At 48.6% G+C, this 72,089-nt stretch overlaps 2 protein-coding genes across 2 annotated transcripts; both read right to left on the reverse strand.

Annotated features, from left to right (window-relative positions):
* Positions 1 to 24,636: 24,636 nt before the first annotated feature.
* LOC149438180 (uncharacterized) lies at positions 24,637 to 31,546 on the reverse strand. The gene is made up of 3 exons (XM_089660119.1): positions 31,484 to 31,546; positions 31,069 to 31,392; positions 24,637 to 26,167 (listed from the first exon to the last, which is right to left on the reverse strand). Exons 2-3 carry the CDS (start codon positions 31,340 to 31,342, stop codon positions 24,840 to 24,842), a joined length of 1,602 nt encoding a protein of 533 aa, XP_089516245.1. The 5' UTR covers positions 31,343 to 31,392; positions 31,484 to 31,546; the 3' UTR covers positions 24,637 to 24,839.
* Positions 26,264 to 29,458, reverse strand: LOC149438181 (uncharacterized). The gene is made up of 3 exons (XM_089660115.1): positions 29,408 to 29,458; positions 28,836 to 29,042; positions 26,264 to 26,454 (listed from the first exon to the last, which is right to left on the reverse strand). The coding sequence occupies exons 1-3, from the start codon at positions 29,456 to 29,458 to the stop codon at positions 26,302 to 26,304; spliced, it is 411 nt and encodes a 136-aa protein (XP_089516241.1). The 3' UTR covers positions 26,264 to 26,301.
* Positions 31,547 to 72,089: the final 40,543 nt, after the last annotated feature.

Genomic DNA, 72,089 nt, shown 5'->3' on the forward strand with positions numbered 1-72,089 from the left:
TCAGTCGCAGACATGCTGCTTTCCGGTCAGCAGCACTGCTCGGTCCAGGGCAGGAGCACCTTCACAGCGGTGTTAGCTGTCCGGGAGGTTCTGGAGCGGTGCAGGGCTGAAGGCTGGGGAAGGCTGGGGAAAGTATTTGCTGACATTGGATCAGGCCAAGGCTTTTGATTGGGTTAGTCATGAGTACCTTTGGCATCTTCTTGACAGGTATGGCCTAGAGGGGGGGTTCATTGGCTGGCTCAAGACATTGTATAGAGAGGCGGAGAGCTTCATGCTGGTGAACGGTTGGATTGGGCAGCCCTTTGGGGTTGGCTCTGGGGTGCGCCAGGGATGCCCGCTGAGTCCTCTGCTCTATGTCTTTGCGGTCGACCCCTTCGTAAGGAGGCTGGACTGTGGAGCGTTGTGCGGGGTGCCGGTGGGTGTTGCTGGTGAGCCGCCCCTGAGGGTCATTGCCTACGCTGATGACATTTCTGTCTTTGTCTCTGGGGCTGTGGAGGCGCAGGTGGTTGTCTCAGTGATAGAGCAGTATTCCGAGGCATCGGGGTCCAAGATCAATCAGGACAAGTCTGAAGTCCTTTGGTTAGGTGTGGAGGGCTCCCGGACGCTTTTCCTGTGCCTCAGCAGTCCATCAAAGTATTAGACATTGAATTTGGCCCGGCCGATTATGGCAAATCAAATTGGGAGGCCAGGCTGACCAATGCCGAAGTCAAGGTGAAATGCTGGAAGGGGTGGCGGCTCTCCGTGAGGGAAAGGGTTGATCTGATCAAAACTTACCTGATCCCCATATTTTTGTATGTCAGCACAGTTTGCATCTTGCCAGAGTCTCTTTATACGAGGATCTACAGTTGCTTTTTCCAGCTGTTATGGGGAAGCAGACTGAACCTTGTGAAGCGAGATGTGACTTACCTATCCAGGAGGAAGGGTGGCTTAGGTATGGTCAACCCAGTAGTCTTCTTCTCTCTGGTGTTTTTGAAGCACAATTTTGGTAACATGCTGGCAGAGAGACCTCCTTCATGGGTAAGCCTCTTCCGGAACTGGTTTAGGCCTTTTCTGAGTTGCTGGGAGAGTGGTGGGCTAGGGAAAAGGCATCGGGTTAAGCACCCTGAGGGTTAAGCACGGTGAGCTCCCGACTTATGTTGCCCCGAGCCTGAAAATACTTAGGCGGTAGCGTGTGATGGCGGAGGATATTAAGTCCCTCCCTAGGAAGCTCCTGGGTGAGAGGATTGTGTCCGTTGTTTGTCATGCGCCGCTGGCCTTGAGGGATTGCCTGGGCCATATTATGCGGGAGGGCTTACGCTTATTAAATTCTGAGCGGATTCCCTTCAAGTTTAGGGACCAGGCCTGGCTCAGTTTTCACGGCAGACTCTTCGTGAGGGGAAACTTGAAGTACCTCTCTCTGGATGACCGCGGTTGTCCGAGAGAGGAGTGTCGGGGTGAAGTGGAAACTATGGACCACTTCCTGCTTCAGTGTCCCTTCAATGTTGAAGTCTACAAAGAGGTGAAGAGTGCTCTGGGTGTTCCTTTCCTGCACTGCATGTCTTATGCAGAGTGGGTATATGGAGCATTGCAAGATCGCCGGGGTTTTGATTTGGACACTCTTTATTTAGTTAGCCTAGTTGTCCGGTATTTCACGTGGAATGCACGGTGCCATACGGAAGAAAGTCCTTCCTGTCCCGGAGGTGGTGCGTGGCATTCTTGGTGAGGTGGGGAAAGTTCAGGGTCTTGAGAAAGACAGGTGGCTGCGAGGGGTCTGGATAAAGGCGTGGAGGAATATCAGGCCTGTAGTTGCTGCCTGTTGATCTCTGGGTGTTGGTAAACTATCCTGTTTTCTTTCTCCTTCCATCCTCCCTTAGATTTTCAGAGATGATTTTTTTGAAGAAAGGCTACATGGACCCGAAGATCTATGTTCCTCAGTCTAAGTAATGTTGTTTTGTGTGATGTTTTGTACAGTGTTTGACTATAGGCCATGTAGGCTACATATGCTATTGTATTCGCCCATAAAGGCCATTAGTGCTTTCTTATTAGGCCGTAAAGGCCATATATGCAGATTTATTGGGCCATAAAGGCCACGTTTTGTTTTCTAGGCCATAAAAGCCGTAAATGCAAATCTTTGTTTCCGGCTGTAAGGGCCTTGCGTACATATTGCTTCAGCCATAAGGACTCTAGTATGGCTTTGAAATGTTTACTTTTATGTTTGCACATGATGGAATGTGATGTTGTTATGTTATTTATTTATTTATTTTTTTATACTTTTGTAGAAAATGTTTGTTGGTTGTGCGTTTTTCTAAAATAAAACAATATCTCCCACCACTATTGGCAAGTCCATTCCTGACAGTACCCCCCCTCAAGGAGCGGCCTCAGGACGCTCCAAACAGTCCTAGCTGGGCAAAATGTTCCTCTGCCCGGGTCCGGTGACTGGCGGGATATCAAAGACTGGCACATCGGGCTGGGCACCGGACGGAGGTGCTTCGGGCTGGGCACCGGACGGAGGCACTTCGGGCGGGACGCCGGATCACCAGGCGGAGCAGCGGGCACCAGGCCACCAGGCGGAGCAGCGGGCACCGGGCCACCAGGCGGAGCGGCAGGCACCGGGCAACCAGGCAGGGCGGCAGGCACCGGGCAACCAGGCAGGGCAGCAGGCACCGGGCCACCGGGCGGAGCAGCAGGCACCGGGCCCCCAGGCAGGGCGGTGGGCACCAGGCCCCCAGGTGGAGCGGCGGGCACCGGGCCCCCAGGCGGAGCGGCAGGCACCGGGCAACCAGGCAGGGCGGCAGGCACCGGCAACCAGGCAGGGCAGCAGGCACCGGGCCCCCAGGCGGAGCGGCGGGCACCGGGGCCCCAGGCAGGGCAGCAGGCACCAGGCCCCCAGATGGAGCGGCGGGCACCGGACCATCTGGCTCGACAGCGGGCATCGGGTCACCAGGTACAACAGCGGGCACCGGGTCATCAGACATTGGATCGTCTTGCTCGACCGCGGGCACCAGGTCATCTGGCAAAACAGCGGGCATCGGGTCACCAGGCACAACAGCGGGCATCAGGTCACCAGGCATCAGGTCATCTGGCTCGACAGCGGGCACCGAGTCATCTGGCAAGGCAGTGGGCACCGAGTCACCAGGCGTGACAGCTGGCTCTGAGTCAACTGGCACAACAGTGGGCATCGGGTCACCAGGCATGACAGCGGGATCTGGGTCATCAGGCATTGGATCGTCAGGCATTGGATCGTCTGGTTCGACAGCGGGCATCGAGTCATCAGGCAAAACAGCGGGCATTGGGTCACCAGGCACGACAGCGGGATCTGGGTCATCAGGCATTGGATCGTCTGGCAAGACGATCATCTGGCAAGACCGAGTCATCTGGCAAGACCGCGGGCACCGAGTCATCTGGCAAGACTGCGGGTTTCGAGTCATCTGGCAAGACCGCGGGCTCCGAGTCACCTGGGAAGATCGCGGGCCCCGAGTCACCATGCACAACAGCGGGCTCTGAGTCAACCGGCCCGACAGCGGGCTCCGAGTCAACTGGCGGAACAGCGGGCATTGAGTCGTCTGGCAAGACTGCGGGCACCGAGTGGTCTGGCAAGACTGCGGGCACCGAGTCGTCTGGCAAGACCACGGGCCCCCAGTCACCAGGCACAACAGCGGGCTCTGAGTCAACCGGCCTGACAGCGGGCTCCGAGTCAACTGGTGGAACAGCGGGCATCGAGTCGTCTGGCAAGACCGCGGGCACCGAGTCGTCTGGCAAGACCGCGGGCTCCGAGTCATCTGGCAAGACCACGGGCCCCGAGTCACCAGGCACAACAGTGGGCTCTGAGTCAACCGGCCCGACAGCGGGCTCCGAGTCAACTGGCGGAACAGCGGGCATCGAGTCGCCTGGCAAGACTGCGGGCACCGAGTCGTCTGGCAAGACTGCGGGCACCGAGTCATCTGGTAAGACTGCGGGCACCGAGTCGTCTGGCAAGACCGCGGGCACCGAGTCGTCTGGCAAGACTGTGGGCACCGAGTCGTCTGGCAAGACCACGGGCTCCGAGTCATCTGGCAAGACAGCGGGCACCGAGTCATCTGGCAAGACAGCGGCTCCGAGTCATCTGGCAAGACAGCGGGCTCCGAGTCATCTGGCAAGACAGCGGTCTCCGAGTCAACTGGCAAGACAGCGGGCACCGAGACGTCTGGCGGAACAGCGGGCATCGACTCGTCTGGCAAGACTGCGGGCACCGAGTCGTCTGGCAAGACTGCGGGCACCGAGTTGTCTGGCAAGACTGCGGGCACCGAGTCATCTGGCAAGACAGTGGGCTCTGAGTCATCTGGCAAGACAGCGGGCATCGAGTCATCTGGCATAATAGGATCATCAGGCTTGATCAGTTCATCAGGCTGGGTAGAGACATCATGCTGGGTAGAGACATCAGGCTGGGTAGAGACATCATGCTGGGTAAGGACATCAGGCTGGGTAGAGACATCAGGCTGGGTAGAGACATCAGGCTGGGTAGAGACATCAGGCTGAATTGTGGGCGCCGAGGCACCAGGCTGCACCACGGAAGGCAGGTTCTCAGATGGCAGGCTGGCCGGTTTGGATACTGGCAGGATGGTATTGGTTGGAAAGAATTTTTGCCTTTTCCTGGGTTTAGTTACTGGAGCACTGTAAGTAAGCACAGGTTTGTAAACGGATGGAGCAGCTGAAGACAGAGAAGAGCTGGAGGATGGAACAGAGGAGGGAGCAGTTGCTACAGAGGACTTCTTTACAGGGTTAAAGAAAGGATAGGTGCAGCGAGTGGGAGCAGAGGACTGATATGTGGTAGTTAGCAGAGTATACTGGGCCGTCACTGGGGGTGCTGTCGGGGATGCAGGAAGAGTGCCTTGAGCGGAGGAATGACGTTGTAAGCTGACTGAGGCTGGGTGCAACAAGTCTGTCCATGTCTGCAGTATGGGCTGAACAAAGCTCAGCTTACACAAAGCCTGTCTGGTCAAAGACTGCACTGCGTTTATACAATCCCTTAATACCTGTGGTGAACATGCAGCATAATGTTCCAAGAAGCAATCCACATCATCCTCTAATAACCATACCAGGGACTCTACCTGGTCTGCACTAAATAGTGGCAAAAAGTCATTCCTGCTTTCAGGGGTACCAGATGAAGCCAACTCTGCACAAACCTGAATCAATGGTTGCACCTCAGAGAATTCTGTGCCCTGATCTACTAGAACATGAGCGATCCGTATACATTCTAGCAGTTGATCCCGGGGATACTCCCTCAGAGTCTGATAAGCATATTCTCTGTCATCAAAAACCAGCAGCGACAAATACACAACCTCATCAAGATCCATCCTTCCCAGCAACAAGCCAAGATGGCTTCCCTGTGCAGCCACTTCTGGTCAGGATGGCTTTGGTGTAATGTCAGGGATGCGGGTGTGACCAGAGGTGTGTGAACTGACACAGGGAAATGCAGGCTTCAAATATGGTATAAATAAGACAATTTATTAAGACTAACAATACAAATATAAACGCAGTGCAATACTAAAACATAAACGCAGTGCACCAAACCCCAAGCTAACACAAATACATACAACAAGGTGAAACAAACCCAAACCTAAACTGATATAGATACACAGATACATACACATATAGAGCACAACGTAGTCAGGCAGGCCGGGTCGATAACTATCGGGCAGGTAGGTACAGGAGGAGCAGGCAGAGAGTAGTCAGGTCACGAGCCGGGTACAGCAACTAACGGACAGGTAGGTACATGGGGTAAGGCAGAGAATGATCAGGGTCACAGGCCAGGGATAAAACAGGAGAAGTCAGCAGAGGTCAGGAACAGGCATGGTCGGCAACAAGTCAGGCAGAAACAGGAACAGGAATGCAGGTTACAAGATACAGGGGCCCATGGAAAAACACACACCAAGGCACAGACTGCAGGTCTGGCCATCCCTTAAATACACCACCTGCAATCAGCCCCAGGTGATGGCTAATTGCCGAAGTGAACCTCTGGTTGTTGAGAGCACCCGCAGGCCAGCCCTGGTACTGCAGCCCACAAGGCAGGTGAGTCCCACCACTATTGGCAAGTCCATTCCTGACATACACAGTATAGCTGTAAACATACATTCACCAATGTCATATACACAGTAGAGCTGCAAGCATACATTCACTGATGTCTTATACACAATGGAGCAGCAAGCATACATTCACCAATGTCATATACACAGTATAGCTGCAAGCATACATTCACCAATGTCATATACACAGTAGAGCTGCAAACATACATTCACCAATGTGATATACACAGTAGAGCTGCAAGTATACATTCACCAATGACATATACACAGTAGAGCTGCGAACATAGATTCACCAATGTCATATACACAGTAGAGCTGCAAGCATACATTCACTGATGTCTTATACACAATGGAGCAGCAAGCATACATTCACCAATGTCAAATACACAGTATAGCTGCAAACATACATTCACCAATGTCATATACACAGTATAGCTGCAAGCATACATTCACCAATGTCATATACACAGTACAGCTGCAAGCATACATTCACCAATGTCATATACACAGTATAGCTGCAAGCATACATTCACCAATATCATATACACAGTATAGCTGCAAGCATACATTCACCAATGTAATATACACAGTATAGCTGCAAGCATACATTCACCAATATCATATACACAGTATAGCTGCAAACATACATTCACCAATGTCATATACACAGTAGAGCTGCAAGCATACATTCACCGATGTCTTATACACAATGGAACCTCAAGCATACATTCACCACTGTAATATACACAGTAGAGCTGCAAGCATACATTCATTGATGTCTTATACACAGTACAGCTGCAAGCATACATTCGCCGATGTCATATACACAGTATAGCTGCAAGTATACATTCACCAATGTCATATACACAGTATAGCTGCAAGCATACATTCACCAATGTCATATACACAGTATAGCTGCAAGCATACATTCACCAATGTCTTATACACAGTATAGCTGCAAGCATACATTCACCAATGTCATATACACAGTATAGCTGCAAGCATACATTCACCAATGTCATATACACAGTATAGCTGCAAGCATACATTCACCAATGTCATATACACAGTATAGCTGCAAGCATACATTCACCAATGTCTTATACACAGTATAGCTGCAAGCATACATTCACCAATGTCATATACAGAGTATAGCTGCAAGCATACATTCACCAATGTCATATACACAGTATAGCTGCAAGCATACATTCACCAATGCCATATACACAGTATAGCTGCAAGCATACATTCACCAATGTCATATACACAGTACAGCTGCAAGCATACATTCACCAATGTCATATACACAGTACAGCTGCAAGCATACATTCACCAATGTAATATACACAGTACAGCTGCAAGCATACATTCACCAATATCATATACACAGTATAGCTGCAAACATACATTCACCGATGTCTTATACACAATGGAACCTCAAGCATACATTCACCAATGTAATATACTCAGTATAGCTGCAAGTATACATTCACCAATGTCAAATACACAGTATAGCTGCAAGCATACATTCATCGATGTCTTATACACAATGGATCCACGAGCATACATTCACCAATGTCATATACACAGTATAGCTGCAAGTATACATTCACCAATGTCATATACACAGTATAGCTGCAAGCATACATTCACCAATGTCATATACACAGTATAGCTGCAAGCATACATTCACCAATGTCATATACACAGTACAGCGGCAAGTATACATTCACCAATGTCATATACACAGTATAGCTGCAAGTATACATTCACCAATGTCATATACACAATGAAGCCGCATGTAAAATTGCTATGGTGCACAAATAAACGCCAAGACGGCTGTTGGAGGCGCTAGAGCAGCTGTCATACCAGAAATACGTCATGAAGTTGACGGCAGGACGTTTGCACACACCCGGAAGTGGAAGTGGGGAGTGTGAGTGGATGGGAGTGTAGTTAGGAGAGTTTAGTGGTCATTTACAAGTCTATGTTTTAGTTTTGTGAATTGTTCTTTTGTGGAATTCCAGACCACATCTAGACATGACGAGATCACTGTTCTCCACCGAGGAGCTGATCCTCATTGGCCGGGGAAACATTACTAATAATTGTTGTATCTTCAGGAGGAAACATGTCCAATTCCTAGATCCATTGAGGTACATAGCAGAGGTTCAAGGTTCTTCCTAACTATACAGGTGGCACAGACACAAGCATACACCCAGGGCCACTGTTAGATATCACGGGGCCCCGTACAGCATACCTGACAGCCCCCCACCGCCAGAAAAAATATCCAAATTATATTTATGGTAAAAATACACTAAAAACATTATTAATGGACATAATCCCAACCATATTCCTGTGAAATCTAAATGATAAAACTGTACTGAGTTCATAAATCAAGCTGTGTGTGTAATGGAGGTGTTGGGGCTCATTCACATGGGTGCTGTGGCCTGTAGAGTGGGAATCAGTGGTTGGTTTTTGTGGCTGTCGCCGTTTGCAGGCAACCTATGTTACACTATGGAATTGCTGCAGGTCCTAATCTGACAAGCATATGGGTGCAGGTGTACAGCCCTGAACACAGACAGTGAGCATTCAGGGCCACTTCCCCACACCTTCACACCTGTCAGATGACAACCTGTGTTCATACAGCTGCTGTGTCCCCATAGAGTAACAGGTGGCTCCGCCCACATGACCAACCCCCTCATTCATGCTGTACAGGCCAGAGGACCTGTGTGAATGGGGCATTTTTTACTTTTGTTTTCCTCAGCTCGTTAATTTCAATGGGCTGCCTAATGTGTGGGAACATGCAGAGATACTGCAGGCGTGTTATTGTAAACGTGTGTTGCACCTAACCGCACAGTAGTCATGTGGTGACATGCGTTTTGGTGGCTGTGAATGCGTCTGTGTTTACTACACATGTGGAGGTGCAATTAAGTTTTCATCATGGTACCTGCGCATATCTACATAGGGCATTGCATTTCTTTGCTGTGCAGGACAATGCGTGCTCTTGCATGCGTTTCTGCACCACCAATGGTGTGAACAAGTCCTAAGGGTCAGTTCACACTATAGAAACAGTCTAGATGTGTTCCTGATGCGTGTTTGCATGCACTTTTTTGATGCATATTTAGCGTGTTCCAGTACATTTTGGATGCATGTTTAGCGTGTTCCAGTGCATTTTGGATGTGTTTTTGACGTGTTCCAGTGCATTTTTTTATGCATTCCGGTTAATTTTTTTCCCCTCTCTTTTTCTTAAATGTACTTAAGGACATGTGCGTTTTCACGCGGTCCAGTACAGTTCTGTGCAGAAACAATGCAGCCTGTTGGACTTTTTTGGCATCACCTGCAATGCACTGGAACTGCAAGCGCTGATGTGAACTATGACATTGACAACCACATAACCTTCTTTCTGTGCGTTTGTGATGCCGAAAAAGCAACTGAAACACATGTAGTATGAACTGGTCCTAAAGGTTACTATAGGTCAGGGAACGGGACTGACCAGGAATTGTGAATTCAATCAGACTAGAGGTGATATACAATCAGCAATCCTATAATAATGTGAGATCTGAGCTGGAGGTGATAGGAAATGAGACACAATAACAAGATCAGGAAATAGTTAAATAATAAGAGTGGGGCGGGGCTACATAGATTGGCAGATGGAACAGGTGATGACAGGGGGTGGGGGAGGGGAACAGGTGATGACGGGGGGGGGGGAACAGGTGATGACAGGGGGGTGGGGAGGGAACAGGTGATGACACGGGAGGTGGGGGAGGGAACAGGTGATGACAGGGGGTGGGGGAGGGGAACAGGTGATGACAGTGGGGTGGGGGAGGGGAACGGGTGATGACAGGGGGGTGGGGGAGGGGAAAGGGTGATGACAGGGGGGTGGGGAAGGGGAACAGGAGATGACAGGGGGTGGGGGAGGGGAACAGGTGATGACAGGGGGGTGGGGGAGGGGAACAGGTGATGACGGGGGGTGGGGGAGGGGAAAGGGTGATGACAGGGGGGTGGGGGAGGGGAACAGGTTATAACAGGGGGTGGGGGTGGGGGAGGGGAACAGGTGATGACAGGGGGGTGGGGGAGGGGAACAGGTGATGACGGGGGGTTGGGGAGGGGAACAGGTGATGACGGGGGTGGGGGAGGGGAACAGGTGATGACAGGGGGGTGGGGGAGGGGAACAGGTGATGACAGGGGGGGAGCTGACAGGTGATGACGGGGGGTGGGGGAGGGGAACAGGTGATGACAGGGGGGTGGGGGAGGGGAACAGGTGATGACAGGTGGGTGGGAAAGGGGAACAGGTGATGACAGGGGGGTGGGGGAGGGGAACAGGTGATGATAGGGGGGTGGGGAACAGGAGATGACAGGGGGTGGGGGAGGGGAACAAGTGATGATGGGGGGGAGGGGAACAGGTGATGACAGGGGCGTGGGGGAGGGGAACAGATGATGACAGGGGGAGGGGGAGGGGAACAGGTGATGACAGGGGGGTGGGGGAGGGGAACAGGTGATGACGGGGGGTTGGGGAGGGGAACAGGTGATGACGGGGGTGGGGGAGGGGAACAGGTGATGACAGGGGGGTGGGGGAGGGGAACAGGTGATGACAGGGGGGGAGCTGACAGGTGATGACGGGGGGTGGGGGAGGGGAACAGGTGATGACAGGGGGGTGGGGGAGGGGAACAGGTGATGACAGGTGGGTGGGAAAGGGGAACAGGTGATGACAGGGGGGTGGGGGAGGGGAACAGGTGATGATAGGGGGGTGGGGAACAGGAGATGACAGGGGGTGGGGGAGGGGAACAAGTGATGATGGGGGGGAGGGGAACAGGTGATGACAGGGGCGTGGGGGAGGGGAACAGATGATGACAGGGGGAGGGGGAGGGGAACAGGTGATGACAGGGGGGTGGGGGAGGGGAACAGGTGATGACAGAGGGGTAAAGGAGGGGAACAGGTGATGATGGGGGGTGGGGGAGGGGAACAGGTGATGATAGGGGAGCGGGGGAGGGGAACAGGTGATGAAGGGGGGTGGAGGAGGGGAACAGGTGATGACAGGGGGGAAAAGGTGATGACGGGGGGGAGGGGGAGGGGAACAGGTGATGACAGGGGCGTGGGGGAGGGGAACAGATGATGATGGGGGGGACTGGGAGGGGAACAGGTGATGACAGGGGGGGTGGAGGAGGGGAACAGGTGATGACGGGGGGTGGAGAGGGGAACAGGTGATGACAGGGGGGTGGGGGAGGGGAACAGGAGATGACGGGGGGAGGGTAGCAGGTGATGACAGGGGCGTGGGAAAGGGGAACAGATGATGACGGGGGAGGGGGAGGGGAACAGGTGATGACAGGGGGGGTGGGGGAGGGGAACAGGTGATGACAGGGGGGTAAAGGAGGGGAACAGGTGAAGATGGGGGGTGGGGGAGGGGAACAGGTGATGATAGGGGGGCGGGGAACAGGTGATGACGGGGGGTGGAGGAGGGGAACAGGTGATGACGGGGGGGAAAGGTGATAACGGGGGGAAGGGGAACAGGGGATGACAGGGGCGTGGGGGAGGGGAACAGATGATGATGGGGGTGACTGGGAGGGGAACAGGTGATGACAGGGGGGGTGGAGGAGGGGAACAGGTGATGACGGGGGGTGGGGGAGGGGAACAGGTGATGACAGGGGGGTGGGGGAGGGTAACAGGTGATGATAGGGGGGTGGGGGAGGGGACAGGTGATGACGGGGGGTGGGGACAGGTGATGGTGGGGGAGGGGAACAGGTGATGATCGGGGGGTGGGGGAGGGGACAGGTGATGACGGGGGGAGGGGACAGGTGATGGTGGGGGAGGGGACAGGTGATGACAGGGGGTGGGGGAGGGGAACAGGTGATGGTGGGGGAGGGGACAGGTGATGGTGGGGGAGGGGACAAGTTGTATTGGCAGAGAGGTGTAAGCGCTCGTTCACACGTGACTTTATTTCTGACTCTCACCATTCGCCCCGATAGCGTCTGACAGGTGTTTGGGAAGTGTTTTTAATGCTCCTCAAATGCTCCCCAGACGCCCTATGTGCGGTTTTGAGGTATGTGATAAGCATTTACTGAGCATTAAAACTGCGCCACAAATGCCTGGAAGGACGTTAAATGGTATTATCGCTCCGAAAATGCCTCACAACCGCGTCACAACCGCGTCACAACCGCACCCCAAACGTCTGCCTGGCATTTGAGGAGGGGCTCCATAGACTTGAATGGGAGGCTTCACCTCCTCCTGACTGGACAGGAGGCGCCAGTTTTGCCGTGACGCAATGCTAACGCTTCAGTGTGAACAGCGCTGTGAGCTGCCATGTGCAGAATTTTCATAGGCATTGCAGAAGCGTAAAACACGCTTCCCAAACGCCTGCCTGACGCCTGCTGACAAAGCCTGTGTGAACGCAGCCTTAGAGACGATAAAGTTTAATGAAATATGAACAGAAGGAAAACTGAAAGTTTCAAACTTGTCAGAAGAACAGATTGTGGCTGATTTTCCCGGCAATGATGGACAAATCGGACGATCGTTTTACCGATAAAAAATATGCGCATGTGCCGTGACCTGCAAGAATAAGGAAAAAGAAGAATTCCAGTCCGCTATTATATTTACATGAATAAAGTCTTGCGGGTGCAACAATGTATCTATTTGTATCCGAATAAAAACATCTGTATCTGAAATGGATACAAATGGATACAAATGGATACATTGTTGCACCCGCAAGACTTTATTCATGTAAAATATAATAGCGGAGCTCTCTGCAGGGACAGAAGTAAAACTGCCGGCCGTAGACGGGACGAAAATCGGCCGATTTTTTTTACCGTTGGTGATAACGTCGGCCTATTGAACGATCGATTTTTCATAACAGCTGTTTTTTGACCCGTCTATGGCCTGCGTAAGAACAGAAACTCAGCCATGTACTAGGCCCAATTATCCTGACAGCATGTCTTTGGAGTGTTGGCAGAAACCCTCCCGTGCAGAGAAAGCATGCAAACCGAGGTGCAGCCATGACTGGGATTAGAACCCATGACCCAAGCGCTGTAAATTCTGAGCTCTAACCACTAAGCCACACAGAGTTGGAGCTGCCATGTAGAATAGTTACATTGTTTACAAAGAATGATAAAGCGAGCGCTGGTGAAATGATATAGACTACTAAAATGGTATTACACAAGATGAATATAAATCTAGGTATAGATATGAAGGTGGCAGCACTCAGGGTATTGGCAACAGTCCCAGAATAGAAATATGTTACAGTAATAGTGCAGCGCTATAAATGCATGTGATCAATCATCAACGCATGGAAAATACGAAAAGTGCAAGAATGATGTAAACTGGTAAATGGTGCTAAAAATAAGTTCCTCTAATCATTCCTGAATAATGGAATGTCCTTGGTGTGAGAGGACCAACTCAGGGAGTGGCACGTGTGGCACTTATTTGCACTGTTTGGATTTTACATACGTTTAGGATTGATCACATGCATTTATAGCGCTGCACTATGACTGTAACATAGAATAGTTACGTGATTACAGAGAAGGAAGATATATCATTATATTGGGAACGTAGAACTATCCAAATTATTTGAGATATAAGTGTGAAAATGTTTAACATCTGAAAATAGAATGTATGACATTCATTAGGAAATGCATCAGTTGTCTCATCATTTTGGAGAAACAGCAAAAAAAAAAAAAAAATATATATATATATATAGGTGTACTTTTACTTTAAATTATAAGTATTCTCATATGCAAACAGAAAAGGTACAAAGCCCTCGGTTGTGCGCCATCTAGCGAACATATCCGGTATTGCACCTAAAGATGTGCCAGACGCGATTCCACATTTACTAACAGGAAAGAGTCTACAAGTAGACGCTTTTCACTGAGTTTGCCAGACGCCTTTCAGAAGACTGACAGGTCTTGATTGATTGAACAGATTTACCGGGGTTCTTTCAAACCTTATTATTATTATTATTATACAGTATTTATACATCTTAAACATTTAAATAGGTCTCACATCTCTAACAAAGGTCTCAGGTCTCACATCTCTAACAAAGGTTTTAGGTCTCAGGTCTCCCGTCTCTAACAAAGGTCTCAGATCTCACATCTCTAACAAAGGTTTTAGGTCTCAGATCTCACATCTCTAACAAAGGTTTTAGGTCTCAGGTCTCACCTCTCTAACAAAGGTCTCAGGTCTCCCATCTCTAACAAAGGTCTCAGGTCTCCCGTCTCTAACAAAGGTTTTAGGTCTCAGGTCTCCCATCTCTAACAAAGGTTTTAGGTCTCAGGTCTCACGTCTCTAACAAAGGTTTTAGGTCTCAGGTCTCCTGTCTCTAACAAAGGTTTTAGGTCTCAGGTCTCACGTCTCTAACAAAGGTTTTAGGTCTCAGGTCTCCTGTCTCTAAGAAAGGTTTTAGGTCTCAGGTCTCCCGTCTCTAATAAAGGTTTTAGGTCTCAGGTCTCCCATCTCTAACAAAGGTCTCACATCTCTAACAAAGGTTTTAGGTCTCAGGTCTCCCGTCTCTAACAAAGGTCTCAGATCTCACATCTCTAACAAAGGTTTTAGGTCTCAGATCTCACATCTCTAACAAAGGTTTTAGGTCTCAGGTCTCACATCTCTAACAAAGGTTTTAGGTCTCAGGTCTCACCTCTCTAACAAAGGTCTCAGGTCTCCCATCTCTAACAAAGGTCTCAGGTCTCCCGTCTCTAACAAAGGTTTTAGGTCTCAGGTCTCCCATCTCTAACAAAGGTTTTAGGTCTCAGGTCTCACGTCTCTAACAAAGGTTTTAGGTCTCAGGTCTCCTGTCTCTAACAAAGGTTTTAGGTCTCAGGTCTCACGTCTCTAACAAAGGTTTTAGGTCTCAGGTCTCCTGTCTCTAAGAAAGGTTTTAGGTCTCAGGTCTCCCGTCTCTAATAAAGGTTTTAGGTCTCAGGTCTCCCATCTCTAACAAAGGTTTTAGGTCTCAGGTCTACTGTCTCTAACAAAGGTTTTAGGTCTCAGGTCTCCTGTCTCTAACAAAGGTTTTAGGTCTCAGGTCTCCTGTCTCTAATAAAGGTTTTAGGTCTCAGGTCTCCCATCTCTAACAAAGGTTTTAGGTCTCAGGTCTCCCATCTCTAACAAAGGTTTTAGGTCTCAGGTCTCCTGTCTCTAATAAAGGTTTTAGGTCTCAGGTCTCCCATCTCTAACAAAGGTTTTAGGTCTCAGGTCTCACATCTCTAACAAAGGTCTCAGGTCTCCCATCTCTAACAAAGGTTTTAGGTCTCAGGTCTCTCATCTCTAACAAAGGTTTTAGGTCTCAGGTCTCCTGTCTCTAATAAAGGTTTTAGGTCTCAGGTCTCCCATCTCTAACAAAGGTTTTAGGTCTCAGGTCTCACATCTCTAACAAAGGTCTCAGGTCTCCCATCTCTAACAAAGGTTTTAGGTCTCAGGTCTCCCATCTCTAACAAAGGTTTTAGGTCTCAGGTCTCACATCTCTAACAAAGGTCTCAGGTCTCACATCTCTATCAAAAGGTTTTAGGTCTCAGGTCTCCTGTCTCTAACAAAGGTCTCAGGTCTCCTGTCTCTAACAAAGGTTTTAGGTCTCAGGTCTCACGTCTCTAACAAAGGTTTTAGGTCTCAGGTCTCACGTCTCTAACAAAGGTTTTAGGTCTCAGGTCTCCCGTCTCTAACAAAGGTTTTAGGTCTCAGGTCTCCCATCTCTAACAAAGGTTTTAGGTCTGAGGTCTCACATCTCTAACAAAGGTTTTAGGTCTCAGGTCTCCTGTCTCTAATAAAGGTTTTAGGTCTCAGGTCTCCCATCTCTAACAAAGGTTTTAGGTCTCAGGTCTCACATCACTAACAAAGGTCTCAGGTCTCAGGTCTCACATCTCTAACAAAGGTTTTAGGTCTCAGGTCTCTCATCTCTAACAAAGGTTTTAGGTCACAGGTCTCACATCTCTAACAAAGGTCTCAGGTCTCACATCTCTAACAAAGGTTTTAGGTCTCAGGTCTCCTGTCTCTAACAAAGGTCTCAGGTCTCCTGTCTCTAATAAAGGTTTTAGGTCTCAGGTCTCCCATCTCTAACAAAGGTTTTAGGTCTGAGGTCTCACATCTCTAACAAAGGTTTTAGGTCTCAGGTCTCCTGTCTCTAATAAAGGTTTTAGGTCTCAGGTCTCCCATCTCTAACAAAGGTTTTAGGTCTCAGGTCTCTCATCTCTAACAAAGGTTTTAGGTCACAGGTCTCACATCTCTAACAAAGGTTTTAGGTCTCAGGTCTCCTGTCTCTAATAAAGGTTTTAGGTCTCACATCTCTAACATAGGTCTCAGGTCTCACATCTCTAACAAAGGTTTTAGGTCTCAGGTCTCACATCTCTAACAAAGGTTTTAGGTCTCAGGTCTCCTGTCTCTAACAAAGGTCTCAGGTCTCCTGTCTCTAACAAAGGTTTTAGGTCTCAGGTCTCACGTCTCTAACAAAGGTTTTAGGTCTCAGGTCTCACGTCTCTAAAAAAGGTTTTAGGTCTCAGGTCTCCTGTCTCTAACAAAGGTTTTAGGTCTCAGGTCTCCTGTCTCTAACAAAGGTTTTAGGTCTCAGGTCTCCCGTCTCTAACAAAGGTTTTAGGTCTCAGGTCTCCCGTCTCTAACAAAGGTTTTAGGTCTGAGGTCTCTTATCTCTAACAAAGGTTTTAGGTCTCAGGTCTACTGTCTCTAATAAAGGTTTTAGGTCTCAGGTCTCCTGTCTCTAATAAAGGTTTTAGGTCTCAGGTCTCCCATCTCTAACAAAGGTTTTAGGTCTCAGGTCTCACATCTCTAACAAAGGTCTCAGGTCTCACATCTCTAACAAAGGTTTTAGGTCTCAGGTCTCTCATCTCTAACAAAGGTTTTAGGTCGTAGGTCTCCTGTCTCTAACAAAGGTTTTAGGTCTCAGGTCTCCTGTCTCTAACAAAGGTTTTAGGTTTTAGGTCTCAGGTCTCCCGTCTCTAACAAAGGTTTTAGGTCTCAGGTCTCACATCTCTAACAAAGGGTTTAGGTCTCAGGTCTCCCATCTCTAACAAAAGGTTTAGGTCTCAGGTCTCACATCTCTAACAAAGGTCTCAGGTCTCAGGTCTCACATCTCTAACAAAGGTTTTAGGTATCAGGTCTCACATCTCTAACAAAGGTTTTAGGTCTCAGGTCTCCTGTCTCTAACAAAGGTCTCAGGTCTCCTGTCTCTAACAAAGGTTTTAGGTCTCAGGTCTCCTGTCTCTAACAAAGGTTTTAGGTCTCAGGTCTCACGTCTCTAACAAAGGTTTTAGGTCTCAGGTCTCCCATCTCTAACAAAGGTTTTAGGTCTCAGGTCTCCGGTCTCTAACAAAGGTTTTAGGTCTCAGGTCTCTCATCTCTAACAAAGGTTTTAGGTCGTAGGTCTCCTGTCTCTAACAAAGGTTTTAGGTCTCAGGTCTCCTGTCTCTAACAAAGGTTTTAGGTCTCAGGTCTCCTGTCTCTAATAAAGGTTTTAGGTCTCAGGTCTCCCATCTCTAACAAAGGTTTTAGATCTCAGGTCTCACATCTCTAACAAAGGTCTCAGGTCTCACATCTCTAACAAAGGTTTTAGGTCTCAGGTCTCTCATCTCTAACAAAGGTTTTAGGTCACAGGTCTCACATCTCTAACAAAGGTCTCAGGTCTCACATCTCTAACAAAGGTTTTAGGTCTCAGGTCTCCTGTCTCTAACAAAGGTCTCAGGTCTCCTGTCTCTAACAAAGGTTTTAGGTCTCAGGTCTCACGTCTCTAAAAAAGGTTTTAGGTCTCAGGTCTCCTGTCTCTAACAAAGGTTTTAGGTCTCAGGTCTCCTGTCTCTAACAAAGGTTTTAGGTCTCAGGTCTCCCGTCTCTAACAAAGGTTTTAGGTCTCAGGTCTCCCGTCTCTAACAAAGGTTTTAGGTCTGAGGTCTCTCATCTCTAACAAAGGTTTTAGGTCTCAGGTCTACTGTCTCTAATAAAGGTTTTAGGTCTCAGGTCTCCTGTCTCTAATAAAGGTTTTAGGTCTCAGGTCTCCCATCTCTAACAAAGGTTTTAGGTCTCAGGTCTCACATCTCTAACAAAGGTCTCAGGTCTCACATCTCTAACAAAGGTTTTAGGTCTCAGGTCTCTCATCTCTAACAAAGGTTTTAGGTCGTAGGTCTCCTGTCTCTAACAAAGGTTTTAGGTCTCAGGTCTCCTGTCTCTAACAAAGGTTTTAGGTTTTAGGTCTCAGGTCTCCCGTCTCTAACAAAGGTTTTAGGTCTCAGGTCTCACATCTCTAACAAAGGTTTTAGGTCTCAGGTCTCACGTCTCTAAAAAAGGTTTTAGGTCTCAGGTCTCCTGTCTCTAACAAAGGTTTTAGGTCTCAGGTCTCCTGTCTCTAACAAAGGTTTTAGGTCTCAGGTCTCCCGTCTCTAACAAAGGTTTTAGGTCTCAGGTCTCCCGTCTCTAACAAAGGTTTTAGGTCTGAGGTCTCTCATCTCTAACAAAGGTTTTAGGTCTCAGGTCTACTGTCTCTAATAAAGGTTTTAGGTCTCAGGTCTCCTGTCTCTAATAAAGGTTTTAGGTCTCAGGTCTCCCATCTCTAACAAAGGTTTTAGGTCTCAGGTCTCACATCTCTAACAAAGGTCTCAGGTCTCACATCTCTAACAAAGGTTTTAGGTCTCAGGTCTCTCATCTCTAACAAAGGTTTTAGGTCGTAGGTCTCCTGTCTCTAACAAAGGTTTTAGGTCTCAGGTCTCCTGTCTCTAACAAAGGTTTTAGGTTTTAGGTCTCAGGTCTCCCGTCTCTAACAAAGGTTTTAGGTCTCAGGTCTCACATCTCTAACAAAGGGTTTAGGTCTCAGGTCTCCCATCTCTAACAAAAGGTTTAGGTCTCAGGTCTCCTGTCTCTAACAAAGGTTTTAGGTCTCAGGTCTCCTGTCTCTAATAAAGGTTTTAGGTCTCAGGTCTCCCATCTCTAACAAAGGTTTTAGGTCTCAGGTCTCACATCTCTAACAAAGGTCTCAGGTCTCAGGTCTCACATCTCTAACAAAGGTTTTAGGTATCAGGTCTCACATCTCTAACAAAGGTTTTAGGTCTCAGGTCTCCTGTCTCTAACAAAGGTCTCAGGTCTCCTGTCTCTAACAAAGGTTTTAGGTCTCAGGTCTCCTGTCTCTAACAAAGGTTTTAGGTCTCAGGTCTCACATCTCTAACAAAGGTTTTAGGTCTCAGGTCTCCCATCTCTAACAAAGGTTTTAGGTCTCAGGTCTCCGGTCTCTAACAAAGGTTTTAGGTCTCAGGTCTCACATCTCTAAAAAAGGTTTTAGGTCTCAGGTCTCCTGTCTCTAACAAAGGTCTCAGGTCTCCTGTCTCTAACAAAGGTTTTAGGTATCAGGTCTCACATCTCTAACAAAGGTCTCAGGTCTCCCGTCTCTAACAAAGGTTTTAGGTCTCAGGTCTCCCGTCTCTAACAAAGGTTTTAGGTCTCAGGTCTCCTGTCTCTAACAAAGGTTTTAGGTCTCAGGTCTCCCGTCTCTAACAAAGGTTTTAGGTCTCAGGTCTCACATCTCTAACAAAGGTCTCAGGTCTCCCATCTCTAACAAAGTCTCAGGTCTCCCGTCTCTAACAAAGGTTTTAGGTCTCAGGTCTCCCATCTCTAACAAAGGTTTTAGGTCTCAGGTCTCCCGTCTCTAACAAAGGTTTTAGGTCTCAGCTCTCCCGTCTCTAACAAAGGTTTTAGGTCTCAGGTCTCCCATCTCTAACAAAGGTTTTAGGTCTCAGGTCTCCCGTCTCTAACAAAGGTTTTAGGTCTCCCGTCCCTAACAAAGGTTTTAGGTCGTAGGTCTCCCGTCTCTAACAAAGGTTTTAGGTCTCAGGTCTCCTGTCTCTAACAAAGGTTTTAGGTCTCAGGTCTCCCATCTCAAACTAGCCATGTTCGTTTTCTTCCCAGGTATCTTCACTGCCCCAGTAGAAGGCAGGTACATCTTTAGTACCATCTTGACTAGCTACAAAGTTGAAAAGATTGAAGCTGTGCTCTCCAAATCCAACTTGGGCATTGCCAGGGTGGACTCTGAGGGCTACCAACCAGAAGGCCTGGAGAAGAAGCCCCTCGTAGAAAACAAGCTGAGTGCGGGTGACACCGCCTGCATTGACCTGGTGACCGGAAAGTTGGCCCATTTTGATGAGCCTCTGACAGTGTTCAGCGGAATCCTCCTGTACGAGGGGGAAGTGGACTTCTAGGGGGACTCAAACTACTCAAGCTGTTGATTTTTTTTGTACAATAAGAAGGGTGAAACCTCTCTGTGGTGAATTTTGAGTCATTTTTCTGTTGTTAATATTATCTGGGGGGCCAGAAGAGTAATGAGTGAGTGTCTGAGGACAATCCTGGAAGATAAGAAGATATTTCCCCACCAAGGGACATCTTCCTGGACGAGGGGCCCGGCAGCCATCTTGTATAAACATCCGCTCAGCAAGCCTATGAATGCACCTCACAGATCCAGCTGTCCCCATTATATAACCGCTTAGCTTTTCAACAGTACCAATGTTATCCCAGCACAAAGTCACCGACACAAATGATACAATCTTTATTGTATACGACAAGATATATCGATGATGTGACTGGACAGACGACTTACATGGAGTCAGTTGTGTTGTGTTTATTAAATAGGGTCAGATCAGACCTCCGTCCACAATCAGACGTGTCTGTTCCTTCTAACACACATTACATGATCCCCTTCACCCCGGCAGAGATCCGCACTATTCTGGCTGCTGAGGGGTGGGGGGTGGCAGCCAGAAAACCTGGAGGATGGGGAAAGAAGGACCAGCTCCCTGACACCAAGTATACCACGTGCACAGCCACCCCTCTGTCCAAGTATACCACATCCACTGCCATCCCTCTGTCCGAGTATGCCACGTCCACCACCACCCCTCTGTCCAAGTATATCTTGTCCACCGCCACCCCTCTGTCCGAGTATACCACGTCCACCCCTCTGTCCAAGTATGCCACGTCCACTGCCACCCCTCTGTCCAAGTATTCGTCCACAGCCAGCCCTCTGTCCAAGTATACCACGTCTATCGCCACCCCTCTGTTCGAGTATACCACGTCCACCCCTCTGTGCAAGTATGCCACGTCTATCACCACCCCTCTGTCCAATTATGCCACGTCCACTGCCACCCCTCTGTCCAAGTATACCACGTCCACCACCACCCCTCTGTCCAAATAAACCACGTCCACAGCTACCCCTCTGTCCAAGTATACCACGTCCACCGCCACCCCTCTGTCCAAGTATACCACGTCCACAGCCACCCCTCTGTCCAAGTATACCACGTCCACCATCACCCCTCTGTCCAAGGTTTTGCTCACCTCCTCGTAAAAAGAAATCAGATTTGTGTGACAACTTCTGTCTTTCATGAATCCACGCTGTCCGTGGTTTACAATATTTGTTTCCAGCAAAAACTCCTCTCTGTGGTCTTTTATTAAACTCTCCAGTATCTTCCCAACTATAGAAGTTCCACTAACAGTTCTATAATTATATTTATATATTTATAAATATTGGCCCCACATTGGCCTTACACCAATCCCGTGGTACTATGCCAGTCATTAAAGAGTCCCTAAAAATGAGAAACAATGGCTGTGAGATGACAGAGCTGGATTCTGTAAGGCCCCGTGGGTGTATGCCATCCGGTCCACGGGCTTTATTCACCTCTATTCTATTCTATAATATTTCTGGATCATATCATGTGTGAGCCAATGTGGATGATGTGGGGGGTGTCAGTACCACGCCCATTATGGACAAGAGCCCCCCCATGATCCTTTGTATACACAGAGCTGAAGAAGGGATGTCATACATTGTCCTTCTCTTTGTCCCCCCCCCTAGATGGTTCTGTAAAGGGCCTACATGCTGGGACCGGACCTTTCTACTATTCATAGATTGGAGGAATGTTTTGGGGGGGGTCCTGATATCTTTCTGTGGTTTGTTTTCAGTTTTTGTGCCTTTATTTCCTTTCTGCATCTTCTGTTCTATTCTCTGTAATGTGTAAACGATGATGGCGTTCCTTCATTGTTATCTGGAATAAAAGCTCTTTTCTTCTTATCTATGGCTTTTGTCACTTTGGCCCGAAGACACAGAGGTTGGATTTGTAGCCTTTTATACGTGGTGCCCACGGGGATATATTCTGCAGTGTGGTCACATACAGTCTTTGTGAAGAACTCCCATTTCTGTGTTGTGTTCATCCATGCCAATATTCCTCCCAGTCTAAGTCTTGGAGAGCAGATCTCAGCCTTGGAGAATTAGCTCTCTTAAAGTTCAGCGTTTTTATTCTCCCCGTATGTGCTCGCTATTTACAGCTAACAATGAAATCATGTTATGGTCACGGCTACCCAGATGTTCTATATATGGACATTCGTAATAATCTCTGCATGGTTGGAGATGACCAGGTCCAGCAGAACATCATTCCTAGTTGGGGCCTCTATGACCAGCTCCAGCAGAGCATCATTCCTAGTTGGGGCCTCTATGACGCAGGTGCAGCAGAGCATTATTCCTAGTTGGGGCCTCTATGACACAGGTCCAGCAGAGCATCATTCCTAGTTGGGGCCTCTATGACACAGGTCCAGCAGAGCATCATTCCTAGTTGGAGCCTCTATGACACAGGTCCAGCAGAGCATCATTTCTAGTTGGGGCCTCTATGACCAGGTCCAGCAGAGCATCATTCCTAGTTGGGGCCTCTATGACCAGGTCCAGCAGAGCATCATTCCTAGTTGGAGCCTCTATGACACAGGAGAGCATCATTCCTAGTTGGGGCCTCTATGACACAGGTCCAGCAGAGCATCATTCCTAGCTGGGGCCTCTATGACACAGGTCCAGCAGAGCATCATTCCTAGCTGGGGCCTCTATGACACAGGTCTAGCAGAGCATCATTCCTAGTTGGGGCCTCTATGACACAGGTCCAGCAGAGCATGATTCCTAGTTGGGGCCTCTATGACACAGGTCCAGCAGAGCGCGATTCCTAGTTGGGGCCTCTATGACACAGGTCCAGCAGAGCGTGATTCCTAGTTGGGGCCTCTATGACACAGGTCCAGCAGAGCATCATTCCTAGTTGGGGCCTCTATGACCAGGTCCAGCAGAGCATCATTCCTAGTTGGGGCCTCTATGACCAAGTCCAGCAGAGCATGATTCCTAGTTGGGGCCTCTATGACACAGGTCCAGCAGAGCATCATTCCTAGTTGGGGCCTCTATGACACAGGTCCAGCAGAGCATCATTCCTAGTTGGAGCCTCTATGACACAGGTCCAGCAGAGCATCATTCCTAGTTGGGGCCTCTATGACACAGGTCCAGCAGAGCATCATTCCTAGTTGGAGCCTCTATGACACAGGTCCAGCAGAGCATCATTCCTAGTTGGGGCCTCTATGACACAGGTCCAGCAGAGCATCATTCCTAGTTGGGGCCTCTATGACCAGGTCCAGCAGAGCATCATTCCTAGTTGGAGCCTCTATGACACAGGAGAGCATCATTCCTACCTGGGGCCTCTATGACACAGGTCCAGCAGAGCATCATTCCTAGCTGGGGCCTCTATGACACAGGTCCAGCAGAGCATCATTCCTAGCTGGGGCCTCTATGACACAGGTCTAGCAGAGCATCATTCCTAGTTGGGGCCTCTATGACACAGGTCCAGCAGAGCGTGATTCCTAGTTGGGGCCTCTATGACACAGGTCCAGCAGAGCATCATTCCTAGTTGGGGCCTCTATGACCAGGTCCAGCAGAGCATCATTCCTAGTTGGGGCCTCTATGACACAGGTCCAGCAGAGCATCATTCCTAGTTGGGGCCTCTATGACCAAGTCCAGCAGAGCATCATTCCTAGTTGGGGCCTCTATGACCAGGTCCAGCAGAGCATCATTCCTAGTTGGGGCCTCTATGACACAGGTCCAGCAGAGAATCATTCCTAGTTGGGGCCTCTATGAACTGAACCATACAATTGTCCTGTAGTAGGTTTATACATTTTTATCCTTTAACTGTTCCTGCAGTCCCATTACTCCAGTCAGTTTCTGGGTAGTTACCATCCCCCATTATTATCTCTGTCCCCGCCCTTTCCATCTGTGGGGGGAGCTGAGTCTCCACCTCCTCATTAACACTGGGAGGCCTATAACAAACGCCAATGATGACCTTTGTAGTACCGCCCCCCATGTACAGCTCCACCCATAATACTTCAGCCTCATCACACTCTCCATCATCTAGGTCCTCTTTCTCACTCGCTGAGATCACTTCTCACATAGACAGACTCCACCCCTTTCCTATTCCAGACTCCAGCCCCTTTCCTATTCCAGACAGATTCCACCCCCTTTCCTATTTCCCCCGTCTCTCCGAAAGAGAACCTAGCCAGGAATATGAATGGCCCAGTCATGTGAGGAATGAAGCCAAGATTCAGCAATACCAATCCAATCCAATTCTCTTCATTCACCAAACCTTCCAACTCACCTATTGTGCTGGGCAGACTTCTGGCATTGGGGAACAAACACTTCCATTCACTGACACCTCCTTCATTGACACCTTGTTCATTCATTGACATCTCCATTCACTGACACCTTGTTCATTCATTGACACCTCCTTCATTCACTGACACCTTGTCCATTCACTGATACCTTCTTCATTCACTGACACCTTGTTCTCAGAGATTTTGTGTATTTTTTATTTGCATACAAATGGTACCAATTCCACTGGTTGTAACATGGGAACCTTCTTACCATCTGCCATAGCCCTCCCCCCATCTTTCCCCATTCCGCCCCCCAATAAGGACTGACCCCGGTCTGATCTGTCTACTACGATATAATCCCTGATGTTCAGGAAGACAGGACTTCAGTGAGGGACATTTCCCTCACTATGGACAGGAAAGTGGCTTCTCCCCCATGTGAGATCTCTGATGTTTGTAAAGATAGGACTTTGCTGAAAAACATTTCCCGCACTCAGGACAGGAATACGGCTTTTCCCCCGTGTGAGATCTCTGATGTGTGTGAAGATAGGATTTCTTTGAAAAACATTTTCCACACTCAGGACAGGAATATGGCTTCTCCCCCGTGTGAGATCTTTGATGTGAATGAAGATGGGACTTCTGTGAAAAACATTTCCTGCACTCAGGACAGGAATACGGCTTTTCCCCCGTGTGAGATCTCTGATGTGTGTGAAGACTGGAGTACTCTGAAAAACATTTTCCACACTCAGGACAGGAATATGGCTTCTCCCCCGTGTGAGATCTTTGATGTGTGTAAAGACTGCACGTCTCTGAAAAACATTTCCCGCACTCAGGACAGGAATACGGCTTCTCCCCCGTGTGAGATCTTTGATGTGAGTGAAGATGTGACTTCTGTGAAAAACATTTCCCGCACTCTGAACAGGAATACGGCTTCTCACCTGTGTGAGAGCTTTGATGTTTGTAAAGATAGGACTTAGCTGAAAAACATTTACCGCACTCAGGACAGGAATAAGGCTTTTCCCCCGTGTGAGTTCTCTGATGTGTGTGAAGACTGCGAGTATGTGAAAAACATTTCCCGCACTCAGGACAAGAATACGGCTTTTCGCCCGTGTGAGATCTTTGATGTGTGTGAAGATGGGAATTCTGTGAAAAACATTTCCCGCACTCAGGACAAGAATGTGTCTTCTCCCCCGTGTGAGACCTCTGATGTGAGTGCAGATAGGACTTTGCGGAAAAACATTTCCCGCACTCTAGACAGCAATATGGCTTCTCGCCCGTGTGAGACCTCTGATGTATGATAAGTGTTTGTTTTGTAGAAAAATCTTTCCCACAGTCAGGACAGGAATACGGCTTCTCCCCCGTGTGAGATCTTTTATGTGCATTAAGTTTAGATTCAGATTGGAAACATTTCCCGCACTCAGGACAGGAATTTGGCTTCGCCCCCGTGTGAGATCTTTCATGCCTATTAAGACTGGATTTATATTGGAAACATTTCCCGCACTCAGGACAGGAGAAGCTCTTCCCAGTTGGAAGGCCGGCCCGGTCCCGCACAGTCTGAGGTTCCTCAGGATACGAGGAATCCGATGGTCCATCTACACTGGGTGGTGCCGGATGGACATTGGAGGGAGCCGGGTTTTCTCCTGGACTATACTGTGTGATGTCCTCATCTTCTACTTTCCAGTCTGGAGACAAAGTGAGACAATCCTCGGAGGTTTTCCTCATCTCCCGGCCATGGACTAAAATAGAAAGAGGATTACTAGACAGGAGCTGATTGGTTCCCCCAAACCAGAAAGACAGAGAAAGATCCAATGAGAGGTTTATCATCTGGACCAATCAGTGAGCAGTATGGGTGGAGGAATGGATTTGGTGTTCATGACCCACCTGTGCTGATCTCTGTAGGAGTGTCCTCCTCTATAAATGTCCCCGTTATTCCATCCTCCTCCATAGACTGCTGATCATCCCTCACATACGCCTCTTCTTCTTCTGCTTTCACCTCAAATTCTATATCGATTGGATCTCCACTCTAAATCAAGAGAAGGAGAGGAAATATCAGAGTGAAAGTGGCTGGAAACCTGCAAAAAGCAAACAAAAATAGAAGATACAATGTAATAAAGAAGAAGAGCGCAAGCCATTGGTGTGTAGTGTGGCTGGTAGAAGAGCAGCCTGCCATCAGCAATCCTCTCCGCAATATTGAGGCCACGCCCCTTGATTGACAGCCTGTAGAATGAGATATATACAGGAGGAGGGAAGGAGGCATGTCTGCTGCTGCTCTGCACCTCGGGGGAGAGAGAGGGGGGAGGGGGGAGAGGGAGAGGGAGGAGAGAGGAGGGAGAGGGGAGAGAGGGAGAGAGGGGGGTGGAGAGAGAGGGGGGGGATGAAGAGAGGGGGGAGGATGAAGAGAGAGGGGGGAGATGGAGAGAGGGGGGGGGATGAAGAGAGAGGGGGGAGATGGAGAGAGGGGGGGATGAAGAGAGAGGGGGGAGAGAGAGAGGGGGGTGGGAGAGAGGGGAGAGAGAGAGGGGGGTGGGAGAGAGGGGAGAGAGAGAGGGGGGGGGGAGAGGGGAGAGAGAGGGGGGGGGAAGAGGGGAGAGAGAGGGGGGGGAGAGGGGAGAGAGAGGGGGGGGAGAGGGGAGAGAGAGGTGGGGGGGAGAGGGGAGAGAGAGAGTGGGGGAAGGGGAGAGAGAGAGAGTGGGGGAAGGGGAGAGAGAGAGGGAGGGGGAAGAGGGGAGAGAGAGGGAGGGGGAGAGAGAGAGGGGGGAGAGAGAGGGGGGAGAGAGAGGGGGGGAGGGAGGGGGAGAGGAGAGGGAGGGGAAGGAGAGATGGAGAGGAGTTGGAGAGAGGGGGAGGAGAGAGAGGGGGAGAGAGAGGGGGAGGGGGGAGAGAGAGGAGGAGAGAGGGGGAGAGGAGGAGAGGGGGAGGAGAGAGAGGGGGAGGGACACACAGAATTTCAAGCCAGCCATTGAGTCCCTGAAAGACAAGGCATGAGAACCTCCTACACCATCAGGAGACGGCTGTACCACCTTCAACCTCCGGGAAGAGTCTGGCTTAGAATCTTTGATAGAGTCATCACCCCAATCCTTCTTTATGACAGTGAAGATTGAGGGTCTTCTCACCTACCCAGACCAATCCAAATGGGACTTCAGCCCGTCACAAATATTCCATCTAGAATTCTGCAAGCACCTCCTCCACGTCCACCAGAGCACCTCCAACGGTGATTGCTGGTCAGAGTTGGGCAGAGTTCCTTTTCTTCTCGCAGTACAGAAGAGGGAGCTATCATACTGGGGCCATCTACAAAACAGCAGTTCTAACTTGTACCACCATAAGTCCCTACTGACCAATAATGACCAGTCAAAGCCATGTGGCCTGCAACAACTCGCCTTGTCCTCCCCAAACACCCAACAAACGTCTTGACAAAATCTCAAATAAAGACATAATGAAGGATTCCCCAAAACATATGTTGAGGAATGAAGAAATGAAAGAGCCAACTCCAAGAAACGGTTTACCAGTCACTACAGAGGGACTACAAACTGACCCTGTACCTGGAGGTGCTACAAGACCCCAAAGACAGACAGACCCTGAGCCGGTAGAGTGCCCACAGCCTGAAAATCCAATCAGGACGGCACAGACAGACCTACAAGTCCAGGGAGAGTAGACTGTGCCAGCAATGTCACCAGGGGGTCCTGGAGGATGAAGACCACTTTCTGCTGCAGTGTGAACAGGTAGTTCTGGAGGACAAGGACCACTTCCTGCTGCAATCTGACCGGGTGTCATGGAGGATGAGGACCACTTCCTGCTACAATGTGAGTACGGGGTCCTGGAGGACGAGGACTACTTCCTGCTACAATGTGAATAGGGGGTCCTGGAGGATGAGGACCACTTCCTGCTACAATGTGACCAGGGTAATCTGGAGGATGAGGACCGCTTCCTGCTACAATGTGAATAGGGGGTCCTGGAGGACAAGGACCTCTTCCTGCTACAGTGCCCCAAGTACTCATCAGTGAGGGACACTCACTTCCAGAGACTCTCCACTCTCATCCCGGACTTCACATCTATAGAAGAGAGGAGGAAACTTCAAATTCTACCGGGAGAAGAGAAGCCAATGGTGGAAATAGCTGCACCACATGTGACACCATGCCACAGACTGAGAGGGACTCAAAACGAAGGACTCAACTCAACATGGCCTACAACTGATTGAGGAGGCATTATTGAGAGATACACACCATGTGATTTAGGTTATAACTACATCATCTACTAAACTAAGCAAAACAAATTGTGTTTTTGGAATTTGGGTTCTCAGCCACTTCAATAATGCAAGAGCACAGAGAGAACGTCATCATGTAGGATCCAAACATTGTCTGGCATGGCTGAGTCCCTTTCATGGCCTAGATCCTCCATCAAACCAACCTTGTAATTGTGTGCATAGTTGTGGCTTTCCTGTGTGGAAGACCGGGAATACAGAGGACATCTCTCCGGTGGGCTTGATGGGTTCATCATGGAGTCCTCATAGAGATCCTTATGTTCTTCAGAACACTCCTTCATCACTCCATACTCCTCATCCTCCTCTTTATACTCTTCTTTAACATCAATATTATCATCCCCGAGGATTCCACTCTGAGAGATATAATAAAACATTCATTGTAACCAACATGCCGAGTATAAATCCCACCTACCAATAATTGTCATCATCTACCTGATGATGGTGAGGGATGGTGTGACCTTCCTGTGTGGAATCCCAGGAATACAGAGGACGGGGACATCTCTCTGGTGGGTTCCTGGTATTAGGTGGCTCCATCATATCCTTGTGTCCTTCTGAAAACTCCTCCATCACTCCATCCTCCTCATCCTCCTCTTTATACTCTTCTTTACCATCAATATTCTCATCCCCGAGGATTCCACTCTGAGAGATATAATAAAACATTCATTGTACCCAACATGCCGAGTATAAATCCCACCTACCAATAATTGTCATCATCTACCCCATTATCATCCCACGTGTGGACTACTGCAACTGCCTCCTCACCGGCCATCCCTCCTCACCGGCCATCCCTCCTCACCGGCCATCCCTCCTCACCGGCCATCCCTCCTCACCGGCCTCCCCTCCTCACCGGCCATCCCTCCTCACCGGCCATCCCTCCTCACCGGCCATCCCTCCTCACCGGCCATCCCCACTTCATTCTATCCTGAACTCAGCAGCCAAACTCATCCAACTCAGAAACTGCTCCGCTTCTGCCACCCTCCTCTGTCATTCCCTCCACTGGCCTTCATTCAGTGTCCTCCACCCCCCTATGTCATTCCCTCCACTGGCCTCCACTCAGTGTCCTCCACCCCCCTCTGTCATTCCCTCCACTGGCCTCCATTCAGTGTCCTCCACCCCCCTCTGTCATTCCCTCCACTGGCCTCCATTCAGTGTCCTCCACCCCCCTCTGTCATTCCCTCCACTGGCCTCCACTCAGTGTCCTCCACCCCCCTATGTCATTCCCTCCACTGGCCTCCACTCAGTGTCCTCCACCCCCCTCTGTCATTCCCTCCACTGGCCTCCATTCAGTGTCCTCCACCCCCCTCTCTCATTCCCTCCACTGGCCTCCATTCAGTGTCCTCCACCCCCCTCTGTCATTCCCTCCACTGGCCTCCATTCAGTGTCCTCCACCCCCCTCTGTCATTCCCTCCACTGGCCTCCACTCAGTGTCCTCCACCCCCCTCTGTCATTCCCTCCACTGGCCTCCATTCAGTGTCCTCCACCCCCCTCTGTCATTCCCTCCACTGGCCTCCACTCAGTGTCCACCCCCCCTCTGTCATTCCCTCCACTGGCTCCCGATTGCTCAACGCATTAAATTCAAACTACTAACACTGACATACAAAGCCATTCATAACTCCGCCCCAAACTACCTCACCGACCTGATACCCAAATACCACCCAACCCGTAATCTCCGCTCCTCACAAGCCCTCCTACTCTCTAGCTCCCTGGTCTCCTCCTCCCACGCCCGACTGCAGGACTTCCCCCATCCTCTGGAACTCCCTACCCCAATCCATCAGACTGTCACCTCCCCTCCACACCCGAAAACCCATCTCTTCAGGGAAGCCTACCCCACCCTCACCAAACAGCCGATCTCCTCCAATCCTCCTACCACTCCATCCCCCACAGCCACTTCCTCCTGTACCACTACCCTCTCCCTCCTAGATTGTAAGCTCCCAGGATCAGGGCCCTCGCACCCCTCGTGTATTGTATTGTTACTGTATTGTCTCATGTTCTGTCCCCACTATAATGTACAGCGCTGAGCAAACCTTCTGCCGCCATATAAATACTGTATAATAATAACCTACCTGATGATGGGGAGGGATGGTGTGACCTTCCTGTGTGGAATCCCAGGAATACAGAGGACGGGGACATCTCTCTGGTGGGTTACCATAACTGGATCCACCTACCTGATGATGGTGAGGGATGGTGTGACCTTCCTGTGTGGAATCCCGGGAATACAGAGGACGGGGACATCTCTCTGGTGGGTTCCCATGACTGGATCCATCTGTAGGAAACACACACACTGACTGAATCCATTGTTTCTATGTGTTTATCAGATGATGGGGGATCTAGGTGGATCCTCTGTACTGCTCTCTCCTTTACAATAAAGTCTCCTCTTACCCGGTGATGTGAGGGGCGGCTGATTGTCCATCATGACGTCCTTGTAGAGGTCCTTGTGTCCTCTCTGGTGGTCTTCCATCATGACGTCCTTGTAGAGGTCCTTGTGTCCTCTCTGGTGGTCTTCCATCATGACGTCCTTGTAGAGGTCCTTGTGTCCTCTCTGGTGGTCCTCCATCATGACATCCTTGTAGAGGTCCTTGTGTCCTCTCTGGTGGTCCTCCATCATGACGTCCTTGTAGAGATCCTTGTGTCCTCTCTGGTGGTCCTCCATCATGACGTCCTTGTAGAGGTCCTTGTGTCCTAAATATTGATGTGTATAATCTGCTGGAGATAAAAGATGTCACATGACTATGGAGGAAGAGGACGGACATGACGGGGGGTTACTGGGTGTAAAAAGAACATAACATCTTATTACCTCCTCTGCTGCTACTTCCTGCAATGTCTCCGATCTCATTCAGACGGCATGGCACAGCCAGTCTTTATACCACATCACTTCCTGTCTGTTCCTGACATCACTTCCTGTCTGTTCCTGACATCACTTCCTGTCTGTTCCTGACATCACTTCCAGTCTGTTCCTGACATCACTTCCTGTCTGTATTCCATAGAGAAGTCCTGTCTGGTTAGTAGAAATGAGATCACCATCTTGTGGAGTTCAGAGGAACTGCAGCCCCGAGAAATGTCCCCTAATAGCCATTCGTGCATTGTATTACCTTACAGAGATATCAGGGAGGAGCCAAAATAACTAATAAAAAGTAAGAAACAATAAACCAACTCTTATGTAACCAACTGTTTAAAAAATATATTTTACTGCAGATAGAAAAGTCTTATAAACACAGAACACAAGATAAAAACAAAGGGGTGGAGCCTGACTATGGCGGTTCAGGAGTGTGTGTAGCAAGCACTCTCCGTTAGCCTCCCCTCGTTTATCCTCCCCATGAGGCCCCGTAGATAGAGAGGCCAGCAGCATGGAGAGGGATCAGCAACTCACCCTCTGAAGAGAGTTCGCGGAGGTCCAGGGACGGTTGGGCTGCTGAGACCCAGGAGAGCGCCAGGGAGAAGAACCGAAAGGAGGACGCCTTGGGATTGTCCCCTGATGGCCGCCGGCGTCTGCGGAGGAGGTGTGGAGTTGTCGGGGAGACAGCCGGAGCCTGGATCCAGGAGAGTGCCGGGAGAAGGACGCCTCGTGGCTTCCCCTGCTGTCTCGCGGTGGCCTCGGAGGAGGAGTAGGGTTGCCAGGGAGACGCCAGTGAGACGGCTGAGGCATTGGAGCGGCGCTGACACGTGGGAAGCCGCAGAGGAGCTCTGGGAGCTCCGAGTGTCCGAGTGTGAGAGAGAGGTGCCCGACATCTGACATCTGAGCAAGTGGGTGAAGAGATGCTGGGTAAATATTGTATTGCCCCACAATATAATATATTACAATATTACAACATTTATAGTTGCCCACCATCGTCCTGTCTCCTCTATTCACCCACACCTCAACACTACCTATATACAATATCATATCAGCTCTGCAGTTCAATAGCTTTATATTATCACCTCCTCAAAACGGCTAAAACCTCCAACTTCCACATTACTCTTGTTTTTTCAATTATGTTTTCAACTCGTGTACCACCTTCAATTTAAGGAGCCATGTGATGAGAAGACAAGCCATATGAGGTATATGAGACCCTTAGGAATCCCTTCAAGAGGACATTAGAGGACACGATTACAGAGGAGGAACGCTCCTGGAGTGGAGTTCCAGCGAGGAGGGTGAGTGATGACCGCTGGTCTCCCTGCAGGTCCTCTTTAACACTCTATATACATTGGACTTGTATATCAGACTTATACACACATTGAGTTTCCGCACTAGATTCCTATGTGCCTATAATAAGACTTTGCATTAAAAATTTAATCTGAAGAAACAGGAGATTCCTAGGGCGGGTCTGAAGATTGGGAGGTGTAAGAGAACAGGAGTTCCTTGAAATAAAAGTAAAAAGTTCCAAAAACAACATGAAAGGTAAAAATACCAAAGGGAGTGGGACTAAGAACACCCAAACTGGTACGATTAAGAAGTATGTGTCACTAGGAAACGTTACCCCAGAAAGATCTCAAGGAATAAGTGAAAAAAGTGATTTGGAAATAAGCTTGGATAATAGCCCGAGACTCTCCCTGGGCCCAGTATATAATAGTCAATTGGAAGGCATTGAACCGAGAGAACTTGAAAGACATATGCAAATACCTAATAAAAAAGAAATGGCGGAAATGTTTAAAGGCTTGGAAAAATCAATTAAGCAAGAGATGGGGATGATCCGAGAAGACTTGGGACAATTATTAACTAGGGTGCAGGAAATAGAGGAGAAGGTTCAAGACCAAGATCAGGCCATCCCTAAATTAGAGAAGTGGATAATGGAAGATAGAAAAGAACAAAAGAGATTGCTTTATATGATGGAAGAACAACAAAATAGAGAAAGGAGAAATAATCTTAGAGTAAGAGGAGTCCCGGAACTGACACAGGGAGAAGATTTAAAAGAACTAACTGCCAAAATTTTGATCTCTATAATGGATAAATCGGATGAGGAGATGCTTAAATTGGATGAAGTATACAGGATTGGGAAGTATCAACAAGAAAAAGGGGTAGAAAAACCAAGGGATATAATTGTTAAACTTCATAACTACAGAGATAGAGAAGAAATATGGAAAAAGATTAAAGGAAGAACAAATATTACATACGAAGGAAAAAGTATCCAAATTTTTGCAGATTTAACAGCAGAGACTCTGAGAAGGAAGAGATCACTGAAACCCCTTCTAGAAGTGATGAAAAAACATAATGTGAAATACAGATGGGGCCGGGACACAAGTTTAATTGGGTGGAGGGATGGAACTACAGCTATATTGAGATTTCCGGAAGATATGGAAGAATTTTGTGATAAATTGGGTCTGCAGAGACAAGAGATTCCTGGATGGGATGTGGGGGAGGGAGTGCTGGACAGTGGTGGGTCAAGAAGGTGGCAGCTGGTCGAAAGAGGAAATAGAGAAACAATAGATAAGGGGGTACCGGGGAGGAGGGGGGGAAGGTGAGCGGTCATTGTCAGAGTCGAACCCTTATAGAGGGATCAGAGGTGGATAATGATCCGAGGGCACAGGAGGCCTGGGGGGGATGGGGAGAGGGGAGGTTGGGTAGGACGGAGATTTCAGAGGGGGAGGGATAGGGAGGATGGGGTTTTTAGGGGTAACACTCTGTATAATGGGCGAGAGAGAGATAGGAAAAGAGAGAAAGGATAAGACATGAAAGATGGAAGATCTCCGATTTATAACTTATAATGTAAAGGGATTGAATTGCCCTGGGAAGAGATTTAAATTATTTAAGGAGCTACAGTATAGGGAGGCTTCGGTGGTATTCCTGCAGGAGACACACCTAGAGATTAAGTCAAATATAAAGTTGTACTCTAGAAGTTACCCTACATGGTTCTATGCGGATTTGCCAATCAAGAGAGCTAAGGGAGTAGCAATAGGGTTTGAAAAAAATGTAAGGCTGGAGATAGATGAGAGAGAGGTTGATCCTGAGGGAAGATTTCTGTTTTTAAAGGGTAGATTACAAGAGCAAGAATGTACAATTGTAAATATCTACTGCCCAAATAAAAGACCAGAAGTTTTTCTGAAGGGTGTCCTGAGAAAACTGATGGCCTTTAAGAAAGGACGTTTGATAGTGGCAGGTGATCTGAATTTTTGTATGGACCCACAAATGGATACGACATCTTCTGTGCAAAGAGATGGAGGTAGAGCTCTGAGAATCCTGAAGAGGGTCATCCAGGAGTGTCAACTGGTGGATATTTGGAGAGTGATTAATGGAAAAGAGAGAGATTATACCTTCTTCTTCAAAGCACACGAGATGTACTCCAGATTGGATTATATATTAGTAGATCATCAGCTTATAGATCTGGTGGATAAAGTAGAAATTGAGGCGATGTCTTTTTCGGATCATGCCCCTGTTTCATTGAAAATGAGGTGGAGAAGACGTTTGACAGGAGGGATAGGTTGGAAGCTGAATGAGGCTCTCCTCCTGGATCAGGAAGTGGATCGAAAAATTAGAGAGGAGATTGAAAGATACTTTCGAGAGAATGAGACAGGGGAGGTATCGATGGCTACAGTGTGGGAGTCCCATAAGGCTTATATAAGAGGTATCCTGATTGCGTCCGGGGCAAAAAAGAAAAGGGAAAGAAGAGAAAAATTTACTGGGCTGTTAAAAGAAATAGCTGAGTTAGAGCAAATACATAAAAATAATAGATCAGAAAAGATAAAACAGAAGGTGATAAAAAAGAAAGGAGAACTAGAGCTATTGCTGGAGGAGGAGAAGAGAAGAGTCTTTAATAAAGTTGCAAGTGAGAGATATAAATGGGGAGATAAACCAGGAAAATATTTAATGAGAGTTTTGAGGAAAAAAAAAAATAGAAATTATATTGAGAAAATAAAAAACCCCAAGGGGGAAATGGTTTACTCTACTAAAGAGATCATCGAGGTGTTTAAAGAATATTACAGCAAGCTATATAATATCGCCTCCCAAGACCCAGTAAATATAAATGGAAATGAGAGAAGAGAGAAAAGAAGGGAATATTTAAAAAATGCAGGTTTACCGAAGTTAAAGTATGATCAACTGAATTCCCTTGACTTGGAAATTACACAGGAAGAAATAATAAGAGCATTAAAGGACACTCTGATGGGGAAAAGTCCGGGCCCAGATGGATATACAGTGAGATACTATAAAAAATACAGTGACCTGTTAATACACAAACTGAAGAGATATATGAACGCCCTGGGAGGAGAGATGGAGGTGAGAAGGGAATCTTTACAGGCCCATGTGGTGCTGATACAAAAGGAAGAGAAGGATCCCTCTCAGTGCTCTAGCTTTAGACCGATATCACTTTTGAATATAGACATCAAGCTATATGCTAAGGTCTTAGCAAATAGACTAAAAAATCTCATGCCAGAATGGATTCAGGGGGACCAGGTGGGTTTTGTCCCGGGGAGGGAGGGCAGAGATAATGGCCTAAGAACTCTGTTGCTTATCCAAAAAGCTAGAAAGGGGAAAACCCCGGTAATAGTACTTTCGATCGATGCTGAGAAGGCATTCGATAGAGTAGATTGGAGTTTTATGATGGATACCCTGGAAACTCTAGGAATAGGAGTAAGAATGAGAGAATGGATAGGAAAGCTGTATAGAGAGCCCTCAGCGATAGTAATGGTTAATGGAGAGAGGTCGGAACCTATCAGAATGTCAAATGGAACTAGACAGGGTTGTCCATTATCTCCATTGTTGTATATATTGGCATTGGAACCATTATTGGCAACTATTAGGAAGAACTTAGATATAAAAGGAGTGCAGATTGGGGAAGTTGAACATAAAGTAGCTGCCTATGCGGATGATCTTTTGTTTTATGTGGGAAATCCTAGGATAACACTCCCAATTCTAATGAAGAGCTTAAAAGAGTACGGGGAGTTATCAAACTTGAAAATTAATCCAACCAAAACTGAGATCTTGAATGTAAACCTTTCAAATAGTGAAATAGAAAAAATACAAAAAGAATTCCCCTTTATATGGAAAAATAAAGAGATAAAGTATTTGGGAGTGAAACTTTCTGCCTCATATATAAACCTGTATAAATTAAATTATATCCCACTCTTAAATGAGATTAAGAAGGAACTAAGGAGATTCGAAGGAGGTAACCCATCCTGGTTAGGCCGTATAAACCTGATAAAAATGATAATTGTACCAAAAATCCTCTATAAATTTCAGATGATTCCAATCAAAATTCCGGAGGCCTTTTTTAAAGTAATAAAAAAGATGTTAACAAAATATATATGGAAAAATAAAAAACCCAGAATATCATATGACTTGTTAAATAGAAATAAAGAGAGAGGAGGCCTGGGAGTGCCAGATATTAAAAGGTACTATAAAGCAGTAGTTTTAGCGAGAATTTATGATTGGACACATAATTATGAGGGGAAAAAGTGGGTTCAGATTGAGAATGAACTAAGCGGAGTTACCCTGAAGAGAACTATATGGGCACCAGCACAACATAGAGGGTTAAAAGATACCACGAGTGTTTTTACATGAAATGTTTTTAATGTTTGGGACAAATTGCATAAAATTATGAAATGGGATTTTAACTCACAACTAATACCACTGAGGAATACGGATTATTTTCCCCCAGGCAAGGAGGAAAGTATAGGGAAATGGATTAGAAAAGAAGATATCCAACTGAGAGACATAATGGATGGACAGGAATTGAGAACACTTGGTGATTTGAAAGGGGATAAAAGGGAACTTTTTATCAAAATAGATGAATGGAAATATTATCAATTAAAACATTTTGTCAGTAACCTCCCAAGACCGTTCAGATCGAGAGAGGATTGGAACGGCTTTGAGAGGTTGTTAGAAACACGAGGTGACGGGAGGCGAGGCACCGCAAAAAATTTATAAAATCCTCACTGAGTTAGACACTTACACAAAACCAATGTATATAGGTAAATGGGAAAGAGATTTGGGAATAGAGATTGACGAGAATAAGCAAAGAAAAATATACAGATTAATACACGAGAATATAAGTATGAGAGAGGTGGAGGTAAATTACAAGTGTTTAACGAGATGGCACATCACACCGAACATTGAGTATAAGATATGTGGGGAAAATTCACTAGAGTGCTGGAGGGGATGTGGAAAAATAGGCACCTTATATCATATATGGTGGGAGTGCCCAAATATTCAAGGTTTCTGGGAGATGATCGTTCAATTAATTGAGAATATCACTGGGATAAAGATAGGATTGAACCCAGCAGTATGTCTCCTACATAGTACAGAGCTATCAGTAAATAACTACAAGGATTCGGGTATGTGGTGCTATCTAAATGCGGCGAAGGGGTTGATACCTAAGTTTTGGCATAGACCAGAGGTGCCGAAGATAGAGGATTGGATGGAAAGAACTAATCAGATTTATAAGATGGAGAGACTGTGCTATATGCAGGAAGACAGGATGGGGTTGTTCTATAAGAGGTGGAGAACATGGGAAGAATTCATGGTGAAATATATGAAGTAATTACGTGAGAAAGATAGAAGGATTCGTACCCTATATTCGTGTATGAAGAGGGATAACAGAATTATGCAGAGTGGGTGGGTTTATTTTGAGGGAGGGAGGGTTTTTTTTTTTTGTTTTTTTTTTAGGCGGGGGGAAATTAGATAGTTTGGGGGTGGTAATTGGGAATAAAGATCGATAGAAATGTTATTAAAGGTATGCAAATTTGTTTGTATGAGAACAATGATGAAATGTGCAATATATATGGAAAATAAATAAAAAAAAAAAAAACAAGATAAAAACAAAGGTATACAGAATAAAACAGAGACCCCCAAAATCAGACAGACTACCCAGAATGTCCCGTCCTTCATATCAGAGAGAGAGACAGACTACCCAGAATGTCCCGTCCTTCATATCAGAGAGAGACAGACTACCCAGAATGTCCCGTCCTTCATATCAGAGAGAGAGACAGACTACCCAGAATGTCCCGTCCTTCATATCAGAGAGAGAGAGACTACCCTGAATATCCCGTCCTTCATATCAGAGAGAGACAGACGACCCAGAATCTCCCGTCCTTCATATCAGAGAGAGACAGACGACCCAGAATCTCCCGTCCTTCATATCAGAGAGAGACAGACGACCCAAAATCTCCCGTCCTTCATATCAGAGAGAGAGACAGACTACCCAGAATGTCCCATCCTTCATATCAGAGAGAGAGAGACTACCCAGAATGTCCCGTCCTTCATATCAGAGAGAGAGACAGACTACCCAGAATGTCCCGTCCTTCATATCAGAGAGAGACAGACGACCCAGAATGTCCCGTCCTTCATATCAGAGAGAGAGACAGACTACCCAGAATGTCCCGTCCTTCATATCAGAGAACGAGACAGACTACCCAGAATGTCCCGTCCTTCATATCAGAGAGAGAGACAGACTACCCAGAATGTCCCGTCCTTCATATCAGAGAGAGAGACAGACTACCCAGAATGTCCCGTCCTTCATATCAGAGAGAGAGACAGACTACCCAGAATGTCCCGTCCTTCATATCAGAGAGAGACAGACTACCCAGAATGTCCCGTCCTTCATATCAGAGAACGAGACAGACTACCCAGAATGTCCCGTCCTTCATATCAGAGAGAGACAGACTACCCAGAATGTCCCGTCCTTCATATCAGAGAGAGAGACAGACGACCCAGAATGTCCCGTCCTTCATATCAGAGAGAGAGAGAGACTACCCAGAATGTCCCGTCCTTCATACCAGAGAGAGAGACAGACTACCCAGAATGTCCCATCCTTCCTATCAGAGAGAGAGACAGAATACCCAGAATGTCCCGTCCTTCATATCAGAGAGAGAGACAGACTACCCAGAATGTCCCGTCCTTCATATCAGAGAGGCAGACTACCCAGAATGTCCCGTCCTTCATATCAGAGACAGACAGACTACCCAGAATGTCCCGTCCTTCATATCAGAGAGAGAGACAGACTACCCAGAATGTCCCGTCCTTCCTATAAGAGAGAGACAGACGACCCAGAATGTCCCGTCCTTCATATCAGAGAGAGAGACAGACGACCCAGAATGTCCCGTCCTTCATATCAGAGAGAGAGACAGACTTCCCAGAATGTCCCGTCCTTCATATCAGATAGAGAGACAGACTACCCAGAATGTCCCGTCCTTCATATCAGAGAGAGACAGACTACCCAGAATGTCCCGTCCTTCATATCAGAGAACGAGACAGACTACCCAGAATGTCCCGTCCTTCATATCAGAGAGAGAGACAGACTACCCAGAATGTCCCGTCCTTCATATCAGAGAGAGAGACAGACTACCCAGAATGTCCCGTCCTTCATATCAGAGAGAGAGACAGACTACCCAGAATGTCCCGTCCTTCATATCAGAGAGAGACAGACTACCCAGAATGTCCCGTCCTTCATATCAGAGAGAGAGACAGACGACCCAGAATGTCCCGTCCTTCATATCAGAGAGAGAGAGAGACTACCCAGAATGTCCCGTCCTTCATACCAGAGAGAGAGACAGACTACCCAGAATGTCCCGTCCTTCCTATCAGAGAGAGAGACAGACTACCCAGAATGTCCCGTCCTTCATATCAGAGAGAGACAGACTACCCAGAATGTCCCGTCCTTCATATCAGAGAGAGAGACAGACTACCCAGAATGTCCCGTCCTTCATATCAGAGAGGCAGACTACCCAGAATGTCCCGTCCTTCCTATCAGAGAGAGAGACAGACTACCCAGAATGTCCCGTCCTTCATATCAGAGAGAGACAGACTACCCAGAATGTCCCGTCCTTCATATCAGAGAGAGACAGACGACCCAGAATGTCCCATCCTTCATATCAGAGAGAGAGACAGACTACCCAGAATGTCCCGTCCTTCATATCAGAGAGAGAGACAGACTACCCAGAATGTCCCGTCCTTCATATCAGAGAGAGAGACAGACTACCCAGAATATCCCGTCCTTCATATCAGAGAGAGAGACAGACTACCCAGAATGTCCCGTCCTTCATATCAGAGAACGAGACAGACTACCCAGAATGTCACGTCCTTCATATCAGAGAGAGACAGACTACCCAGAATGTCCCGTCCTTCATATCAGAGACAGACAGACTACCCAGAATGTCCCGTCCTTCATATCAGAGAGAGACAGACTACCCAGAATGTCCCGTCCTTCATATCAGAGAGAGACAGACTACCCAGAATGTCCCGTCCTTCATATCAGAGACAGACAGACTACCCAGAATGTCCCGTCCTTCATATCAGAGAGAGACAGACGACCCAGAATGTCCCATCCTTCATATCAGAGAGAGAGACAGACTACCCAGAATGTCCCGTCCTTCCAATCAGAGAGAGACAGACGACCCAGAATGTCCCGTCCTTCATATCAGAGAGAGAGACAGACGACCCAGAATGTCCCGTCCTTCATATCAGAGAGAGACAGACTACCCAGAATGTCCCGTCCTTCATATCAGAGAGAGATAGACTACCCAGAATGTCCCGTCCTTCATATCAGAGAGAGAGACAGACTACCCAGAATGGCCCGTCCTTCATATCAGAGAACGAGACAGACTACCCAGAATGTCCCGTCCTTCAAATCAGAGAGAGACAGACTACCCAGAATGTCCCGTCCTTCAAATCAGAGAGAGACAGACTACCCAGAATGTCCCATCCTTCATATCAGAGAGAGACAGACTACCCAGAATGTCCCGTCCTTCATATCAGAGAGAGAGACAGACGACCCAGAATGTCCCGTCCTTCATATCAGAGAGAGACAGACTACCCAGAATGTCCCGTCCTTCATATCAGAGAGAGACAGACTACCCAGAATGTCCCGTCCTTCATATCAGAGAGAGACAGACTACCCAGAATGTCCCGTCCTTCATATCAGAGAGAGAGACAGACTACCCAGAATGTCCCGTCCTTCATATCAGAGAGAGAGACAGACGACCCAGAATGTCCCGTCCTTCATATCAGAGAGAGAGAGAGAGAGAGACTACCCAGAATGTCCCGTCCTTCATACCAGCGAGAGAGACAGACTACCCAGAATGTCCCGTCCTTCCTATCAGAGAGAGAGACAGACTACCCAGAATGTCCCATCCTTCATATCAGAGAGAGACAGACTACCCAGAATGTCCCGTCCTTCATATCAGAGAGAGACAGACGACCCAGAATGTCCCGTCCCACATATCAGAGAGACAGACTACCCAGAATGTACCGTCCTTCATATCAGAGAGAGACAGACTACCCAGAATGTCCCGTCCTTCATATCAGAAAGAGACAGACTACCCAGAATGTCCCGTCCTTCATATCAGAGAGAGAGACAGACTACCCAGAATGTCCCGTCCTTCATATCAGAGAGAGACAGACGACCCAGAATGTCCCGTCCTTCATATCAGAGAGAGAGACAGACTACCCAGAATGTCCCGTCCTTCATATCAGAGAGAGACAGACGACCCAGAATGTCCCGTCCTTCATATCAGAGAGAGACAGACGACCCAGAATGTCCCGTCCTTCATATCAGAGAGAGACAGACGACCCAGAATGTCCCGTCCTTCATATCAGAGAGAGACAGACGACCCAGAATGTCCCGTCCTTCATATCAGAGAGAGACAGAAGACCCAGAATGTCCCGTCCTTCATATCAGAGAGAGAGAGAGACTACCCAGAATGTCCCTTCCTTCATATCAGAGAGAGACAGACTACCCAGAATGTCCCGTCCTTCATATCAGAGAGAGAGAGAGACTACCCAGAATGTCCCGTCTTTCATATCAGAGAGAGACAGACTACCCGGAATGTCCCGTCCTTCATATCAGAGAGGCAGACTACCCAGAATGTCCCGTCCTTCATATCAGAGAGAGACAGACTACCCAGAATGTCCCGTCCTTCATATCAGAGAGAGAGACAGACTACCCAGAATGTCCCGTCCTTCATATCAGAGAGAGACAGACTACCCAGAATGTCCCGTCCTTCATATCAGAGAGAGAGACAGACTACCCAGAATGTCCCGTCCTTCATATCAGAGAGAGACAGACGACCCAGAATGTCCCGTCCTTCATATCAGAGAGAGAGACAGACGACCCAGAATGTCCCGTCCTTCATATCAGAGAGAGACAGACGACCCAGAATGTCCCGTCCTTCATATCAGAGAGAGACAGACGACCCAGAATGTCCCGTCCTTCATATCAGAGAGAGACAGACGACCCAGAATGTCCCGTCCTTCATATCAGAGAGAGACAGACGACCCAGAATGTCCCGTCCTTCATATCAGAGAGAGACAGACTACCCAGAATGTCCCGTCCTTCATATCAGAGAGAGAGAGAGACGACCCAGAATGTCCCGTCCTTCTTATCAGAGAGAGACAGACGACCCAGAATGTCCCGTCCTTCATATCAGAGAGAGACAGACTACCCAGAATGTCCCGTCCTTCATATCAGAGAGAGAGACAGACTACCCAGAATGTCCCGTCCTTCATATCAGAGAGAGACAGACTACCCAGAAAGTCCCATCCTTCATATCAGAGAGAGAGACAGACTACCCAGAATGTCCCGTCCTTCATATCAGAGAGAGACAGACTACCCAGAATGTCCCGTCCTTCATATCAGGGAGAGAGACAGACTACCCAGAATGCCCCATCCTTCATATCAGAGAGAGACAGACTACCCAGAATGCCCCATCCTTCATGACAGAGAGAGAGACTACCCAGAGTGTCCCGTCCTTCATATCAGAGACCGAGACAGACTACCCATAATTTCCCGTTTTTCATATCAGAGAGAGAGACAGACTACCCAGAATGTCCCGTCCTTCATATCAGAGAGAGAGAGACAGACTACCCAGAATGTCCCGTCCTTCATATCAGAGAGAGAGAGACTACCCAGAATGTCCCATCCTTCATATCAGAGAGAGAGACAGACGACCCAGAATGTCCCGTCCTTCATATCAGAGAGAGACAGACGACCCAGAATGTTCCGTCCTTCATATCAGAGAGAGACAGACTACCCAGAATGTCCCGTCCTTCATATCAGAGAGAGACAGATGACCCAGAATGTCCCGTCCTTCATATCAGAGAGAGACAGACTACCCAGAATGTCCCGTCCTTCATATCAGATAGAGAGACAGACTACCCAGAATGTCCCGTCCTTCATATCAGAGAGAGACAGACTACCCAGAATGTCCCGTCCTTCATATCAGAGAGAGACAGACTACCCAGAATGTCCCGTCCTTCATATCAGAGAACGAGACAGACTACCCAGAATGTCCCGTCCTTCATATCAGAGAGAGAGACAGACTACCCAGAATGTCCCGTCCTTCATATCAGAGAGAGAGACAGACTACCCAGAATGTCCCGTCCTTCATATCAGAGAGAGAGACAGACTACCCAGAATGTCCCGTCCTTCATATCAGAGAGAGACAGACTACCCAGAATGTCCCGTCCTTCATATCAGAGAGAGAGACAGACGACCCAGAATGTCCCGTCCTTCATATCAGAGAGAGAGAGAGACTACCCAGAATGTCCCGTCCTTCATACCAGAGAGAGAGACAGACTACCCAGAATGTCCCGTCCTTCCTATCAGAGAGAGAGACAGACTACCCAGAATGTCCCGTCCTTCATATCAGAGAGAGACAGACTACCCAGAATGTCCCGTCCTTCATATCAGAGAGAGACAGACTACCCAGAATGTCCCGTCCTTCATATCAGAGAGAGAGACAGACGACCCAGAATGTCCCGTCCTTCATATCAGAGAGAGAGAGAGACTACCCAGAATGTCCCGTCCTTCATACCAGAGAGAGAGACAGACTACCCAGAATGTCCCGTCCTTCCTATCAGAGAGAGAGACAGACTACCCAGAATGTCCCGTCCTTCATATCAGAGAGAGACAGACTACCCAGAATGTCCCGTCCTTCATATCAGAGAGAGACAGACGACCCAGAATGTCCCATCCTTCATATCAGAGAGAGAGACAGACTACCCAGAATGTCCCGTCCTTCATATCAGAGAGAGAGACAGATTACCCAGAATGTCCCGTCCTTCATATCAGAGAGAGAGACAGACTACCCAGAATGTCCCGTCCTTCATATCAGATAGAGACAGACTACCCAGAATGTCCCGTCCTTCATATCAGAGAACGAGACAGACTACCCAGAATGTCACGTCCTTCATATCAGAGAGAGACAGACTACCCAGAATGTCCCGTCCTTCATATCAGAGACAGACAGACTACCCAGAATGTCCTGTCCTTCATATCAGAGAGAGACAGACTACCCAGAATGTCCCGTCCTTCATATCAGAGAGAGACAGACTACCCAGAATGTCCCGTCCTTCATATCAGAGAGAGACAGACTACCCAGAATGTCCCGTCCTTCATATCAGAGACAGACAGACTACCCAGAATGTCCCGTCCTTCATATCAGAGAGAGACAGACTACCCAGAATGTCCCGTCCTTCATATCAGAGAGAGAGACAGACTACCCGGAATGTCCCGTCCTTCCAATCAGAGAGAGACAGACGACCCAGAATGTCCCGTCCTTCATATCAGAGAGAGAGACAGACGACCCAGAATGTCCCGTCCTTCATATCAGAGAGAGACAGACTACCCAGAATGTCCCGTCCTTCATATCAGAGAGAGACAGACTACCCAGAATGTCCCGTCCTTCATATCAGAGAGAGAGACAGACTACCCAGAATGTCCCGTCCTTCATATCAGAGAGAGAGACAGACGACCCAGAATGTCCCGTCCTTCATATCAGAGAGAGAGAGAGAGAGAGAGACTACCCAGAATGTCCCGTCCTTCATACCAGCGAGAGAGACAGACTACCCAGAATGTCCCGTCCTTCCTATCAGAGAGAGAGACAGACTACCCAGAATGTCCCGTCCTTCATATCAGAGAGAGACAGACTACCCAGAATGTCCCGTCCCACATATCAGAGAGACAGACTACCCAGAATGTACCGTCCTTCATATCAGAGAGAGACAGACTACCCAGAATGTCCCGTCCTTCATATCAGAAAGAGACAGACTACCCAGAATGTCCCGTCCTTCATATCAGAGAGAGAGACAGACTACCCAGAATGTCCCGTCCTTCATATCAGAGAGAGACAGACGACCCAGAATGTCCCGTCCTTCATATCAGAGAGAGAGACAGACGACCCAGAATGTCCCGTCCTTCATATCAGAGAGAGACAGACGACCCAGAATGTCCCGTCCTTCATATCAGAGAGAGACAGACGACCCAGAATGTCCCGTCCTTCATATCAGAGAGAGACAGACGACCCAGAATGTCCCGTCCTTCATATCAGAGAGAGACAGACGACCCAGAATGTCCCGTCCTTCATATCAGAGAGAGACAGAAGACCCAGAATGTCCCGTCCTTCATATCAGAGAGAGAGAGAGACTACCCAGAATGTCCCTTCCTTCATATCAGAGAGAGACAGACTACCCAGAATGTCCCGTCCTTCATATCAGAGAGAGAGAGAGACTACCCAGAATGTCCCGTCTTTCATATCAGAGAGAGACAGACTACCCGGAATGTCCCGTCCTTCATATCAGAGAGAGACAGACTACCCAGAATGTCCCGTCCTTCATATCAGAGAGAGAGACAGACTACCCAGAATGTCCCGTCCTTCATATCAGAGAGAGACAGACTACCCAGAATGTCCCGTCCTTCATATCAGAGAGAGAGACAGACTACCCAGAATGTCCCGTCCTTCATATCAGAGAGAGACAGACGACCCAGAATGTCCCGTCCTTCATATCAGAGAGAGAGACAGACTACCCAGAATGTCCCGTCCTTCATATCAGAGAGAGACAGACGACCCAGAATGTCCCGTCCTTCATATCAGAGAGAGACAGACGACCCAGAATGTCCCGTCCTTCATATCAGAGAGAGACAGACGACCCAGAATGTCCCGTCCTTCATATCAGAGAGAGACAGACGACCCAGAATGTCCCGTCCTTCATATCAGAGAGAGACAGACTACCCAGAATGTCCCGTCCTTCATATCAGAGAGAGAGAGAGACGACCCAGAATGTCCCGTCCTTCATATCAGAGAGAGACAGACGACCCAGAATGTCCCATCCTTCATATCAGAGAGAGACAGACTACCCAGAATGTCCCGTCCTTCATATCAGAGAGAGACAGACTACCCAGAAAGTCCCATCCTTCATATCAGAGAGAGAGAGACAGACTACCCAGAATGTCCCGTCCTTCATATCAGAGAGAGACAGACTACCCAGAATGTCCCGTCCTTCATATCAGGGAGAGAGACAGACTACCCAGAATGCCCCATCCTTCATATCAGAGAGAGACAGACTACCCAGAATGCCCCATCCTTCATGACAGAGAGAGAGACTACCCAGAGTGTCCCGTCCTTCATATCAGAGACCGAGACAGACTACCCATAATTTCCCGTTTTTCATATCAGAGAGAGAGACAGACTACCCAGAATGTCCCGTCCTTCATATCAGAGAGAGAGAGACAGACTACCCAGAATGTCCCGTCCTTCATATCAGAGAGAGAGAGACTACCCAGAATGTCCCATCCTTCATATCAGAGAGAGAGACAGACGACCCAGAATGTCCCGTCCTTCATATCAGAGAGAGACAGACGACCCAGAATCTTCCGTCCTTCATATCAGAGAGAGACAGACTACCCAGAATGTCCCGTCCTTCATATCAGGGAGAGAGACAGACTACCCAGAATGCCCCGTCCTTCATATCAGAGAGAGACAGACTACCCAGAATGTCCCGTCCTTCATATCAGAGAGAGACAGACGACCCAGAATGTCCCGTCCTTCTTATCAGAGAGAGAGACAGACGACCCAGAATGTCCCGTCCTTCATATCAGAGAGAGAGAGACGACCCAGAATGTCCCGTCCTTCATATCAGAGAGAGAGAGACGACCCAGAATGTCCCGTTCTTCATACCAGAGAGAGAGACAGACTACCCAGAATGTCCCGTCCTTCCTATCAGAGAGAGAGACAGACTACCCAGAATGTCCCGTCCTTCATATCAGAGAGAGAGACAGACTACCCAGAATGTCCCGTCCTTCATATCAGAGAGAGAGACAGACTACCCAGAATGTCCCGTCCTTCATATCAGAGAGAGACAGACTACCCAGAATGTCCCGTCCTTCATATCAGAGAGACAGACTACCCAGAATGTCCCGTCCTTCATATCAGAGAGAGACAGACTACCCAGAATGTCCCGTCCTTCATATCAGAGAGAGAGACAGACTACCCAGAATGTCCCGTCCTTCATATCAGAGAGAGACAGACTACCCAGAATGTCCCGTCCTTCATATCAGAGAGAGAGAGACTACCCAGAATGTCCCATCCTTCATATCAGAGAGAGAGACAGACGACCCAGAATGTCCCGTCCTTCATATCAGAGAGAGACAGACGACCCAGAATGTTCCGTCCTTCATATCAGAGAGAGACAGACTACCCAGAATGTCCCGTCCTTCATATCAGGGAGAGAGACAGACTACCCAGAATGCCCCGTCCTTCATATCAGAGAGAGACAGACTACCCAGAATGTCCCGTCCTTCATATCAGAGAGAGACAGATGACCCAGAATGTCCCGTCCTTCATATCAGAGAGAGACAGACTACCCAGAATGTCCCGTCCTTCATATCAGATAGAGAGACAGACTACCCAGAATGTCCCGTCCTTCATATCAGAGAGAGACAGACTACCCAGAATGTCCCGTCCTTCATATCAGAGAGAGACAGACTACCCAGAATGTCCCGTCCTTCATATCAGAGAACGAGACAGACTACCCAGAATGTCCCGTCCTTCATATCAGAGAGAGAGACAGACTACCCAGAATGTCCCGTCCTTCATATCAGAGAGAGAGACAGACTACCCAGAATGTCCCGTCCTTCATATCAGAGAGAGAGACAGACTACCCAGAATGTCCCGTCCTTCATATCAGAGAGAGACAGACTACCCAGAATGTCCCGTCCTTCATATCAGAGAGAGAGACAGACGACCCAGAATGTCCCGTCCTTCATATCAGAGAGAGAGAGAGACTACCCAGAATGTCCCGTCCTTCATACCAGAGAGAGAGACAGACTACCCAGAATGTCCCGTCCTTCCTATCAGAGAGAGAGACAGACTACCCAGAATGTCCCGTCCTTCATATCAGAGAGAGACAGACTACCCAGAATGTCCCGTCCTTCATATCAGAGAGAGACAGACTACCCAGAATGTCCCGTCCTTCATATCAGAGAGAGAGACAGACGACCCAGAATGTCCCGTCCTTCATATCAGAGAGAGAGAGAGACTACCCAGAATGTCCCGTCCTTCATACCAGAGAGAGAGACAGACTACCCAGAATGTCCCGTCCTTCCTATCAGAGAGAGAGACAGACTACCCAGAATGTCCCGTCCTTCATATCAGAGAGAGACAGACTACCCAGAATGTCCCGTCCTTCATATCAGAGAGAGACAGACGACCCAGAATGTCCCATCCTTCATATCAGAGAGAGAGACAGACTACCCAGAATGTCCCGTCCTTCATATCAGAGAGAGAGACAGACTACCCAGAATGTCCCGTCCTTCATATCAGAGAGAGAGAGAGACTACCCAGAATATCCCGTCCTTCATATCAGAGAGAGAGACAGATTACCCAGAATGTCCCGTCCTTCATATCAGAGAGAGACAGACTACCCAGAATGTCCCGTCCTTCATATCAGAGAGAGACAGACTACCCAGAATGTCCCGTCCTTCATATCAGAGAGAGACAGACTACCCAGAATGTCCCGTCCTTCATATCAGAGAGAGACAGACTACCCAGAATGTCCCGTCCTTCATATCAGAGACAGACAGACTACCCAGAATGTCCCGTCCTTCATATCAGAGAGAGACAGACTACCCAGAATGTCCCGTCCTTCATATCAGAGAGAGAGACAGACTACCCGGAATGTCCCGTCCTTCCAATCAGAGAGAGACAGACGACCCAGAATGTCCCGTCCTTCATATCAGAGAGAGAGACAGACGACCCAGAATGTCCCGTCCTTCATATCAGAGAGAGACAGACTACCCAGAATGTCCCGTCCTTCATATCAGAGAGAGACAGACTACCCAGAATGTCCCGTCCTTCATATCAGAGAGAGAGACAGACTACCCAGAATGTCCCGTCCTTCATCTCAGAGAACGAGACAGACTACCCAGAATGTCCCGTCCTTCAAATCAGAGAGAGACAGACTACCCAGAATGTCCCATCCTTCATATCAGAGAGAGACAGACTACCCAGAATGTCCCGTCCTTCATATCAGAGAGAGAGACAGACGACCCAGAATGTCCCGTCCTTCATATCAGAGAGAGACAGACTACCCAGAATGTCCCGTCCTTCATATCAGAGAGAGACAGACTACCCAGAATGTCCCGTCCTTCATATCAGAGAGAGACAGACTACCCAGAATGTCCCGTCCTTCATATCAGAGAGAGAGACAGACTACCCAGAATGTCCCGTCCTTCATATCAGAGAGAGAGACAGACGACCCAGAATGTCCCGTCCTTCATATCAGAGAGAGAGAGAGAGAGAGACTACCCAGAATGTCCCGTCCTTCATACCAGCGAGAGAGACAGACTACCCAGAATGTCCCGTCCTTCCTATCAGAGAGAGAGACAGACTACCCAGAATGTCCCATCCTTCATATCAGAGAGAGACAGACTACCCAGAATGTCCCGTCCCACATATCAGAGAGACAGACTACCCAGAATGTACCGTCCTTCATATCAGAGAGAGACAGACTACCCAGAATGTCCCGTCCTTCATATCAGAAAGAGACAGACTACCCAGAATGTCCCGTCCTTCATATCAGAGAGAGAGACAGACTACCCAGAATGTCCCGTCCTTCATATCAGAGAGAGACAGACGACCCAGAATGTCCCGTCCTTCATATCAGAGAGAGAGACAGACTACCCAGAATGTCCCGTCCTTCATATCAGAGAGAGACAGACGACCCAGAATGTCCCGTCCTTCATATCAGAGAGAGACAGACGACCCAGAATGTCCCGTCCTTCATATCAGAGAGAGACAGACGACCCAGAATGTCCCGTCCTTCATATCAGAGAGAGACAGACGACCCAGAATGTCCCGTCCTTCATATCAGAGAGAGAGAGAGACGACCCAGAATGTCCCGTCCTTCATATCAGAGAGAGACAGACGACCCAGAATGTCCCATCCTTCATATCAGAGAGAGACAGACTACCCAGAATGTCCCGTCCTTCATATCAGAGAGAGACAGACTACCCAGAAAGTCCCATCCTTCATATCAGAGAGAGAGACAGACTACCCAGAATGTCCCGTCCTTCATATCAGAGAGAGACAGACTACCCAGAATGTCCCGTCCTTCATATCAGGGAGAGAGACAGACTACCCAGAATGCCCCATCCTTCATATCAGAGAGAGACAGACTACCCAGAATGCCCCATCCTTCATGACAGAGAGAGAGACTACCCAGAGTGTCCCGTCCTTCATATCAGAGACCGAGACAGACTACCCATAATTTCCCGTTTTTCATATCAGAGAGAGAGACAGACTACCCAGAATGTCCCGTCCTTCATATCAGAGAGAGAGAGACAGACTACCCAGAATGTCCCGTCCTTCATATCAGAGAGAGAGAGACTACCCAGAATGTCCCATCCTTCATATCAGAGAGAGAGACAGACGACCCAGAATGTCCCGTCCTTCATATCAGAGAGAGACAGACGACCCAGAATGTTCCGTCCTTCATATCAGAGAGAGACAGACTACCCAGAATGTCCCGTCCTTCATATCAGGAAGAGAGACAGACTACCCAGAATGCCCCGTCCTTCATATCAGAGAGAGACAGACTACCCAGAATGTCCCGTCCTTCATATCAGAGAGAGACAGACGACCCAGAATGTCCCGTCCTTCTTATCAGAGAGAGAGACAGACGACCCAGAATGTCCCGTCCTTCATATCAGAGAGAGAGAGACGACCCAGAATGTCCCGTCCTTCATATCAGAGAGAGAGAGACGACCCAGAATGTCCCGTTCTTCATACCAGAGAGAGAGACAGACTACCCAGAATGTCCCGTCCTTCCTATCAGAGAGAGAGACAGACTACCCAGAATGTCCCGTCCTTCATATCAGAGAGAGAGACAGACTACCCAGAATGTCCCGTCCTTCATATCAGAGAGAGAGACAGACTACCCAGAATGTCCCGTCCTTCATATCAGAGAGAGACAGACTACCCAGAATGTCCCGTCCTTCATATCAGAGAGAGAGAGACTACCCAGAATGTCCCATCCTTCATATCAGAGAGAGAGACAGACGACCCAGAATGTCCCGTCCTTCATATCAGAGAGAGACAGACGACCCAGAATGTTCCGTCCTTCATATCAGAGAGAGACAGACTACCCAGAATGTCCCGTCCTTCATATCAGGGAGAGAGACAGACTACCCAGAATGCCCCGTCCTTCATATCAGAGAGAGACAGACTACCCAGAATGTCCCGTCCTTCATATCAGAGAGAGACAGATGACCCAGAATGTCCCGTCCTTCATATCAGAGAGAGACAGACTACCCAGAATGTCCCGTCCTTCATATCAGATAGAGAGACAGACTACCCAGAATGTCCCGTCCTTCATATCAGAGAGAGACAGACTACCCAGAATGTCCCGTCCTTCATATCAGAGAGAGACAGACTACCCAGAATGTCCCGTCCTTCATATCAGAGAACGAGACAGACTACCCAGAATGTCCCGTCCTTCATATCAGAGAGAGAGACAGACTACCCAGAATGTCCCGTCCTTCATATCAGAGAGAGAGACAGACTACCCAGAATGTCCCGTCCTTCATATCAGAGAGAGAGACAGACTACCCAGAATGTCCCGTCCTTCATATCAGAGAGAGACAGACTACCCAGAATGTCCCGTCCTTCATATCAGAGAGAGAGACAGACGACCCAGAATGTCCCGTCCTTCATATCAGAGAGAGAGAGAGACTACCCAGAATGTCCCGTCCTTCATACCAGAGAGAGAGACAGACTACCCAGAATGTCCCGTCCTTCATATCAGAGAGAGAGACAGACTACCCAGAATGTCCCGTCCTTCATATCAGAGAGAGAGACAGACTACCCAGAATGTCCCGTCCTTCATATCAGAGAGAGAGACAGACTACCCAGAATGTCCCGTCCTTCATATCAGAGAGAGACAGACTACCCAGAATGTCCCGTCCTTCATATCAGAGAGAGACAGACTACCCAGAATGTCCCGTCCTTCATATCAGAGAGAGAGACAGACGACCCAGAATGTCCCGTCCTTCATATCAGAGAGAGAGAGAGACTACCCAGAATGTCCCGTCCTTCATACCAGAGAGAGAGACAGACTACCCAGAATGTCCCGTCCTTCCTATCAGAGAGAGAGACAGACTACCCAGAATGTCCCGTCCTTCATATCAGAGAGAGACAGACTACCCAGAATGTCCCGTCCTTCATATCAGAGAGAGACAGACGACCCAGAATGTCCCATCCTTCATATCAGAGAGAGAGACAGACTACCCAGAATGTCCCGTCCTTCATATCAGAGAGAGAGACAGACTACCCAGAATGTCCCGTCCTTCATATCAGAGAGAGAGAGAGACTACCCAGAATATCCCGTCCTTCATATCAGAGAGAGAGACAGATTACCCAGAATGTCCCGTCCTTCATATCAGAGAGAGACAGACTACCCAGAATGTCCCGTCCTTCATATCAGAGAACGAGACAGACTACCCAGAATGTCACGTCCTTCATATCAGAGAGAGACAGACTACCCAGAATGTCCCGTCCTTCATATCAGAGACAGACAGACTACCCAGAATGTCCCGTCCTTCATATCAGAGAGAGACAGACTACCCAGAATGTCCCGTCCTTCATATCAGAGAGAGACAGACTACCCAGAATGTCCCGTCCTTCATATCAGAGAGAGACAGACTACCCAGAATGTCCCGTCCTTCATATCAGAGACAGACAGACTACCCAGAATGTCCCGTCCTTCATATCAGAGAGAGACAGACTACCCAGAATGTCCCGTCCTTCATATCAGAGAGAGAGACAGACTACCCGGAATGTCCCGTCCTTCCAATCAGAGAGAGACAGACGACCCAGAATGTCCCGTCCTTCATATCAGAGAGAGAGACAGACGACCCAGAATGTCCCGTCCTTCATATCAGAGAGAGACAGACTACCCAGAATGTCCCGTCCTTCATATCAGAGAGAGACAGACTACCCAGAATGTCCCGTCCTTCATATCAGAGAGAGAGACAGACTACCCAGAATGTCCCGTCCTTCATATCAGAGAACGAGACAGACTACCCAGAATGTCCCGTCCTTCAAATCAGAGAGAGACAGACTACCCAGAATGTCCCATCCTTCATATCAGAGAGAGACAGACTACCCAGAATGTCCCGTCCTTCATATCAGAGAGAGAGACAGACGACCCAGAATGTCCCGTCCTTCATATCAGAGAGAGACAGACTACCCAGAATGTCCCGTCCTTCATATCAGAGAGAGACAGACTACCCAGAATGTCCCGTCCTTCATATCAGAGAGAGACAGACTACCCAGAATGTCCCGTCCTTCATATCAGAGAGAGAGACAGACTACCCAGAATGTCCCGTCCTTCATATCAGAGAGAGACAGACGACCCAGAATGTCCCGTCCTTCATATCAGAGAGAGAGAGAGAGAGAGACTACCCAGAATGTCCCGTCCTTCATACCAGCGAGAGAGACAGACTACCCAGAATGTCCCGTCCTTCCTATCAGAGAGAGAGACAGACTACCCAGAATGTCCCATCCTTCATATCAGAGAGAGACAGACTACCCAGAATGTCCCGTCCCACATATCAGAGAGACAGACTACCCAGAATGTACCGTCCTTCATATCAGAGAGAGACAGACTACCCAGAATGTCCCGTCCTTCATATCAGAAAGAGACAGACTACCCAGAATGTCCCGTCCTTCATATCAGAGAGAGAGACAGACTACCCAGAATGTCCCGTCCTTCATATCAGAGAGAGACAGACGACCCAGAATGTCCCGTCCTTCATATCAGAAGAGAGAGACAGACTACCCAGAATGTCCCGTCCTTCATATCAGAGAGAGACAGACGACCCAGAATGTCCCGTCCTTCATATCAGAGAGAGACAGACGACCCAGAATGTCCCGTCCTTCATATCAGAGAGAGACAGACGACCCAGAATGTCCCGTCCTTCATATCAGAGAGAGACAGACGACCCAGAATGTCCCGTCCTTCATATCAGAGAGAGACAGAAGACCCAGAATGTCCCGTCCTTCATATCAGAGAGAGAGAGAGACTACCCAGAATGTCCCTTCCTTCATATCAGAGAGAGACAGACTACCCAGAATGTCCCGTCCTTCATATCAGAGAGAGAGAGAGACTACCCAGAATGTCCCGTCTTTCATATCAGAGAGAGACAGACTACCCGGAATGTCCCGTCCTTCATATCAGAGAGGCAGACTACCCAGAATGTCCCGTCCTTCATATCAGAGAGAGACAGACTACCCAGAATGTCCCGTCCTTCATATCAGAGAGAGAGACAGACTACCCAGAATGTCCCGTCCTTCATATCAGAGAGAGACAGACTACCCAGAATGTCCCGTCCTTCATATCAGAGAGAGAGACAGACTACCCAGAATGTCCCGTCCTTCATATCAGAGAGAGACAGACGACCCAGAATGTCCCGTCCTTCATATCAGAGAGAGAGACAGACTACCCAGAATGTCCCGTCCTTCATATCAGAGAGAGACAGACGACCCAGAATGTCCCGTCCTTCATATCAGAGAGAGACAGACGACCCAGAATGTCCCGTCCTTCATATCAGAGAGAGACAGACGACCCAGAATGTCCCGTCCTTCATATCAGAGAGAGACAGACGACCCAGAATGTCCCGTCCTTCATATCAGAGAGAGACAGACTACCCAGAATGTCCCGTCCTTCATATCAGAGAGAGAGAGAGACGACCCAGAATGTCCCGTCCTTCATATCAGAGAGAGACAGACGACCCAGAATGTCCCATCCTTCATATCAGAGAGAGACAGACGACCCAGAATGTCCCGTCCTTCATATCAGAGAGAGACAGACTACCCAGAATGTCCCGTCCTTCCTATCAGAGAGACAGACTACCCAGAATGTCCCGTCCTTCATATCAGAGAGAGACAGACTACCCAGAATGTCCCGTCCTTCATATCAGGGAGAGAGACAGACTACCCAGAATGCCCCATCCTTCATATCAGAGAGAGACAGACTACCCAGAATGCCCCATCCTTCATGACAGAGAGAGAGACTACCCAGAGTGTCCCGTCCTTCATATCAGAGACCGAGACAGACTACCCATAATTTCCCGTTTTTCATATCAGAGAGAGAGACAGACTACCCAGAATGTCCCGTCCTTCATATCAGAGAGAGACAGACTACCCAGAATGTCCCGTCCTTCATATCAGAGAGAGAGAGACTACCCAGAATGTCCCATCCTTCATATCAGAGAGAGAGACAGACGACCCAGAATGTCCCGTCCTTCATATCAGAGAGAGACAGACGACCCAGAATGTTCCGTCCTTCATATCAGAGAGAGACAGACTACCCAGAATGTCCCGTCCTTCATATCAGGGAGAGAGACAGACTACCCAGAATGCCCCGTCCTTCATATCAGAGAGAGACAGACTACCCAGAATGTCCCGTCCTTCATATCAGAGAGAGACAGACGACCCAGAATGTCCCGTCCTTCTTATCAGAGAGAGAGACAGACGACCCAGAATGTCCCGTCCTTCATATCAGAGAGAGAGAGACGACCCAGAATGTCCCGTCCTTCATATCAGAGAGAGAGAGACGACCCAGAATGTCCCGTTCTTCATACCAGAGAGAGAGACAGACTACCCAGAATGTCCCGTCCTTCCTATCAGAGAGAGAGACAGACTACCCAGAATGTCCCGTCCTTCATATCAGAGAGAGAGACAGACTACCCAGAATGTCCCGTCCTTCATATCAGAGAGAGAGACAGACTACCCAGAATGTCCCGTCCTTCATATCAGAGAGAGACAGACTACCCAGAATGTCCCGTCCTTCATATCAGAGAGACAGACTACCCAGAATGTCCCGTCCTTCATATCAGAGAGAGACAGACTACCCAGAATGTCCCGTCCTTCATATCAGAGAGAGAGACAGACTACCCAGAATGTCCCGTCCTTCATATCAGGGAGAGACAGACTACCCAGAATGTCCCGTCCTTCATATCAGAGAGAGACAGACTACCCAGAATGTCCCGTCCTTCATATCAGAGAGAGAGACAGACTACCCAGAATGTCCCGTCCTTCCGATCAGAGAGAGACAGACGACCCAGAATGTCCCGTCCTTCATATCAGAGAGAGAGACAGACGACCCAGAATGTCCCGTCCTTCATATCAGAGAGAGACAGACTACCCAGAATGTCCCGTCCTTCATATCAGAGAGAGACAGACTACCCAGAATGTCCCATCCTTCATATCAGAGAGAGAGACAGACTACCCAGAATGTCCCGTCCTTCAAATCAGAGAGAGACAGACTACCTAGAATGTCCCATCCTTCATATCAGAGAGAGACAGACTACCCAGAATGTCCCGTCCTTCATATCAGAGAGAGAGACAGACGACCCAGAATGTCCCGTCCTTCATATCAGAGAGAGACAGACTACCCAGAATGTCCCGTCCTTCATATCAGAGAGAGACAGACTACCCAGAATGTCCCGTCCTTCATATCAGAGAGAGAGACAGACGACCCAGAATGTCCCGTCCTTCATATCAGAGAGAGAGAGAGACTACCCAGAATGTCCCGTCCTTCATACCAGCGAGAGAGACAGACTACCCAGAATGTCCTGTCCTTCCTATCAGAGAGAGAGACAGACTACCCAGAATGTCCCGTCCTTCATATCAGAGAGAGACAGACTACCCAGAATGTCCCGTCCTTCATATCAGAGAGAGAGACAGACGACCCAGAATGTCCCGTCCTTCATATCAGAGAGAGAGAGAGACTACCCAGAATGTCCCGTCCTTCATACCAGCGAGAGAGACAGACTACCCAGAATGTCCTGTCCTTCCTATCAGAGAGAGAGACAGACTACCCAGAATGTACCGTCCTTCATATCAGAGAGAGACAGACGACCCAGAATGTCCCATCCTTCATATCAGAGAGAGACAGACGACCCAGAATGTCCCGTCCTTCATATCAGAGAGAGACAGACGACCCAGAATGTCCCGTCCTTCATATCAGAGAGAGACAGACGACCCAGAATGTCCCGTCCTTCATATCAGAGAGAGACAGATGACCCAGAATGTCCCGTCCTTCATATCAGAGAGAGAGACAGACTACCCAGAATGTCCCGTCCTTCATATCAGAGAGAGACAGACTACCCGGAATGTCCCGTCCTTCATATCAGAGAGAGACAGACTACCCAGAATGTCCCGTCCTTCATATCAGAGAGAGAGACAGACTACCCGGAATGTCCCGTCCTTCATATCAGAGAGAGACAGACTACCCAGAAAGTCCCGTCCTTCATATCAGAGAGAGAGACAGACGACCCAGAATGTCCCGTCCTTCATATCAGAGAGAGACAGACTACCCAGAATGTCCCGTCCTTCATATCAGAGAGAGACAGACTACCCAGAATGCCCCATTCTTCATGACAGAGAGAGAGACTACCCAGAGTGTCCCATCCTTCATGTCAGAGAGAGACAGACATCCCAGAATTTCCCGTTTTCCATATCAGAGAGAGAGACAGACTACCCAGAATGTCCCGTCCTTCATATCAGAGAGAGAGAGACAGACTACCCAGAATGTCCCGTCCTTCATATCAGAGAGAGACAGACTACCCAGAATGTCCCGTCCTTCTTATCAGAGAGAGAGACAGACGACCCAGAATGTCCCGTCCTTCATATCAGAGAGAGAGAGACTACCCAGAATGTCCCGTCCTTCATACCAGAGAGAGAGACAGACTACCCAGAATGTCCCGTCCTTCCTATCAGAGAGAGAGACAGACTACCCAGAATGTCCCGTCCTTCCTATAAGAGAGAGACAGACGACCCAGAATGTCCCGTCCTTCATATCAGAGAGAGAGACAGACGACCCAGAATGTCCAGTCCTTCATATCAGAGAGAGACAGACTACCCAGAATGTCCCGTCCTTCATATCAGAGAGAGACAGACTACCCAGAATGTCCCGTCCTTCATATCAGAGAGAGAGACAGACTACCCAGAATGTCCCGTCCTTCATATCAGAGAGAGAGACAGACTACCCAGAATGTCCCGTCCTTCATATCAGAGAGAGAGACAGACTACCCAGAATGTCCCGTCCTTCATATCAGAGAACGAGACAGACTACCCAGAATGTCCCGTCCTTCATATCAGAGAGAGACAGACGACCCAGAATGTCCCGTCCTTCATATCAGAGAGACAGACGACCCAGAATGTCCCGTCCTTCATATCAGAGACAGACAGACTACCCAGAATGTCCCATCCTTCATATCAGAGAGAGAGACAGACTACCCAGAATGTCCCGTCCTTCCTATCAGAGAGAGACAGACGACCCAGAATGTCCCGTCCTTCATATCAGAGAGAGAGACAGACGACCCAGAATGTCCCGTCCTTCATATCAGAGAGAGAGAGACTACCCAGAATGTCCCGTCCTTCATATCAGAGAGAGACAGACGACCCAGAATGTCCCGTCCTTCATATCAGAGAGAGAGACAGACTACCCAGAATGTCCCGTCCTTCATATCAGAGAAAGAGACAGACGACCCAGAATGTCCCGTCCTTCATATCAGAGAGAGAGAGAGACTACCCAGAATGTCCCGTCCTTCATACCAGCGAGAGAGACAGACTACCCAGAATGTCCCGTCCTTCCTATCAGAGAGAGAGACAGACTACCCAGAATGTCCCATCCTTCATATCAGAGAGAGACAGACTACCCAGAATGTCCCGTCCCACATATCAGAGAGACAGACTACCCAGAATGTACCGTCCTTCATATCAGAGAGAGACAGACTACCCAGAATGTCCCGTCCTTCATATCAGAGAGAGACAGACGACCCAGAATGTCCCGTCCTTCCTATCAGAGAGAGACAGACGACCCAGAATGTCCCGTCCTTCATATCAGAGAGAGACAGACGACCCAGAATGTCCCGTCCTTCATATCAGAGAGAGACAGACGACCCAGAATGTCCCGTCCTTCATATCAGAGAGAGACAGACGACCCAGAATGTCCCGTCCTTCATATCAGAGAGAGACAGACGACCCAGAATGTCCCGTCCTTCATATCAGAGAGAGAGAGAGACTACCCAGAATGTCCCGTCCTTCATATCAGAGAGGCAGACTACCCAGAATGTCCCGTCCTTCATATCAGAGAGAGACAGACTACCCAGAATGTCCCGTCCTTCATATCAGAGAGAGAGACAGACTACCCAGAATGTCCCGTCCTTCATATCAGAGAGAGACAGACTACCCAGAAAGTCCCGTCCTTCATATCAGAGAGAGAGACAGACGACCCAGAATGTCCCGTCCTTCATATCAGAGAGAGACAGACTACCCAGAATGTCCCGTCCTTCATATCAGAGAGAGAGACAGACTACCCAGAATGTCCCGTCCTTCATATCAGAGAGAGACAGACTACCCAGAATGTCCCGTCCTTCATATCAGAGAGAGAGACAGACTACCCAGAATGTCCCGTCCTTCATATCAGAGAGAGAGACAGACTACCCAGAATGTCCCGTCCTTCATATCAGAGAGAGAGACAGACTACCCAGAATGTCCCGTCCTTCATATCAGAGAGAGAGACAGACTACCCAGAATGTCCCGTCCTTCATATCAGGGAGAGAGACAGACTACCCAGAATGTCCCATCCTTCATGACAGAGAGAGAGACTACCCAGAATGTCCCGTCCTTCATATCAGAGACCGAGACAGACTACCCAGAATTTCCCGTTTTTCATATCAGAGAGAGAGACAGACTACCCAGAATGTCTCGTCCTTCATATTAGAAACAGAGACAGACTACCCAGAATGTCACGTCCTTCATATCAGAGAGAGAGACAGACGACCCAGAATGTCCCGTCCTTCATATCAGAGAGAGACAGACGACCCAGAATGTCCCATCCTTCATATCAGAGAGAGACAGACTACCCAGAATGTCCCGTCCTTCATATCAGGGAGAGAGACAGACTACCAGAATGCCCCGTCCTTCATATCAGAGAGAGACAGACTACCCAGAATGTCCCGTCCTTCATATCAGAGAGAGACAGACTACCCAGAATGTCCCGTCCTTCATATCAGAGAGAGAGACAGACTACCCAGAATGTCTCGTCCTTCATATCAGAAAGACAGACTACCCAGAATGTCCCGTCCTTCATATCAGAGAGAGACAGACTACCCAGAATGCCCCGTCCTTCATATCAGAGAGAGACAGACTACCCAGAATGTCCCGTCGTTCATATCAGAGAGAGACAGACGACCCAGAATGTCCCGTCCTTCTTATCAGAGAGAGAGACAGACTACCCAGAATGTCCCGTCCTTCATATCAGAGAGAGACAGACTACCCAGAATGTCCCGTCCTTCATATCAGAGAGAGACAGACTACCCAGAATGTCCCGTCTTTCATATCAGAGAGAGAGAGACAGACTACCCAGAATGTCCCGTCCTTCATATCAGAGAGAGACAGACTACCCAGAATGTCCCGTCCTTCATATCAGAGAGAGACAGACTACCCAGAATGTCCCGTCCTTCATATCAGAGAGAGAGACAGACTACCCAGAATGTCCCGTCCTTCATATCAGAGAGAGAGACAGACTACCCAGAATGTCCCGTCCTTCATATCAGAGAGAGAGACAGACTACCCAGAATGTCCCGTCCTTCATATCAGAGAGAGACAGACAACCCAGAATGTCCCGTCCTTCATATCAGAGAGAGAGACAGACTACCCAGAATGTCCCGTCCTTCATATCAGAGAGAGACAGACTACCCAGAATGTCCCGTCCTTCATATCAGAGAGAGAGACAGACTACCCAGAATGTCCCGTCCTTCATATCAGAGAGAGAGACAGACTACCCAGAATGTCCCGTCCTTCATATCAGAGAGAGACAGACTACCCAGAATGTCCCGTCCTTCATATCAGAGAGAGACAGACTACCCAGAATGTCCCGTCCTTCATATCAGAGAGAGACAGACAACCCAGAATGTCCCGTCCTTCATATCAGAGAGAGAGACAGACTACCCAGAATGTCCCGTCCTTCATATCAGAGAGAGACAGACTACCCAGAATGTCCCGTCCTTCATATCAGAGAGACAGACTACCCAGAATGTCCCGTCCTTCATATCAGAGAGAGAGACAGACTACCCAGAATGTCCCGTCCTTCATATCAGAGAGAGACAGACTACCCACAATGTCCCGTCCTTCATATCAGAGAGAGAGACAGACTACCCAGAATGTCCCGTCCTTCATATCAGGGAGAGAGACAGACTACCCAGAATGTCCCATCCTTCATATCAGAGAGAGAGAGACTACCCAGAATGTCCCATCCTTCATATCAGAGAGAGACAGACTACCCAGAATGTCCCATCCTTCATATCAGAGAGAGACAGACTACCCAGAATGTCCCGTCCTTCATATCAGAGAGAGACAGACTACCCAGAATGTCCCGTCCTTCATATCAGAGAGAGAGAGAGACTACCCAGAATGTCCCATCCTTCATATCAGAGAGAGACAGACTACCCAGAATGTCCCGTCCTTCATATCAGAGAGAGAGAGACAGACTACCCAGAATGTCCCGTCCTTCATATCAGAGAGAGAGACAGACTACCCAGAATGTCCCGTCGTTCATATCAGAGAGAGAGACAGACTACCCAGAATGTCCCGTCCTTCATATCAGAGAGAGACAGATGACCCAGAATGTCCCATCCTTCATATCAGAGAGAGACAGACTACCCAGAATGTCCCGTCCTTCATATCAGAGAGAGACAGACTACCCAGAATGTCCCGTCCTTCATATCAGAGAGAGAGAGACAGACTACCCAGAATGTCCCGTCCTTCATATCAGAGAGAGAGACAGACTACCCAGAATGTCCCGTCCTTCATATCAGAGAGAGACAGACTACCCAGAATGTCCCGTCCTTCATATCAGAGAGAGAGAGACAGACTACCCAGAATGTCCCGTCCTTCATATCAGAGAGAGACAGACGACCCAGAATGTCCCGTCCTTCATATCAGAGAGAGACAGACGACCCAGAATGTCCCGTCCTTCATATCAGAGAGAGAGACAGACTACCCAGAATGTCCCGTCCTTCATATCAGAGAGAGACAGACTACCCAGAATGTCCCGTCCTTCATATCAGAGACCAAGACAGACTACCCAGAATGTCCCGTCCTTCATATCAGAGAGAGAGACAGACTACCCAGAATGTCCCGTCCTTCATATCAGAGAGAGACAGACTACCCAGAATGTCCCATCCTTCATATCAGAGAGTGAGAGACAACTCAGAATGTCCCATCCTTCATATCAGAGAGAGAGAGACAGACTACCCAGAATGTCCCGTCCTTCATATCAGAGATAGACAGACTGCCCAGAATGTCCCGTCCTTCATATCAGAGAGAGAGACAGACGACCCAGAATGTCCCGTCCTTCATATCAGAGAGAGACAGACTACCCAGAATGTCCCGTCCTTCATATCAGAGAGAGACAGACGACCCAGAATGTCCCGTCCTTCATATCAGAGAGAGAGACAGACGACCCAGAATGTCCCGTCCTTCATATCAGAGAGAGACAGACGACCCAGAATGTCCCGTCCTTCATATCAGAGAGAGACAGACGACCCAGAATGTCCCGTCCTTCATATCAGAGAGAGACAGACTACCCAGAATGTCCCGTCCTTAATATCAGAGACCAAGACAGACTACCCAGAATGTCCCGTCCTTCATATCAGAGAGAGAGACAGACTACCCAGAATGTCCCGTCCTTCATATCAGAGAGAGACAGACGACCCAGAATGTCCCGTCCTTCATATCAGAGATAGACAGACTACCCAGAATGTCCCGTCCTTCATATCAGAGAGAGAGACAGACTACCCAGAATGTCCCGTCCTTCATATCAGAGAGAGACAGACTACCCAGAATGTCCCGTCCTTCATATCAGAGAGAGAGACAGACGACCCAGAATGTCCCGTCCTTCATATCAGAGAGAGACAGACTACCCAGAATGTCCCGTCCTTCATATCAGAGAGAGAGACAGACTACCCAGAATGTCCCGTCCTTCATATCAGAGAGAGACAGACAACCCAGAATGTCCCGTCCTTCATATCAGAGAGAGAGACAGACTACCCAGAATGTCCCGTCCTTCATATCAGAGAGAGACAGACTACCCAGAATGTCCCGTCCTTCATATCAGAGAGACAGACTACCCAGAATGTCCCGTCCTTCATATCAGAGAGAGAGACAGACTACCCAGAATGTCCCGTCCTTCATATCAGAGAGAGACAGACTACCCAGAATGTCCCGTCCTTCATATCAGAGAGAGAGACAGACTACCCAGAATGTCCCGTCCTTCATATCAGAGAGAGACAGACTACCCAGAATGTCCCGTCCTTCATATCAGAGAGAGAGACAGACTACCCAGAATGTCCCGTCCTTCATATCAGAGAGAGAGAGACTACCCTGAATATCCCGTCCTTCATATCAGAGAGAGACAGACGACCCAGAATCTCCCGTCCTTCATATCAGAGAGAGACAGACGACCCAGAATCTCCCGTCCTTCATATCAGAGAGAGACAGACGACCCAAAATCTCCTGTCCTTCATATCAGAGAGAGAGACAGACTACCCAGAATGTCCCATCCTTCATATCAGAGAGAGAGAGACTACCCAGAATGTCCCGTCCTTCATATCAGAGAGAGAGACAGACTACCCAGAATGTCCCGTCCTTCATATCAGAGAGAGACAGACGACCCAGAATGTCCCGTCCTTCATATCAGAGAGAGAGACAGACTACCCAGAATGTCCCGTCCTTCATATCAGAGAACGAGACAGACTACCCAGAATGTCCCGTCCTTCATATCAGAGAGAGAGACAGACTACCCAGAATGTCCCGTCCTTCATATCAGAGAGAGAGACAGACTACCCAGAATGTCCCGTCCTTCATATCAGAGAGAGAGACAGACTACCCAGAATGTCCCGTCCTTCATATCAGAGAGAGACAGACTACCCAGAATGTCCCGTCCTTCATATCAGAGAACGAGACAGACTACCCAGAATGTCCCGTCCTTCATATCAGAGAGAGACAGACTACCCAGAATGTCCCGTCCTTCATATCAGAGAGAGAGACAGACGACCCAGAATGTCCCGTCCTTCATATCAGAGAGAGAGAGAGACTACCCAGAATGTCCCGTCCTTCATACCAGAGAGAGAGACAGACTACCCAGAATGTCCCATCCTTCCTATCAGAGAGAGAGACAGAATACCCAGAATGTCCCGTCCTTCATATCAGAGAGAGAGACAGACTACCCAGAATGTCCCGTCCTTCATATCAGAGAGGCAGACTACCCAGAATGTCCCGTCCTTCATATCAGAGACAGACAGACTACCCAGAATGTCCCGTCCTTCATATCAGAGAGAGAGACAGACTACCCAGAATGTCCCGTCCTTCCTATAAGAGAGAGACAGACGACCCAGAATGTCCCGTCCTTCATATCAGAGAGAGAGACAGACGACCCAGAATGTCCCGTCCTTCATATCAGAGAGAGAGACAGACTTCCCAGAATGTCCCGTCCTTCATATCAGATAGAGAGACAGACTACCCAGAATGTCCCGTCCTTCATATCAGAGAGAGACAGACTACCCAGAATGTCCCGTCCTTCATATCAGAGAACGAGACAGACTACCCAGAATGTCCCGTCCTTCATATCAGAGAGAGAGACAGACTACCCAGAATGTCCCGTCCTTCATATCAGAGAGAGAGACAGACTACCCAGAATGTCCCGTCCTTCATATCAGAGAGAGAGACAGACTACCCAGAATGTCCCGTCCTTCATATCAGAGAGAGACAGACTACCCAGAATGTCCCGTCCTTCATATCAGAGAGAGAGACAGACGACCCAGAATGTCCCGTCCTTCATATCAGAGAGAGAGAGAGACTACCCAGAATGTCCCGTCCTTCATACCAGAGAGAGAGACAGACTACCCAGAATGTCCCGTCCTTCCTATCAGAGAGAGAGACAGACTACCCAGAATGTCCCGTCCTTCATATCAGAGAGAGACAGACTACCCAGAATGTCCCGTCCTTCATATCAGAGAGAGAGACAGACTACCCAGAATGTCCCGTCCTTCATATCAGAGAGGCAGACTACCCAGAATGTCCCGTCCTTCCTATCAGAGAGAGAGACAGACTACCCAGAATGTCCCGTCCTTCATATCAGAGAGAGACAGACTACCCAGAATGTCCCGTCCTTCATATCAGAGAGAGACAGACGACCCAGAATGTCCCATCCTTCATATCAGAGAGAGAGACAGACTACCCAGAATGTCCCGTCCTTCATATCAGAGAGAGAGACAGACTACCCAGAATGTCCCGTCCTTCATATCAGAGAGAGAGACAGACTACCCAGAATATCCCGTCCTTCATATCAGAGAGAGAGACAGACTACCCAGAATGTCCCGTCCTTCATATCAGAGAACGAGACAGACTACCCAGAATGTCACGTCCTTCATATCAGAGAGAGACAGACTACCCAGAATGTCCCGTCCTTCATATCAGAGACAGACAGACTACCCAGAATGTCCCGTCCTTCATATCAGAGAGAGACAGACTACCCAGAATGTCCCGTCCTTCATATCAGAGAGAGACAGACTACCCAGAATGTCCCGTCCTTCATATCAGAGACAGACAGACTACCCAGAATGTCCCGTCCTTCATATCAGAGAGAGACAGACGACCCAGAATGTCCCATCCTTCATATCAGAGAGAGAGACAGACTACCCAGAATGTCCCGTCCTTCCAATCAGAGAGAGACAGACGACCCAGAATGTCCCGTCCTTCATATCAGAGAGAGAGACAGACGACCCAGAATGTCCCGTCCTTCATATCAGAGAGAGACAGACTACCCAGAATGTCCCGTCCTTCATATCAGAGAGAGATAGACTACCCAGAATGTCCCGTCCTTCATATCAGAGAGAGAGACAGACTACCCAGAATGGCCCGTCCTTCATATCAGAGAACGAGACAGACTACCCAGAATGTCCCGTCCTTCAAATCAGAGAGAGACAGACTACCCAGAATGTCCCGTCCTTCAAATCAGAGAGAGACAGACTACCCAGAATGTCCCATCCTTCATATCAGAGAGAGACAGACTACCCAGAATGTCCCGTCCTTCATATCAGAGAGAGAGACAGACGACCCAGAATGTCCCGTCCTTCATATCAGAGAGAGACAGACTACCCAGAATGTCCCGTCCTTCATATCAGAGAGAGACAGACTACCCAGAATGTCCCGTCCTTCATATCAGAGAGAGACAGACTACCCAGAATGTCCCGTCCTTCATATCAGAGAGAGAGACAGACTACCCAGAATGTCCCGTCCTTCATATCAGAGAGAGAGACAGACGACCCAGAATGTCCCGTCCTTCATATCAGAGAGAGAGAGAGAGAGAGACTACCCAGAATGTCCCGTCCTTCATACCAGCGAGAGAGACAGACTACCCAGAATGTCCCGTCCTTCCTATCAGAGAGAGAGACAGACTACCCAGAATGTCCCATCCTTCATATCAGAGAGAGACAGACTACCCAGAATGTCCCGTCCTTCATATCAGAGAGAGACAGACGACCCAGAATGTCCCGTCCCACATATCAGAGAGACAGACTACCCAGAATGTACCGTCCTTCATATCAGAGAGAGACAGACTACCCAGAATGTCCCGTCCTTCATATCAGAAAGAGACAGACTACCCAGAATGTCCCGTCCTTCATATCAGAGAGAGAGACAGACTACCCAGAATGTCCCGTCCTTCATATCAGAGAGAGACAGACGACCCAGAATGTCCCGTCCTTCATATCAGAGAGAGAGACAGACTACCCAGAATGTCCCGTCCTTCATATCAGAGAGAGACAGACGACCCAGAATGTCCCGTCCTTCATATCAGAGAGAGACAGACGACCCAGAATGTCCCGTCCTTCATATCAGAGAGAGACAGACGACCCAGAATGTCCCGTCCTTCATATCAGAGAGAGACAGAAGACCCAGAATGTCCCGTCCTTCATATCAGAGAGAGAGAGAGACTACCCAGAATGTCCCTTCCTTCATATCAGAGAGAGACAGACTACCCAGAATGTCCCGTCCTTCATATCAGAGAGAGAGAGAGACTACCCAGAATGTCCCGTCTTTCATATCAGAGAGAGACAGACTACCCGGAATGTCCCGTCCTTCATATCAGAGAGGCAGACTACCCAGAATGTCCCGTCCTTCATATCAGAGAGAGACAGACTACCCAGAATGTCCCGTCCTTCATATCAGAGAGAGAGACAGACTACCCAGAATGTCCCGTCCTTCATATCAGAGAGAGACAGACTACCCAGAATGTCCCGTCCTTCATATCAGAGAGAGAGACAGACTACCCAGAATGTCCCGTCCTTCATATCAGAGAGAGACAGACGACCCAGAATGTCCCGTCCTTCATATCAGAGAGAGAGACAGACGACCCAGAATGTCCCGTCCTTCATATCAGAGAGAGACAGACGACCCAGAATGTCCCGTCCTTCATATCAGAGAGAGACAGACGACCCAGAATGTCCCGTCCTTCATATCAGAGAGAGACAGACGACCCAGAATGTCCCGTCCTTCATATCAGAGAGAGACAGACGACCCAGAATGTCCCGTCCTTCATATCAGAGAGAGACAGACTACCCAGAATGTCCCGTCCTTCATATCAGAGAGAGAGAGAGACGACCCAGAATGTCCCGTCCTTCTTATCAGAGAGAGACAGACGACCCAGAATGTCCCGTCCTTCATATCAGAGAGAGACAGACTACCCAGAATGTCCCGTCCTTCATATCAGAGAGAGAGACAGACTACCCAGAATGTCCCGTCCTTCATATCAGAGAGAGACAGACTACCCAGAAAGTCCCATCCTTCATATCAGAGAGAGAGACAGACTACCCAGAATGTCCCGTCCTTCATATCAGAGAGAGACAGACTACCCAGAATGTCCCGTCCTTCATATCAGGGAGAGAGACAGACTACCCAGAATGCCCCATCCTTCATATCAGAGAGAGACAGACTACCCAGAATGCCCCATCCTTCATGACAGAGAGAGAGACTACCCAGAGTGTCCCGTCCTTCATATCAGAGACCGAGACAGACTACCCATAATTTCCCGTTTTTCATATCAGAGAGAGAGACAGACTACCCAGAATGTCCCGTCCTTCATATCAGAGAGAGAGAGACAGACTACCCAGAATGTCCCGTCCTTCATATCAGAGAGAGAGAGACTACCCAGAATGTCCCATCCTTCATATCAGAGAGAGAGACAGACGACCCAGAATGTCCCGTCCTTCATATCAGAGAGAGACAGACGACCCAGAATGTTCCGTCCTTCATATCAGAGAGAGACAGACTACCCAGAATGTCCCGTCCTTCATATCAGAGAGAGACAGATGACCCAGAATGTCCCGTCCTTCATATCAGAGAGAGACAGACTACCCAGAATGTCCCGTCCTTCATATCAGATAGAGAGACAGACTACCCAGAATGTCCCGTCCTTCATATCAGAGAGAGACAGACTACCCAGAATGTCCCGTCCTTCATATCAGAGAGAGACAGACTACCCAGAATGTCCCGTCCTTCATATCAGAGAACGAGACAGACTACCCAGAATGTCCCGTCCTTCATATCAGAGAGAGAGACAGACTACCCAGAATGTCCCGTCCTTCATATCAGAGAGAGAGACAGACTACCCAGAATGTCCCGTCCTTCATATCAGAGAGAGAGACAGACTACCCAGAATGTCCCGTCCTTCATATCAGAGAGAGACAGACTACCCAGAATGTCCCGTCCTTCATATCAGAGAGAGAGACAGACGACCCAGAATGTCCCGTCCTTCATATCAGAGAGAGAGAGAGACTACCCAGAATGTCCCGTCCTTCATACCAGAGAGAGAGACAGACTACCCAGAATGTCCCGTCCTTCCTATCAGAGAGAGAGACAGACTACCCAGAATGTCCCGTCCTTCATATCAGAGAGAGACAGACTACCCAGAATGTCCCGTCCTTCATATCAGAGAGAGACAGACTACCCAGAATGTCCCGTCCTTCATATCAGAGAGAGAGACAGACGACCCAGAATGTCCCGTCCTTCATATCAGAGAGAGAGAGAGACTACCCAGAATGTCCCGTCCTTCATACCAGAGAGAGAGACAGACTACCCAGAATGTCCCGTCCTTCCTATCAGAGAGAGAGACAGACTACCCAGAATGTCCCGTCCTTCATATCAGAGAGAGACAGACTACCCAGAATGTCCCGTCCTTCATATCAGAGAGAGACAGACGACCCAGAATGTCCCATCCTTCATATCAGAGAGAGAGACAGACTACCCAGAATGTCCCGTCCTTCATATCAGAGAGAGAGACAGATTACCCAGAATGTCCCGTCCTTCATATCAGAGAGAGAGACAGACTACCCAGAATGTCCCGTCCTTCATATCAGATAGAGACAGACTACCCAGAATGTCCCGTCCTTCATATCAGAGAACGAGACAGACTACCCAGAATGTCACGTCCTTCATATCAGAGAGAGACAGACTACCCAGAATGTCCCGTCCTTCATATCAGAGACAGACAGACTACCCAGAATGTCCCGTCCTTCATATCAGAGAGAGACAGACTACCCAGAATGTCCCGTCCTTCATATCAGAGAGAGACAGACTACCCAGAATGTCCCGTCCTTCATATCAGAGAGAGACAGACTACCCAGAATGTCCCGTCCTTCATATCAGAGACAGACAGACTACCCAGAATGTCCCGTCCTTCATATCAGAGAGAGACAGACTACCCAGAATGTCCCGTCCTTCATATCAGAGAGAGAGACAGACTACCCGGAATGTCCCGTCCTTCCAATCAGAGAGAGACAGACGACCCAGAATGTCCCGTCCTTCATATCAGAGAGAGAGACAGACGACCCAGAATGTCCCGTCCTTCATATCAGAGAGAGACAGACTACCCAGAATGTCCCGTCCTTCATATCAGAGAGAGACAGACTACCCAGAATGTCCCGTCCTTCATATCAGAGAGAGAGACAGACTACCCAGAATGTCCCGTCCTTCATATCAGAGAGAGAGACAGACGACCCAGAATGTCCCGTCCTTCATATCAGAGAGAGAGAGAGAGAGAGAGACTACCCAGAATGTCCCGTCCTTCATACCAGCGAGAGAGACAGACTACCCAGAATGTCCCGTCCTTCCTATCAGAGAGAGAGACAGACTACCCAGAATGTCCCATCCTTCATATCAGAGAGAGACAGACTACCCAGAATGTCCCGTCCCACATATCAGAGAGACAGACTACCCAGAATGTACCGTCCTTCATATCAGAGAGAGACAGACTACCCAGAATGTCCCGTCCTTCATATCAGAAAGAGACAGACTACCCAGAATGTCCCGTCCTTCATATCAGAGAGAGAGACAGACTACCCAGAATGTCCCGTCCTTCATATCAGAGAGAGACAGACGACCCAGAATGTCCCGTCCTTCATATCAGAGAGAGAGACAGACTACCCAGAATGTCCCGTCCTTCATATCAGAGAGAGACAGACGACCCAGAATGTCCCGTCCTTCATATCAGAGAGAGACAGACGACCCAGAATGTCCCGTCCTTCATATCAGAGAGAGACAGACGACCCAGAATGTCCCGTCCTTCATATCAGAGAGAGACAGACGACCCAGAATGTCCCGTCCTTCATATCAGAGAGAGACAGACTACCCAGAATGTCCCGTCCTTCATATCAGAGAGAGAGAGAGACTACCCAGAATGTCCCGTCTTTCATATCAGAGAGAGACAGACTACCCGGAATGTCCCGTCCTTCATATCAGAGAGAGACAGACTACCCAGAATGTCCCGTCCTTCATATCAGAGAGAGAGACAGACTACCCAGAATGTCCCGTCCTTCATATCAGAGAGAGACAGACTACCCAGAATGTCCCGTCCTTCATATCAGAGAGAGAGACAGACTACCCAGAATGTCCCGTCCTTCATATCAGAGAGAGACAGACGACCCAGAATGTCCCGTCCTTCATATCAGAGAGAGAGACAGACTACCCAGAATGTCCCGTCCTTCATATCAGAGAGAGACAGACGACCCAGAATGTCCCGTCCTTCATATCAGAGAGAGACAGACGACCCAGAATGTCCCGTCCTTCATATCAGAGAGAGACAGACGACCCAGAAT

This window comes from Staurois parvus, unplaced genomic scaffold, assembly GCF_062004578.1.
Source record: "Staurois parvus isolate SC_StPar_1 unplaced genomic scaffold, SC_StPar_1.0 ptg001207l, whole genome shotgun sequence".
Lineage (NCBI taxonomy): Eukaryota > Metazoa > Chordata > Amphibia > Anura > Ranidae > Staurois > Staurois parvus.

Bases quoted from the DNA above. Each gene is read 5' to 3' on its own strand.
- LOC149438181 (XM_089660115.1), bottom strand. From the start codon at position 29,458: ATGGCCGGTGAGGAGGCAGTTGCAGTAGTCCACACGTGGGATGATAAT. The intron at 29,043-29,407 runs GTAGATGATGAC...TATATCTCTCAG, and splicing joins ACACGTGGGATGATAATGGG to AGTGGAATCCTCGGGGATGA. The intron at 26,455-28,835 runs GTTGGTTTGATG...CTCTTGATTTAG, and splicing joins ACTATGCACACAATTACAAG to AGTGGAGATCCAATCGATAT.
- LOC149438180 (XM_089660119.1), bottom strand. From the start codon at position 31,342: ATGATGGAGGACCACCAGAGAGGACACAAGGATCTCTACAAGGACGTC. The intron at 26,168-31,068 runs GTAAGAGGAGAC...TTTCTATTTTAG, and splicing joins GCCGCCCCTCACATCACCGG to TCCATGGCCGGGAGATGAGG.